General features: G+C 45.8%; 6 protein-coding genes across 10 annotated transcripts; 1 reads left to right on the forward strand and 5 right to left on the reverse strand.

The window, feature by feature from the left end:
* Window positions 1–7,876: 7,876 nt before the first annotated feature.
* LOC133904767 (uncharacterized) lies at window positions 7,877–22,293 on the reverse strand. Of its 4 annotated transcripts, none has more exons than XM_062346315.1 (4): window positions 21,970–22,293; window positions 21,746–21,853; window positions 9,448–9,626; window positions 7,877–8,284 (listed from the first exon to the last, which is right to left on the reverse strand). In XM_062346315.1, the coding sequence occupies exons 1-3, from the start codon at window positions 22,069–22,071 to the stop codon at window positions 9,609–9,611; spliced, it is 228 nt and encodes a 75-aa protein (XP_062202299.1). In that variant the 5' UTR covers window positions 22,072–22,293; the 3' UTR covers window positions 7,877–8,284; window positions 9,448–9,608. The 4 variants fall into 4 exon arrangements, with proteins under 4 accessions (XP_062202299.1, XP_062202289.1, XP_062202284.1 ...); XM_062346305.1 differs by having other exon boundaries at window positions 9,461–9,608; window positions 21,970–22,292; XM_062346300.1 differs by having other exon boundaries at window positions 9,448–9,608; window positions 21,970–22,292.
* Window positions 22,294–23,670: 1,377 nt separating this feature from the next.
* LOC133909954 (uncharacterized) lies at window positions 23,671–24,556 on the reverse strand. Its single transcript, XM_062352478.1, has one exon. It carries the CDS (start codon window positions 24,453–24,455, stop codon window positions 23,976–23,978), a length of 480 nt encoding a protein of 159 aa, XP_062208462.1. The 5' UTR covers window positions 24,456–24,556; the 3' UTR covers window positions 23,671–23,975.
* A 164-nt stretch (window positions 24,557–24,720) lies between these two features.
* LOC133904795 (uncharacterized protein At5g01610-like) lies at window positions 24,721–27,861 on the reverse strand. The gene is made up of 3 exons (XM_062346350.1): window positions 27,617–27,861; window positions 26,306–26,360; window positions 24,721–25,261 (listed from the first exon to the last, which is right to left on the reverse strand). The coding sequence occupies exons 1-3, from the start codon at window positions 27,701–27,703 to the stop codon at window positions 24,891–24,893; spliced, it is 513 nt and encodes a 170-aa protein (XP_062202334.1). The 5' UTR covers window positions 27,704–27,861; the 3' UTR covers window positions 24,721–24,890.
* A 149-nt stretch (window positions 27,862–28,010) lies between these two features.
* LOC133904804 (protein transport protein Sec61 subunit beta-like) lies at window positions 28,011–29,849 on the forward strand. Its single transcript, XM_062346361.1, has 2 exons — window positions 28,011–28,176; window positions 29,426–29,849. The coding sequence occupies exon 2, from the start codon at window positions 29,442–29,444 to the stop codon at window positions 29,682–29,684; it is 243 nt and encodes an 80-aa protein (XP_062202345.1). The 5' UTR covers window positions 28,011–28,176; window positions 29,426–29,441; the 3' UTR covers window positions 29,685–29,849.
* A 3,450-nt stretch (window positions 29,850–33,299) lies between these two features.
* Window positions 33,300–38,271, reverse strand: LOC133904810 (ELF3-like protein 2). Of its 2 annotated transcripts, XM_062346374.1 has the most exons (4): window positions 37,779–38,270; window positions 35,316–36,268; window positions 34,889–34,940; window positions 33,300–34,762 (listed from the first exon to the last, which is right to left on the reverse strand). In XM_062346374.1, the coding sequence occupies exons 1-4, from the start codon at window positions 38,001–38,003 to the stop codon at window positions 33,824–33,826; spliced, it is 2,169 nt and encodes a 722-aa protein (XP_062202358.1). In that variant the 5' UTR covers window positions 38,004–38,270; the 3' UTR covers window positions 33,300–33,823. The 2 variants fall into 2 exon arrangements, with proteins under 2 accessions (XP_062202358.1, XP_062202367.1); XM_062346383.1 differs by lacking the exon at window positions 34,889–34,940 and having other exon boundaries at window positions 33,300–34,784; window positions 37,779–38,271.
* Window positions 38,272–42,429: 4,158 nt separating this feature from the next.
* On the reverse strand, window positions 42,430–43,122 carry LOC133904220 (uncharacterized). Its single transcript, XM_062345683.1, has 2 exons — window positions 42,844–43,122; window positions 42,430–42,729 (listed from the first exon to the last, which is right to left on the reverse strand). The coding sequence occupies exons 1-2, from the start codon at window positions 43,120–43,122 to the stop codon at window positions 42,430–42,432; spliced, it is 579 nt and encodes a 192-aa protein (XP_062201667.1).
* Window positions 43,123–70,646: the final 27,524 nt, after the last annotated feature.

Genomic DNA, 70,646 nt, shown 5'->3' on the forward strand with positions numbered 1-70,646 from the left:
GAGGAGGGCGTGTATGCACCTCCATCGATGAAGGCGACAGTGTGCTCAGGCTCCTGGAACCCGAGCTCTTGATTCTCGGGTGCGGCTCTTTTGCCGTCGCCCCTGGGACACTCCTCGCGGTCCTTCTGAAGCCGCTCGATGAGGCCTTTGACCGCGCGACACTCCGTGAGGTCATGCCACTCGGTCTGGTAGATCTGGCACCACTTCCCCGGCTCAGGCCTCGCAGGAGCGGGGGCCCTGCAGGGGCAGGAGCCCTCGCGGGAGCCAGAGCCCTTGCGAGAGCGGGCCTTCTGTTGGTGGCCGCCCGGCGCGCCGCCCGGCGATCGGGGGCCTCCGCCTGCCTTCGGTCAGGGGCCTCTGCCGGTGCGACGGGGGCAGCCTCGTGCCTTGTTCTCTTTTTCTTTTCCCGCCTGTCAGAGCGCGAAGGACCAGGTTGATCGGTAGCGGGTTGCTCAGGGCGCGGAACATGCCATGCCCGAGCCTCTGCCGCCTTGGCGCACTTGTCGGCCAACGCGAAGAGTTTCGCGGTGGTCTCGATTTCGAGCGTGCCCAGCTTCTCGAGCATCCGCTCGTCGCGGACACCCTGCCGGAACGTGACAATGATGGCGTGGGGGGTTATCCGCGGGATGGTGTTGCGGACCTGGCTGAAGCGCTGGATGAAGCGCCGCAACGTCTCCCCCTCCTGCTGTTTCACGGCGTGGAGGTCGCACTCCAGGCCGGGACGCGTGAACGTGCCTTGAAAGTTAGTCACAAACTGGTGGCAGAGGTCATCCTAGGAGCCGATAGATCCTGGGGGTAAGTTCATAAGCCAAGAACTGGCAGAGCCCTTCAAGGCTACATGGAAATAATTGGCCATCACCTTTTCACTGCCGCCCGCCGCTTGAACGGCCGTGGTGTAGATCTGGAGGAACTCGACGGGGTCGATAGACCCGTCGTACTTCTCCGGCAGTTCTGGCCGGAACTTGGTGGGCCAGTTGACCCGACGGAGTTCACTGGTGAAGGCGCGGCAGCCTGTGTCGTATCCTGCTGCGCGGGCAGCGCTCTTGGGCGGTGAACGCCGGTGAGCCGGGGAACCCCGGCGGTCATGGGCCGGCATGGAGGAGGCCTGGTCCTCAGCTTCGGCCTCATGCCCGGACTCCCGCTAGCACTCGAGGGTGACGCGCGCATCTTCCACGGCCCTCCGCTCATTGAGATGCAAGCGGAGGTCCTGGGCTCCGGTTGTGGCCAGGGGGGCGGCACTCCGCCTGGAGGCCCCCCGGCCAGTTCGACCGCCACCCGAGGATGGACCGGCCTTATTTGCGCCGCGGTGGGAGGTGGCACGGGAGCCCTCGGCCAGCACCTAACGGTGAGCCGTGCCCACTAGAGCCGCCACTTCCTGGAGCCAGCGGCCTTCTGGGGTTTCCCCCACCGCCTGGACAGGCGGATGCCTGAGGACGGCGTGCTCCAAGGACTGGCATCGCTGAAGGCGAGCCTGCGCCGCAGCGGCGCCCGGCGCTGCCCAGACGTAAACCTTGCGGCAGGAGTTTCTACCGCTTATTGAGGTTTAGGCGGTGCGCTTGCAACAGCGGTGGCGGCCCTGCTGGGCCCAGCGCCATGGTCCCCGTGAAAGGGGAGCGCCGTGCGGACGGACCGTGCCTGCTGCTGAGGAGCAGCAGCGGCTGGGGCCTCTAGCGCAATGGGCTCCATTTCTTCACTGGAGCTGGAGCCGGTGCGTCGGATACGATGGCCACTTGCCATTTCTTTCTGCAGGAAAACAAAACAAATTCAGGGATGCAACCCCCCTACCTAGCGCGCCAGCTGTCGGAGGGTGAACTCCTCAAGTAGGGATCCAGAGGGACCCCCTTTGAGATTCAGCCAGGGGGATGATTCTGAACCTGTTTTGCGGATGAAATAAATGGGTGTAAATGCGATGGCAGGTGGGATGAAATGATCGGATGCAGAATGCAGTAAATGCACTGGAGGTTTTTAGACAGGTTCGGGCCGCACTGAGCGTAATACCCTACTCCTGTGTGTGCTATAAATGCTCTGAGAATGTCTGTCAGAGATGTTGCTGGTTACAAGAATATTTGTCTATCCTAGAGCTTCGGGCTCCTCGGTGATCTCAGCTTCTGTGCTTGAACTTGTCCAGACTCGGCTCTATTCGGGGGCCTCTGTTCCTTTCCGCCCTTCTTCTGTGTCGACCGGCCATTCCTTAAATATTCGCCAGCGGTAGCATGCCCAGAAAGGGAGGGCACGAGTTCCAAGGTGCCATAAATGGAAAGTAACCATCATGGGTTGCCGTGCGAGGTGACGGGGAGAGTTGAAAATGCGCCCCCGTCCGGTCTGTTTCATCATGATGTCGTTCTGCAACGGGCACCGCGGGAAGGGCCCACCGGGCAGCCACCGAGCAGCTCGACGTGCCCGTTCGGTCTTGTACGCCTGCCACAGCAGGGTGGCAGGCGGGGCGTCTTGGGCCTCATGATGTTATCCCGAGGAGCGCCGGATGTCGCGGGATGGGACCCGTGCATTAAATGTCTCCACGCCCCCCTATCAGGACGTGGCAGGGGCTATCAGGAAGCGTGGGGGAGCAGTTGGAGGCGACAGGCCACGCGCCCTCTTAAATGCGGCATCGAGCCTTTCATCGGTTGACACCTCACTGTTGGGCCCCTGTGGGGGCCACTAGCGAAAGACTTCTCGGTCCCTCGGGGAACCGAGTGCTCGGGGGCCACTGTTCACAGCCTCGAGCACTCTCTCCCGGGTATGCCCTTTCTTGGTCCTCGGGGAACCGAGTGTTCGGGGGCCACTGCTCACGACCCCGAGCACTCTCTCCCGGAACTGACTTCTTTTGGGTCTTCGAGGTACTCAGGTGCTTGGGGGCCACTGTTCACAGCCCCGAGCACTCCCTTCCCGGTACTCAGCTGTCCTTGATCGTCGGGGGACTTGAGTGCTCAGGGGCCACTGCTCGCGGCCCCGAGCACTCTCTTCCCGGCACTTGGTCTTCTCAAGTCATCGGGGAACTCGGGTACCCGGGGACCACTGTTCATGGCCCCGAGCACCCTCTCCCGGGACTTGGTCTTCTCGCACCTCGGGAGGATACTCCCCGAGGGAGGGCGCCACGTGGCACTCTGCTGTTCTGGCCTAGGGACTCGGGGACCCTTGGTTCCTGTGTCACCGACAGACACTTATCATATTAATCCGGTCATTTCTATTCTCTAATTATCATTGATCGGCAAAAGAAAATACCCAACATTTTATATCTTTGCCTTGAGCTAGCTATTTTCATATCTTCCACACATGCTTCTACTAGCTTCGCAAGATCCTTGGACTAACCTTTTCATAACTCAATTTAACATGTTAGTCCACAAATTATATATTGTTATTAATTACCAAAACTCAAATTAGGGACCTAGATGCTTCAATCTCCCCCTTTTTGGTAATCGATGACAATAGCACAAAGAAAAAAAAAGATTTGGAGGAGAGTTTCCATAGCAAGAATTTCAAGAATATGAAATTAATTAGAGATAATTGCTATCAAAACTCGTGGTAAGATATGCTCCCCCTACATAGATGCCCATAAGATTAGGGAGAAAACAAATGGCACAAGTTAAAAATTTGAATAAATTTTTTGGCGGAGTTTACCTTGTATTCTTAGATCTGAGGAAAGAGATATTATCAATGAGATTACCATTTCAAATATATCACTAAAAACAATTTCCTCAAGACATCCAACAACAATATTAGAATATAGAAATACAGATGAACAAAAACATAAGCAAATCAATATAGTTCATCATATTACAATACTTAATGTTCTTAAAACAATACTATTGCACATAGTTCACATGTAACCTTAAGAAACAAAGATGAAGAAAGGTTTATGAGATACGATATAACGATAGAGAGTCTCATCCCAAAAAGCTAAAAAGGAAAAAGATAGCTGAAATAAGACTTCTTCTTACGCTTCAATTTTTCCATCTTGTCCCCCTTTGGCATCAAATACCAAAAGATCTAGTCATCCTGAGGTGGAGGTGGAGGAAGCCTATTATAGATACTGTATAAATGATCGGTGAAGCTAGTGAACTGACTCTAAAAGCTATGTTATCCAAGAGATAAGTTGTGAAATATGTCATTTAAGTCTTGGTTTTGTGCACTGAGAGCAACAATGTCTTCTCGAGCAAGAGAGATAACTTATCGAGTGGACTAGAATTCTGTCATCATAGGCTGATAGTAGTTCTGTTGAAAGTTTACCTGGAAAGAGTCCAAACTCTGCTGAAAGCCCTACTGGATAGATGCCATGTAGGGATCAAAAAATCCAGCTGGAGGTGTCCACTGAGGTGGAACTGGTTCTAGAGCTAGCGGTGCCTAAGGAGAAGAGGTTCCTCATGCCGATCTCCCTGAGCTACAGGAACGCTCAGACTTTCCTGACCTTTATGAAGAATACTAGGATTCACCTTGAAAGGTCTATAACTCATATGCTTTGTCTCACAAGAGGTTTGACGAAAGTTGGACTTCATGAGAACAAGAGACATAATATATGTAGCAAAATACAAATTGGGAGTGATACTTATAGTGATATCATCAATTACTTTCAGGATAAACTTGATTACATCAATCTTGCGCTGGTTCATAATATGATTAATAATGTTCCAATAGTGATCACAAATAGCATCACTATTTTCACCTTTAGAAGCAAAAGTGGCTCTCACAATCTTGTTGATAATTGTAGTTAACACTTTTAATCCAGTCACTGTTCTAAGGGTGACTTTAGAAATAACACCCAACGGCTCATAGAAAGTACTCCACACATCCTCAGTCAAACAATCTTCATAATTCACATCAATGGATCCATATACTACATCATAGAATTCGCACATCTCTTATAAAATACTTAAATGAGGCTTCATACTTCCTTGTTCCAATCATACATTCAATCTTCTGACTTTCATGTGGAATTTCAACAGTTGCATAGAATTGTCGAACATAAGTAGCATTCCAATCAACCTTGAAATTCACAAACTCATAAATACGTAATTCTTGAAAGATCTCAACAAGACCATGCATACTAGGTTGTCCTTTCACATAATTCCAATCTATCCATTTTTGCTCATAGATGGTCTTTTTCAGAATGTAGCCATAAAAAACATCTTGTTGCACCATTGTATAGAATTGAGGTTGAGTTGCATCATTGTCTAAGGCATATTGATAGGTGTTTCTTGCTCTAGTATATTTAGCAGTAGTCCAAGATTTCTTATAGCCTATATATGCTTGATAATTGATTTCAACATCCTCATCACTAGCATTTTCCATATTATGATCACTAATATTCCCATCAAAGGATGAGGATTCCTCACTAACGTTTCCCTGTGGGGGTATCCAGTCGACATCCTGAGGATCATCATCGGAATCTGATTTCACCAATTTTCTCTTTGGCTTAGAATGGCTAGCCAACATCCTGTGCAATTTTCGATCAAGTCCACTCCCACTTCCACTAATTATATGAGATATCACAAGGAATTAGAAAAAGGAAAAGGGTGATATAAGATGACACATCACAGATAACTTCTGTTGCCTATGCTGCGGTCAGACCGACACATCTCACGGTCTAATCATGAGCACACATCAGATCCAAAATTGATGGATTTTGAAGTAATTCAAAGTTTTGACCAATCAAACTTTGGAGATAGCCTAATTTAGATTCTAGCAACCCATTCCAACCAAATTCATCTCAAACCCATGCCTCAAAAGCTAGATCCTCTCTTTTAAACCCTTAGCATGTATAGCCTTAAAATCCATGGGAAAAAACATGAGGAAACGAGAAAATACCGAGATGCCATGATGGAGGAGTCCTCGGTAAGACCATGGATGCTCTCGGATCGACCGAGGACGAAGGATTGGTCTCGCTTGAGATGGCATTGAGCGCACGTGAGAGAGAGAGAGATAGAGATAGAGAGAGAGATAGAGCACGAGTAGTTTTGGAGTGGATGGTGACCGTGGAAGGAGATAAAGAAAGGAGTCGGTCCCATTCAGTTTCACCTCTAGCGGTCAGACCGGCACTCGGGGTGGTTAGACTGCTAGAGCGGCAAAGGTGAAAAACCTTTCTGTATAGTTTTGGCGGTAAGACTAGAAGCCTGGCAGTTAGACCACTGGAACTAGAGAACTCCAGATTTTCAGGATTGAGCTAGGAAGTAGGATTTTGAGATTATATATGATCTTTTGAGATAAGATTTTTGATAGTTCCACCGTCAATACAACTCAAACATAACCAAAGAAGGAGTATTTCAAAACGAGATTATGCATCAAATTAGCATGTTCAAGAGAGAAAATGCCATACAAAATATGATCATGTAATTCAATGTATGATGCTAGAACATATAAAAAAAATGCACAAACATCATGTGCCCATTGTTTCAAGCAATATTTGAGAAGTCAATAACGTTAAGTTCATTTCTCCATTTGCAAAAATGACTCTTATCTAGAGGTTTAGTGAAGATATCCGCCAATTGATCGGTCCTCATACTATCTACTAGGATATAGCCTTTGCTCACATGATCTCTAAGAAAATAATGGCGAATATCAATATGCTTGGTTCTAGAGTGTTGGACCAGATTTGTAGCTATTTTCACGACACTTTCATTATCACATAAAAGATGCAGAATTTTGAACTTAACTTCATAATATAACAAAGTTTGTCTCATACATAGCAATTGAGCACAACAACTACCCACAGAAACATATTCCACCTCGACGGTAGATAGAGCTACGGAGTTTTGTTTCTTGGATGACCATGAAACTAACGATCTTTCAAGAAATTGACAACTTCCGGAGGTGCTTTTTCTATCAACTTTGCAACCCACATAATCGGAATCCGAATATCCAATTAATTCAAACTTAACACCTTTTGGATACCAAATCCCTACACTAGGAGAGTATTTCAAATATCTTAAAATGCATTTAACGTCCATTAAATAACATTTTTTAGGTGATGCTTGAAACCTTGCACACATGCATACACTAAATATGATATCGAGCCTAGATGAGGTAAGGTAAAGCAAACTACCTATCATAGATCTATGAAGCTTTAAATCTACCAGTTTACCTCCCTCATCAAGATCAAGATGACCATTTGTCGCCATAAGAGTCTTGATAGGCTTTGCATCCTCCATGCCAAACTTTTTTAATAAATCCTTTGCATATTTGGTTTGGCTAATAAATGTTCCTTCCTTTAGTTGTTTGATTTGAAGTCCTAGGAAGAAACTCAATTCTCCAATCATAGACATTTCAAACTCCCTAGACATCATTTCACCAAATTCCTCAGAAAAATCTTGGTTAGTAGACCCAAAAATGATATCATCAACATATATTTGACATAATAAGAAATCATTTGCAATAGATTTGGTGAACAATGTGGTATCAATTTTTTCAATTTTTTCAATTTTGAAGCCATTTGAAACAAGAAAATCTCTAAGTCTTTCATACCACACACGTGCGGCTTGTTTAAGGCCATTGAGAGCTTTAGATAGTTTATACATATCATTAGATCTTTTAGGATCTTCAAAACTGGGTGGCTGTTCAGCAAACATAAGTTCACTAATTTTTTCATTTTAAAAAAGGCACTTTCCACATCCATTTGATATAACTTAATATTATGAGATGAAACAAATGCAAGCAAGATTCTAATAGCCTCAAGTCAGCTACAGGAGCGGAAGTGTCACCAAAATTCAAATCTTCGACTTGAGTGTATCCTTATGCAACCAATCTTGGTTTGTTTCTTACAACAATCTCTTCTTCATCTTGCTTATTTCGAAAGACCTATTTTGTGCCAATCACATTGTGATCTATTGAATTTGGTCTTTCTACCGATTCTCATACATCGTTGCGGGTGAAGTTGTTTAGCTCTTCATGCATTGTATTTACCCAATCTGGATCATTTAGTGATTCTTCTATACAGTTAGACTCAATATAAGATACAAAAGAAAAATATTCACAAAATAAAGGAACACGAGAACAAATTTGAATGCTCATACTAATGTCACCAACAATTTATCAACAAGGTGATCCTTGACAATGGCATGGTGAACTTTTGGATGAACTACCGGCTCTTGTGATGGAGTTGATGAAGTGATAGCTCGTTGTGATTGATCTTCCTCATCTTCCAAATTATGAGCTTGAACTTGATCATTTGTAGTGGAAGTAGATGGAATAGCCCGAATTAAGGTAGATGGATCATCTTCTTGTTCACCTTCTTCTTTTGTCTTGATGTCACATATTGATATATTCTTGATAGCTCTTCTCAAGCCTTTATTACCTGCATCATCCAATTTTTTTTGGTCTTCTTTAGAGTCATTAGTTTCGTCAAATTCAACATCATATGTCTCTTCAAATAAACTAGAATTTTGGTTGTAGACATGATAGGCTTTACTATTAGAAGAATAACCAAGTAAGAAACATTCATCACAGTTCCTTTGGAATTTTAATAAATGAGCACATTTCTTTAGAATGTAGTATTTACATCCAAATAGCCGAAAATATGAGATGTTTGGTTTTTTTCTAATAAGGAACTCATATGGAGTCATCTTCAATAGTCGGTGACAATATAACCTGTTTAATAAATGGCATGCAGTATTAATGGATTCAGCCAAAACTTGTCCAAAACATTATATTCTGAAAGCATTGATCTTGCTATATCAATTAGAGTCCGATTCTTCCTTTGAACTACTCCATTTTGCTCTGGAGTGTATTTGGCCGAGAATTCATATTTGATTCCCTTTTCTTCACAAAAATCGTCAACCTTTGTGTTCTTGAATTCGGAGCTATTGTCACTTCTCACTTTCTTTACTTTGAACTCAAATTCATTTTTAGCCCTCTTAGTAAAACTCTTAAAAGTGTTAAATACAATAGTCTTATCATGTAAAAAGAAAACCCAAGTATATCTAGAAAAATCGTCAACAATGACAAGACAATAGCTATTACCTCCAACAATTATTATGTGGTTAGGCCAAATAGATACATATGTAATGATTCGAATGGTCTTGAAGTTGACATGGAGCTTTTATACGGATGTGAATTTCCTACTTGCTTTACGGCTTGACAAATGCTACATAACTTGTTCTTCTCAAATTTCACATTCTTCAACTCTACTACTAGATTATGCCTTAACAAATGATTTAGTTGATTCATACCAATATGACCAAGCCTTCTATGACAAAGCCAACATTTTGATAACTTTGTAAACAAACATGTGCTTAGGCTTGCATCATTAGAAGAGAAATCAACTAGATAAAGATTTCCATATCTAAAGCTTTTGAAAACTACACTATTATCCTTCATGCTAAATATTATCATCATTTAGAGAGAAAATGCATGAAAGATCAAGATCACATAATTGAGCAACGGATAACAAATTAAAATTTAGAGATTCAACTAGCAATATATTTGAAATAGACAAATTATTTGAGATAGCAAATTTACCTAATCCTTTTACCTTTCCTTTGCTATTATCATCAAAAGTGATTTTGTCATATTCCGATCCATCATTGCTAATATATGTGAACATCCTTTGATTTTCAGACATGTGTTGAGTGTATCAACTATCTAGCACCCAATTATCTCCCACCAGACTTGTAGTTTACCTACAAAACAAAATTAAGCTATTTTAGGATGTTAGTTAACAAGGCTTTAGGCACCTAAATAACATTCTTTTTAGAATCAATTATAGGAGTGTCAACAAATCTAGCTTCAACACTATCATTTGAACATCTCTTAAGAACATAGCATGAATCAAAAGATGCATATGAATTATCCTTAAGATTTTTACACTCTTTTTCAACATACCCGGTTTTCTTGAATTTTATGCAATAACCACTACCCTTCACAAAAGTAGTTTTTGATGAATGAATACTTTCTTACCCTTCTTGGAACATACCCAAGGCCTTCTTTATTGATGGAGAACCTTTGACTATCCAAGACTCGTCTAATTTTAGATTCTCCAACATAGCATCTTGCTAGATTATTGGTTAGTTTTTCAACTTTTTTTAACTTGTTATTTTCATCAATAATCAAGATATCATTACAAGATATAGCTTTAGACAAAATAAGCAAATCATCACGCAAGATAGATGTATTCATAAGAGATAAAATAGATATATCATCTAGAATATTGCAAGATATACTCATATCTATTTTAGTTTTGTTTGTTTCATGAGCAATAAGAGAGTTATGAGCTTCCTTAAATATCTCATGAGTTTCTTTTAAATCCACATGAGACGTCTTTAGCTCCTCATAGGATTCTTGAAGAGAAGTGTGTTTTCTCTTCAATTCCTTAAACTTTGTTCGTTCTTTGCTCATGAAGTCATCAAAACCATTTATTAGCTCAACTAGATCATCACATGAATATTCATCTTCATCACATAATACCTTAGAGTCACCTTTTGCCATGAGACAAAAAAGGTGTGAAGAGTAAAGGTGACTCCTTGATGGCTACACCGGCAAGAACCTTTTGAGATGACTTTTGTTCATCAGAGTCAGAGTTTGAGCTTGCATCTGAATCCCGCTTGTTGGGGGGGGGGGTCACCATCAAGGACCCTCAACGCCCCTTGGCTTCGCCGGTCTAGGCCCGAGGACCATCAGGCCGAGGACCCCTCTGGGATCCCATGGCTCCAGAGGGGTCCTGGAGGCCATGCCTTCAGAGCCCCAACTTGCAGTGAAGTGACCGGCATTTAATACCCATCAAGTGGTGGCCGCCTGACACGCTGGTGTAGTGCGGCACCGGAATAGATGACCAGCCACTGGGACAACCACCTCACTAGCCGTAGCAATGATTTAAGAGTTGCCCCTATGCCCTGCTGTACATAAAAGAACTTGTATGTCTACCGGCCTCATATGGTCATGTTTGTACATTTACACTCTGAATATCAGTATAAATACTGACCCTTGGCCACCAAGCCAAGAGAGACATATTTCCCTAAAAACTTTAGGCACTCATATCCTCTCCACTTCTCCTCCAAGCTTGAACAACTCCTGTAAGTTGGTTCTCACATCACTTTATTCGTTGAAGACATTTTCTTTCCCCAACAGCTGGCGCCGTCTCTGGGGAGAGAATAAGTGTAGAAGCATTAGGAGAGGTAGGATGCTGCCAAAGAAGAAAACTGCCAGGGTGGCGGCCGAGGCGGCCGACTCCCTGGCCACACCAGTGCGAAAGTCCACACGATCGCCACGACCAAACTCACGCTACACTGACACCAGCTCCTCAGCTGGCCGAAATGAGGGCCCCGTAGCCACCGGCGATCCGGCCACAACCCTGGCCGTGGCTGATTCTAGGGGCCCCACCGTTCTGGAGGCCCTTCAGCAGCAGCAAGGTGCAGACCTCGCTGCATCCCAAGGAGCTACGACTGAGGACACAACCACACAAGCCGCCACGGCCGACCAATAGGCGCATGTGGTGGCCCTCTGGTCTCAGCTGGAGGAGCTACATGCAGCCCTAAGGGCCGCACAACCGCCTACCGACATGTCCGTGCTAGCGCACGTAACGGCCAACACTGTGCTAGCCTAGGCTCCGGGGGCTAGCGAGGGCTTCGACATCACGACACATCATCAGCATGCGCCATCCGCGGTTGACCAATAGGCAGCGCATCCTCGGGCCCATCAGCTCGAGGCCTCGCTCGTCAACTCCAACTCTCCCCTTCAGGCAGACTTGCAGGTCGTACCCTTCCCGGACGGATTTCGGACACACAAGCTACCTAAATGAAAAGGCGATTCAGACCTAGAGGAGTTCACTCATGCAAACGCCCTCGCCATCGAAGCCAACGGAGGTGGGCAGACCACCATGGACAAGTGCCTTCGTCTCGCTCTTGAGGGAGTAGCCCTCCGATGGTTCTGGGCATTAGAGCCCGGGTCTATCTATGACTGGGCCTAGCTCAGGGACATCTTATGCAACAACTTCCAGGGTACCTTCGTCTAGCCGGTGACCTCCGGGAGCCTGTATGCCATTAAACAACAACCCGGTGAGACCCTCCAGCAGTACTTCCGAAGGTTTGTGGAAACTAAGGCCCATGTAAAGGGCATTTCGGAGTCATCAGTCATTGATGCCGCCACCCAAGGTTTGGCCTTCGAGCCTCTCTTCGATCGACTACATCAATGCTCGGTGCGCTCAGTAAGCGCCCTCATGTGCAAGTTCGAGGAATACGCACATGCGGAGGAGGAACGGATCCATCGGGGGATCGTGCATGTCACCACGGCCCCCTACGTCGAGCCCGAGAAGCCCACCTCCCAAGTGGGGTCCTCGCATGCCCTGCCACCTCCATCTGTAAAAGGGCCTCCGAGGAGGCCAAGGGCTTCAGGGAACGCAGGCCTCGGCAAAAACAATGGCGCGGCATGTGCAACATCGCTCAAACTCGAGGGGCTCCGATCTCGCCTCATTCTATGGGGCGCAGCCGAGGGCACTCCAGAGCCTTCCTGGAGTGGCAGCGTACCCTAGGCCGGTAGTACAATGAAGGATACTAGTGCGCTCTACACGAGGCAAGACAAGCCCACAATACCGAATATTGCCGAACCCTCATCACCTTTCGAGAGGGGTACCTGGAGAGGCTGGCAGCACGCGCGGCAGGGGATAGGGCCGATGACGAGTAGTGCGGAGGTTGCAGGCTAGCAACAAGCCGCAAAATTGATCACCTAGCCTTGTAGAACCCTCCCCCGGTGGCTCTCCCTCCGCCGCCGCCGCTAGCCATAGTGGAGCATGTCGATGAAGGGGACCATGCTAAGCGAGTGGTCCTGGCCATAATAGGAGGAGGACCCTCTGTGGCTCCTCGAAGTGGCATCGGTGGGACTATGCACGTGGGGTCAACCACGTCATAGCCACCAGCATCCACCACTGAGTCCCTGGTTAGGCCGAAGCCCATGTAACCTTCTCCCATGACGATGCTAGCTGACTTTGTCGCCGAATGGACTCCCCATCCGCAGGGCCCCCGGAGACCCCTCCACAAGATATATGGACGGTATATGCTGACAGAGCATACAGGTCCAGTGGCGTAGGGGCTAGAGCCATCCTCATCTCCCCGGCTGGCCAGCAGGCGGCATTCGCAGCTTGCTTGGAGTTCAAGGCAACCAACAACATCACCGAGTATGAGGCTAACCTCTTGGGGCTCCGCAAGGCTCGGTCCTTAGGGGTTGCCAGGATCATTATCCAAACAGACTCATAGGTTGTTATCGGGCATGTTGATAATACCTTCCAGGTCTAGCATCCGAAGCTATTGAAGTACCTCGAAGCCATCCGCAAGGTCGAAGGGTTCTTCCAGGGTATCTCAGTGCGAAGCATACCCTGCACGGACAACCACAAGGCAGACACCCTGGCAATGGCCGCCATTAGAAGTGGAGTCCATCCTTCAGGGGCCTTCTTCAAAGTCGTCCACAAGTCGGCAGCAGGTAACTTCGGTGAGGTCGCCACCACCATACTACCCATTGGGCCTCCGGACTGGAGGGCCTCCCTCTTTTCCTTCCTAAAGGGAACTAAGGAGCCTCACAACCCAGTCGAGCTCCATCATATTCAACAACGCTCAAGGGGCTACCTCCTAGTGATGGAGCCCTTTACAAGACTGGAGTCTGTAGCCCCCTCCTTTGTTGTGTCACTAAGGAGCAGGGGACTAACCTCCTAAGAGAGATTCATGAGGGGCTCTGTGGCAGCCACCTCACACCCACACCCTCGTAGGCAAAGCACTTCGCCAGGGGCTATATTGGCCCACTATCATGATCGACTCCGAGGAGCTCGTCCGCACCTACCAAGGATGCCAGTGGATGGGACGATGGAGCCAACATCCTCCGACCCCGCTACAGCCAATCGCTCCAATCTGGCCCCTGGCACACTGGGGGATGGACTTAATAGGGTCATTCCGTTGCACTAAAGGGAACCTCTATTATGCGGCCATGGCCTTGGAGTACTTCTCCAAATGGATCGAGACCGAGCCCCCCACAGCAATCACAGCCAACAATGTCCAGAAATTTTTCTGGAAAAATGACATATGCCAATTTGGTGTCCCATGGCACCTCACCGTTGACAACGAGATGTAGTTTGACTCTGGCCCATTCCGGGAGTTCTACGCCGACATCGGCATCGAGATGTGCTTCGCAGTAGTTCATCACCCACACTCCAACGGGGCGATTGAGCGAGCTAATGGCAACATCCTCTCCGGACTAAATCGATGTCTCGTCGGTTTCGCAAAAGGCCTATGGGTCAAAGAGCTCCCAAAGGTGTTGTGGTCACTCCGTACTACGGTCACCCATCCCACCGGGTTTACCCCCTTCCATCTCCTATTTGGCGAGGAAGCCATGACTCCGACATAAATCAAGGGACGCTCCCTCCGGGTTCACTTACTGGAGACCACCGGAGAAAAAGAGGTATCCCTCGACCTTACAGAGGGCACGAGGCTTCACACTATCCAGAACCATGATCGCTACATCACTGAGACCAAGGCTTGGTACAATCCTAAGGTCACGCTGTGATTTTCAGGCCCGGAGATCTAGTCCTCCGGCGCATGCTGGCTCCGGAAAAACTTCGAAACAAATGGGAAGGCCCCTACCTCGTCCTTGCGTCCAATAGGTCAGGCTCCTATTGCTTGGCACACATTGATGGGAGGCCTCTTGAGCACACCTGAAATGCGGAAGCACTCCGTAAATACTACGTGTAAGCAGGGAACCGATGGAGCCTCGCCACAATATCAATCGGGGAAGAATGTCTTGGGCAATATATTCAACTGACGGGTCTTACATCCGAAAGGAGTTTCCACATGCAGGGTACCCCTCTTAGCTCCTGGCCTCACAAGAAACCCAAAAAAAATTGCAATAGACTACAAGGCCCTAAGGCTAGCATAGGCGCTTCAGACGCGGGACCCCGCCTCGGAGGCTGATGCAGTAGTGGGCACCATCGAAGGACTAGGAGGAACTGGGGGATACCTCATTTGCCTCCTCCTTCGCCTTCTCCTTCTCCTCATCAATCTCCTTCTCCAGGAGATCCCAATCTATCTCCTCTTCATCATTGGAGATGTTGACAATCTCAACAGGAGAAACCACTCGGGTCGGAGACCGGGCTAGAGCAACGGGAGGTAGCCCCCTATGCGGGGATGATAGCTCGATGGTAGCTGGCTCGAATCTGGCGAGCAGGCCCCTGAGATCGCCTGCCCTTAGCATTGATGCGGCCAGGGGAACTGGCGCTGGCACCGATAGTAGTTCACCCCGGCCATTTACACCCAGAGTGGGAGGCGACGCCATGCGAGCTACGAAATAATTTGCGAGAATGAAAACTTGTCTTACCCAGGGCCAGGAGGGCCGCAAGGACGAGCATTTCTTATAATGCCTGGTCGCAATGAGTACAATTCCAACTTGGGAACACGTGGCCACATGAATGCCCTAGTTTTTTGCGCACACGTCCCATCATAGTTATTGCCCAAATTACTTTCAGCGCGTGCCAGGGCAGCAGGCGCAAGACCTCATGAGTCAAATGGAGATGAGTCCCCTGGCGTCACCCCACCATGTGGCATGGTCACGAACATATAGGGCCCACGATGAAGTTGGCCCGCGTACCAGACCAATTCCACTAGAGTCAGGCACATTGCCTTCATTGCGCACCATCATGTCCCTACTGCAGAAAAAGATGAGAAGATCTCACAACCGCAGGGCTCCGGACGGCTCAGCCTCCGTCGAGCCTTCCTGTTGCCATTAGCAAGGAGGCCCAATTCATGAAAGGTACGCCCACCCGCATAGCCTTTCAAAGTTCTAGACCGCTGTTTACCATTAACCCCTATATAGTGTACGAAAGTCCTTAGTTTGGCATGCGCTAAAGGTAGTCATATCTACCGTTACAATCAGCTATTTGCCGATAACAATAGACATTGAAACTACGTTATATCTCTGCTCAACAATGCCACATACAACATAACAGGCACCAGAACTCTCCGCCTCCGAAGGCATCAGCTTCAGTCGCATCGAGGTCCAAACCCTCCGCCACCTGAAGCCATCAGCCTTGATCACGTTGAGGTCCAAACCCTTCACCACCTTGAAGGCATCAACCTCGGTTGCGTCGAGGTCCAAACCTTCCACCAACTCAAAGGCACTAGTCTCGGTCGCGTTGAGGTCCAAACCCTCTGCCACCCAAAGGCATCAGCCTTGGTCACGTCGAGGTCCAAACCCTCTGCCACCTCAAAGGCAACAGCCTCGGTCGCATCGAGGTCCAAACCCTTTGCCACCCGAAGTCATCAACATAGATCAAGTTGAGGTCCAAACCCCCCACCACCCAAAAGCATCAGCCTCTATCACATCGAGGTCCAAACCCCCCCCCCCCCCGCCACTCGAAGGCGTCAGCCTTGGTCGCGTCGAGGTCCAAACCCTCCGCCACCCAAAGGCGTCAGCCTTGATCGTGTCGAGGTCCAAACCCTCCACCACCTCGAAAGCATCAACCTCAGTCGCGTCGAGGTCTAAACCCTCTACCACCTCGAAGGCATTGGCCTCAGTCACATTGAGGTCCAAATTCTCCACCACCTCAAAGGCATCAGTCTCGGTTACGTCAAGGTCCAAGCAAACACACTCATTCACCGGTACCAAGGATCACTCGCTCCTTCTGCATCGAGGAAGTCAGCAGATCGAACTTCCTCGACGTCCGGCACGGCCCATCCAAACAACACAGCAAGAGTGACCAGATGGGCATGGGAGAGGGGTCTATCGAAAAGACTCGCGTATTCGTTCTGCGCCTCTTGGCCAATGGACACCCCCTCGACGATGATCCCTAGTTTCTTCATGAGGACTGACTGCGCCCGATGGACCGCATTGGCCTGGGAAGCACGGCCAGGTCCCACCAACCGTCTACTCCTCCTGGAAGGTCCCGCAGTCGTTGCCAATGACTTCGGCTGGCGCTTGGGCACGGGCGGCACATGAAGCACAGCATTTGTGGGCGAGGGCACCTGAGCAAGGAAAGCGCCCTCCGCCACCTTCGAAGGCGACAACGGCGGAGGCGACAGCGACAACGCCAGCGTTGCTAGCCTGATCGACAGCACTGGCACGGGCGCGAGCAGCGTAGAGGCCGCGCGCGAACAACTCCTACGATAAACCAGGTGACACGTCTTGGGAGGGTATACACGGAGAGAGTGGATCAAGGGTAGGAGCACATCCCGGTCGTCAAGGCCGCTGTAAGGCATAGGGGCCGCGACCTCGGACGCCTGAAGGGCCGTTAGAGGCGTGTCCAAGGCCGTCTCCATCGAGGCGACATACGGCCCAGACAAGCCTACGCCAGGGGGCAGGGCATGGGGTGTTCTAATGAACTCCACGGCCCCGCCAAGAGCACTTGACGCCATCCCCACAGGCATGCCACCTAGGGACACTAAAGGCAGTGGACAAAAACAGGGATCACAAGTGAACCCCAAAGGATTTGAACCCAAGTCGGAAGCAGTGCCTGTCACCAATAGGCCTCCCGTAGCCACTTTTTCAGGAATGGCAGAGCAGTGCCTTTGCAGGATTCCCGGTGGCACAGGATTCACTAGGGCGTAGTGGGTCGACTCATCCGCGCGAGACCCCGGTGTATGAACCGCCAGAGAGCTCTCCTTCACCATCGGATCCCAGGCCAACGACTGAGGGGCAACGTAGGGAGAGACCAAGGGCTCCACCTCCAGCAAGACTGTGTGTCGCAAGGGGCAGGTGCTGGGGGCATTCCGTGACCATAGGATCAAGGAAAACCGAAGGCAGAGGCCGATGCACCACGAATTCAGGGTCTTGCAGAAACTTTTCAGGGGTCCCGTCGCGCCCATGATTCATTGCACGTGACCCGGCGTTTGAACGTCCGAAACAAAGTGGGGTCGGCTAGGACCAAGTTCGCATCGACACAGACAGGCAGCCAGACGAAGGTAACCACGTCGACGGCAAGGTAGGACGCCGTTGGGCACCAGCGAAGGAGGACATCGAGGCACCACCTAGAGCACCGAGGCCTCCAGCTCCCGCCCTGCTGGCGTCGCAACCCACTGGCGGTTCATGGAATCTCGTGCGTTTCGACCAGGGTTAGGACCGGCAGCGTTGCTCGAAACCAGGGTAGTCGTCGTCATCGCTATCCCCATTGTCCGGCGGAGTGCCACCATCAGAGGAATCCGATGGTGAGCGCTAATCCTGGATCTCCCTGAGGTGGACGACAACCCTATAGCGGAGGAAAGGCTACTTAGAGTGGATTATGTCCTCCGAGCGCAGAAAGAGGCCTTGCTCCACGTATTCCTCCGCAGGCTCAGGCACAATCAGAGTGACCTCCGCTGGAATGAGATCCGAGTCAACACACCAAGCGACCACGCAAAAACGACCCATGTCCTCCTTGGCAACGGTGGCCAGAGTCGGCTGAAGGACGGAGCAGGAAGAGCTCAAGATGTTCTCTACCGTGGAGAGACGCCAAGCGTGTGCCAGGATCCCACAGAGTTCGAGCAGAACACAAAACAACATCGATCCCGTGACCGCCGAGGATTGACGCGTCCATGGTTTGAAACGTAGTTGGAACGGCGCCCCAGCAAGCATGGTGGGGTGGAGGACGAGATCACAAGTCCTCATCTCACGGAAGGAAATGAGGAAGTCTTCCAGGTGACCACGCAGGACCGAGAACTTGCCTTCCTCAATGCCGAAGGAGGACATCAGAAGCGACCGAACTTGCTCCGAAGTCATCGGCGGTCTTGTACCCACCACCAGCGCCACCAACGCACGAGAAAGCTCAGCCTCATCTTGGACAAGGTCCGCTGAGCGGGGGATAAGGTAGTACTGATGGCGCGGCCGGTGCTCAGGAGGGCCAAGAACCGACCCGGCAAGTGACGGTGTAGTACCGAAGAACGACGGTGTCGACGATGAGGACACGGCCGCACATATAGGAGGTGGAGTGAAGGTCCGACCTGTGGACTGGGAAGTGGCAGATGGCGTGACGTCCCAGCCGGCGGGAGGAGGCACAGGTGATGGAGGAGGGGTGCGATGAGGCAACCGAGATGACCGCCCTGGCGCATTTGGTGGAGGGATGTGCGACCTTGAGACGGATCCAGGCACGGCGCGAGGCCTCTTGCAATGGCACGCCTGGTGTCCCTCGTGCCGGCATCTCAAGCAGTGCAATGGGTTCCGGCAAGCCGCTGCGACATGGCCAATGGCGAGGCAGTTGACGCACCTTCCCACCAGATCTGCCGGCACCGATCGCGAAGTCGGGGGCTGCTGTGGGTGTGGGGCTCGATTCCCACGCCTCCTCTTAGCGACCAGCTGCCAACCATCTTCAACAACGACCATGCTACGCGGGGGCTCGCCAGACAAAGGTGGCTGGGAGCTGGTCGGGAGGGGATCCTGGGGCAGTGGACGCAGATGCTCCGCCCACTGGGCCGCATCAAGGACCCCCGCCGAAGGAGACGGCCGCCCTTGCTGAACCGTCGGTGGGGTAGCACCCCTTGCAGCGACTAGGTAAGACGATGGCCCACCAGAGGGAGTAGTTGAGGCAGACAAAGGGCTAAACAGCAACCACTCCGGCAAGTCCGCACCAGAGAGCAAGGGCTCGGCCACTGGGCTAAATGGAGCGGCATTGGGGTTGAGAGTGGACGGCGTGGCCGGAGCGTCCAACGCCGGGAAGGAGGGCGAGGACCCACAGGGGTCACCAGCTCGAAGGAGGCGGCACCGAGCGAGAACTCTCGCCCATCTCCGCCCGCTAGTAAACAATTGTTAGGACTAAATAAACCATGAAGTGGATTAAGGAAAAAAAAACAATGTTATTTTGCAATGCAAGGAAATAGTATGGATCCTATTTAGATCCTCAAGGCACAATATAAGAAATTCTTAAGCAGCCAAGGCAAATGGCATTATGAGCTCTACCACATATTGGTACATGCAGACATAACTACAGGCAACAGCAACAGCAACAGCAAGGTGCATTCACACATAATAATGCCATGAAAAGAGTGTTGAGCCTAGCCGTTTCGATTGGATCTGTGAATAAAAATAAAATGATGCATTCAAGAAAAATGAAGATACAAGATGAAATCTTTTTTTAGCCCCAAAATGAGATCATTTGCAGCTGGTGATGTTTGACGTCCTTGTCTTACACACAATAAGTTTATGCAAAACAGTCATGGTAGTAAATATTCACCTAGATGACATAATATCAATGTTATCTGGACACCCATGTTCAATTTTTTTTGCCGAATCGGACACCCCGAATCTGAGTCAAATTCTGACACCTGTGTCAGATTCCGAGTTGTATTTCGCGTGTCCAAATTTTCTTTACCGAATTGGACACCCGAATCCGAGTCGGATTTTGACACCCAAATCTTCTTATATAAAAAAAACTCGACCAACCTAGGAGGAACTAAATGGCATTATAAATACGAAGAAATAGGTACTCAAATTCGCGTCGAAGATGACTCTAACCTGAGTAATCTATGCGTACATCCATACTCTCACCCAACTGAGCTGGGCTCACTTCCCGAGTCTTTTTATATATATGTGCCCGAATCACATACATATAAGAAGGCATAGCAACCATAATTATTTATCTAAATGCATAGCACACAACAATAAGATATAATTATTATTTATTACGTTGCATTTAGATAGACTAGAGCAACTATTTTTCTATTAGAAATACGGAGGACACTAGTACAGAAACATAATCATAATAGCCAAAATAACTACATCATATGTGTAAACAACAAAGCAGATGCCTGAATGGCAACATATGAAAGTACAGAAGCTGAGGAGCTTTTCCATCATGAATAGTGGCCAAACCACCTTGTGTCCTATGGCAAACAGGTGCACGCTGGAATTTTTACATCTTAGCCTTTCAAGTGTAGAATATTTAAAGAACATCAATGGAAAAACTGTATTATCACAAAGGAACCCACTAAGGAAAAATAATCACTGTGCCGATGATAGCAAGTTAGGAAATCATATTAAAAAATTCACATTTCTTGCAAACCTGAAAGCATATAATTACAAGGGCCTAACCAAATTTGCACAATAACAGGAATCATATAGTAGACAACAATCCTCTGCTGTTACCTTTCTACATAAATATGACTCTCCTCCGCCAAATCCAACTCTCATTCTAATCATGGAATCAAAAGTCCTCACCAAATCCCACACTAAACAACATAAGAAACGGAGAAAATAGATGCCGAAGCAAATGAATCTGAACAAACCACAGCATCCTAGTCATCTCAATTTTTTTCCTTAAACCAAGTTAGTTCCTTACTTCCATAAACCCCAGAAACAGACAAACAGCATAATAACAAGCTGATCGTTATCAATTCCAATCTGCCATACTAACAAGCACTCCCAATCCCATCACCCATACAAACATGACAGGAAAAATCACATTTCTTGCACACCTAAAAGCATATACTTAGAAGGCCTAACCAAGTTTACAGCATAAAAATATTCATTAAGAAGACAACAAGCAGTTGTGATTACCCTTGTACACAAACATAACCCTTCACCGCCCAATCTAATGCCCATCCAACCATGGAAACAAAAATCCTTCACCAAATCCCACACTAAACAAGGGGAAATGGTTGTAGGTGCAAAAGAATCTCCGTCAACCACAGCAACCTCATGATCTCCTACTTTCCCCCCATAAACCACGCTAGTTCCTTACATTCATAAAGCAACAACATACTAACAAGCCGTTCGATCCCATCAGCCATACTAAGAAGAACTCCACGTCTCATCAAACACTACAGGGACAGGGAACGAGGAAAGCCGAATCCATCCGGCCACAGAGGAGTTGAGGAGGAGGTACCTTCTGGACGAGGTTGGCGGTGCCGCGTCCCTTGGGCTGGTCGACGGCCTCGCTGAGGGTGACGTAGGTGGCCTTGGCGGTGGTCTCCCCGCAGTTCTCGCACCGCAGCTGCGATACAGCACACAGAAGCGAACGAGCAAACCCCCATCAGCACCGTCCGCGATCGAGAGGGAGGGGGAGCCGATCGATCGAGACAAGGGAGGAGAAGGGAGGGGGACGCGGACCTTGAGGTAGTAGGGGAAGTTGGGGTCGTCGCAGCCGCGGCGGGGCTGCAGGTTGGTGAGGCCGTCCAGCTCCGCACCCACCAACAGCGCGTACAACACCATCTACGCCTTGGCTAGGGTTAGGACTTCCGGCCCGGGTCAGCTGCCGCCGACGGAGACGAAGAGGAGGAAGGGGAAGGTGGGTTTGTTTCGCTTCGCCTTTGCGTTCTGTCTGCGGGATTAAGGAATGGAGCAGACGGGACGGGAATATGTTCCGTCTAGACCTGTTCAAATGTCGGAATGGGCTTTGAAAAAGCTGACGAGAAAACCACAAGTTCGAGGCTGACAACAGTTTTTCGACCCGGGCTCGGGCTTTGTTAAAGGTTCCAGACTTATATTTTTAGCCTTTGCTCAGTCCAAAAAAATTTCGGGCTGAAAAGGTAAGCTTGAGACTAGCGGGCGTCTAAAATCGTGATGGAACTAGGTCTACTTATGGATAGTCTAACTCGACCCGCGCGTTATTTAGGGAAGTACAGGAATGCCTGAGCCTAACAGGCGTCTAAAATCGCGATGGAACTAGGTCTACTTATGGACAGTCTAACTCCACCCGCACGTTATTTTGGGAAGTTCAGGAATGCCTCTAAAGTTTTTTTTTAAAGCCTCGACACTGCAATACAAATTTGAACACACATCCAAACACGGACTATACTGCTATGCCCTACACGAACACCAACACACTTTAAACACGTAGGCTAGATCTACAATCTATACATATCTCGCACCCCTAATAAAATAGACGATGTCATATAAACGTCATATGCGATAAGCGCATCACAGTTATATCATGGCTCCATATATATAAATTTGTTGCCCATGTAGCTTTACCCATGCAACGGAAAAAAAATATTTGGGTCGGAACTATGCCAAAACTTATGGTAGTTGTAAGTACGACATGTGTGACCAACTAGTCATAAATTTATTTGACTAAAATATATTCAAGTGGGATTTTTTTTAGATTTAGCTGCAAGGGCAAGGAACATGATATATCGTTTATATATAGTCCTTTGAAGATACTTAAATCTAAGAAACTCTGACAGCGAGAACTCTTTGGCGCTGCCCAGCCCATGAGCCAAGCGCTCGCCCGCGGCTCCGACAACGTTGGTTGTTTACTGTATGTTGGCAACGCCAATCTTTCGTAGACATGCCAAAATTCGGTAACAAACCAAAAAATGACTAAATCTTGTGGGCGTGCCAAAAATTTGGTGCCATAGTGCTCCATGGCGTGTGCCCTGATGCTCTGGTGTGCCTCCTTTCCACATGTAACGCGTAGTGCCTCCTTTACTAGCATTGTTCCTTTCCACAGCCAACGGAATCGAGCAGTGAAAATGGTCGATGTTTGTAGCGGACCAAGGGACACGGTGCTCAAGGACACTCATTGTGATTGCAAAGCGTGAAATGCTTAGCAACGAGAAGCCGTAAGAGCGCGCAATTCACTCTGATCCTGTCCCGCTACCTATATTTCAGTTGTGAGTAGCAATGCTAATAATCGTACGGCATATCTGATATCATGCTCCTGAGAGATCAGCAAGAACACAATTAATATGACAGAAGCTACCAAATCCTAAGTTGTGATTTCTGAAGCAACAGGCCAACAGAGTCTAGCAAGCAGCAGCAATGACGAAGCAAGGAGGGCAATGGACCATACAATGACCAGATCATAAGTTCACAGAAATTTTCATCTAATCAGCTGCAAGAAAGAGCTCCTTGTCTCAACTTGGATACAACTAGTATGAACTCTGAACTACCACAGGTACGCTGGTGGAAGACCAAGATTACATTTACAAAAACAACCAAATCTTATCGCCAATGATTTGCACGCGAGTACAGAATAAGATGCAACAGCAATTTAATTGGAATCAAGGAGATGAGTGCTCAGTGCAAACCAGATCACAAATTCGCATAAAGCTTCGCGTGGTTTGGTATCTAATCAGCAGCAAGAGAGGAATGAACCTTCCGCTCTGCTCAGATCAGTTGGGGCGTCCGGCGCGGAGGGAGCGGAGGCGGTCGACCCACTGGTCCTCGGGCACGCTGCCCGCCCACGGCGGCGGCGCGCCGGGGAAATCAACGCCGCGCATCGCGTCCACGATCCGCGCCGCGGTGCCCGCGGGAAGCGGGGCGCGCCGCCGGCGCTCGTTCTCCGAGAACGCCCGCGCCGCCGCCTCCACCGGCCTCATACCTTCCTCCCCCTCCTCGTTCTCCTCTCCCTCGTCCGCCTCCCCTTCCTCGTTGGAGGCCAGATCCAGGGCGGAGATGCCGTTGCCGGTCTCACCGAGGCGGTGGTGGGGCACGGCGGCGTCCGGGTCGGGGTCGGCGTCGGAGTCGGAGTCGGAGGCCGCGCTGGAGATGGGGCGGTAGTCAGCTTCCGTTTCGGCATCGGAATCGGATGCGGAGGAGTGGTCGGGGAGGGAGGCGGAGGCGGGGAGGTGGCCGTTCCCGGGGATGGACATGGTGGCCGCCGGCGAGGAGAAGGAGGGCGGAGGTCGTCTGACTTAACGGTGGAGTCAGGAATTGGATCCAAGAAGGAAAGCCTACAGAGAGTGCACGGGAAAATTTTCCTTGGAAGAATTTATGAACCGGGCCCGTTGTATTTATAGCGTCACGCCCTTGGGCCTTCATGGGCCGCGTAAGCGGCTAATTCGAGCCTTGGAGTCTAAAAAAACATGTATAAGTTTTAAAAACATGTATACATACATCGAACGTGACATGTTTGGATGAGGAAAATTGCTGATTGGCAATATATTTCATCTGAACTCCTACAAGTCTAAATGATTTAGTTTACATTTGTCTGTTGAACAAAAAAATAAAAAAGCGGACCAGCAAATTTGAAAGGAAAACAGAACTTCCCTTCTCTTGTCTATGCCGATGCATCATAGCAATAAAATCTAAAACTTGTCTATGCCAACACCATCCCTGACAACCTCGTAAGCGTCCCGATTCCTGGTCTTGTTCATGCCAGCAGCAAAGTGTACCTTGGTGGCCTCAGTCCTGACTGCCGTCACCTTGGTCCAGATCAGGATCTTGGTCTTCAAGCCATCAATGTCTGAGAGCTTACCCTTCTCGAGGTAGCCGGTCACGCAGGTGGAGAACCGCAAGACCGACGAGTCCTTGTAGCCAACCTCGCAGGCTGATGCGATGTACACAGTTAGCTTCTTCGTCTCTTCGTTGAACTCGTAGTTGGTCGCGTCCTGGGGGAACAGGCCTATTGGGAGGTCATATTCCTTGATAAATTCAGGCAGTGGTTTCTGCATCTTCCCTGAAACGGAAGACTTTAAGGAAAATGTAAAGATGGCACGTACAGGAAACAGGACAAACTGGAAGGAGGAGGATATTGTGATGATAAAAAAACATTGACATTGATTTATAATCATATTGCTATACTGTGTTACCATGATAAAATGATAATTACTGCTTGCTCTTAATTTTTTGAGAACACGCAAGGAAATTAAGCATCCTTGTATTAAGCAGGAAAAAGGCGAACGAGCAGCGACCCGAGTGGTCAGCTGGCTCAAGTAGCACTCGGGAGCTCCGGGTTCGATCCCCGGACGGACGAATTTTGGGGCTCCCACGCGGTCATGCACGGAGCGCGTGGGAAACACCCTACGGTGGAGCCGAGCCCGACGGGGTTCGATCTCCCATTTCGCCTTTGTCCTAAGCCTCCAATGAAAACCGTGCAGATGGGATCACACTGTTAAAAAAAACAAAAAAAAAGCCGTACGAAAGAAAGGCAAATAAAAACCCGAAGAACAAAGGTGTCTATTTTGTTGGACAAACACAGCAAAGGCAGCGACCTAGAGAGCTCTAAAGCCTATTATTAACAAACTAGTGTGCGGCCTGAACTTTCTTGCTCTTAATCCAAATAAAGTCCTCATTGTCGTATAATCCGCTGAGATAGACAAACATATATTGTTCATTCCCCCCCGCTTGATGCTGTGAGAAATGAGAAGATGGGAATGTGGTGGAAGTTAGCCTTGAGAGAATTACATGCGACGACTTCTGCTTTTACTAAATCGAACATTAGGAGCTGAAGTTACCAAGTGCAGGATCTTTCCGAGAAAAACTGACTAGCTTCTGCAGGCTAAAGATGACTTCATCCTCTGCACTTTAAATTACCAAAGGAAAATTTGAAGCAGAAAATCATCATTTGTTGTCTCCCTCTCATCACATCCAACCATAGGTTTAAAACGTGCATCCATTTTTTTCATCAAAAACATGCATGTGTTTTTGGAGAACAGAGAGAGCAAATCGTGTCTGTTGCAATTTGTTACCAAAATCTACAAAGCTAACCATGAGTCTTTACCTTTGATTTTGTTGACCATCCATTTGGCTCCATCCCCAATGCTGCTAGAGATTGACTGAAATTGCAAAAAGGTTGACGGAGTCAGCACAAAATGAGGACTTTTTCTATTAGTTGAAAGCATTGTTTGAAATAATAACATAGCAATCTAAATACATCGTATAGTCTAGATCTCAAGCTAGATGGTACAACAATGAAGTCATTGACGACAGGACGACTGAAACCACGAAATAAAACGCTAATATTACATAGCGGGCACAAGGCATGCAAAAAGTAAATATTAATGCAAAATGGGTCTCGCTTATCGATCTACAAAGGCTTCATCCACCCTAATGCTTAAATGTTCAGAGAGGTTCGCATGCAAAGGAACTAAGAGAGAATCGCAATGACTCTAATTCTAGTTCGATTATCATTGTCACAACAACACAACCTCAACCAATGTCACGCTAGTCGTCCAGTCCATGGCCTTCAATGTCAGTGGCGCAAATCTCACTGCTGCTAACGGAACCTAAGGGCATGGTTGGTTTGCATATTGTTTTGCCTAGCCCTGCTAGTGGGCAGAGAAGTCCTGGCTAGATTGAGGGCATTGCCTAGCAACTTTCATGGTTGTGTTATTTGTTGGCAAGTAAAAGCGGTGGTGGTTTTTCCCCCTCAATGAATTGGTAACTTAAGAATTCACCATCCACTAGTCCGTTTTTTCCGATTACAAAGAAGACGCATAGACACGCACAGCACTACACACTACTTAAACATACACGGTTCTCTGAATCTGTTCACGGTTACAACGGCATGCACATCACGGCACTCAATCTACACAGCGTGCTCTGTAAATAACAAGCGTGTACAGCATCGCGCACCTACACGCTACGCAGTTGGGTGTCCAAACGTCGGAAAGCATGGTGCTGATTAAGTCTTCCGGGCACAGCAGAGACCCTCGATCGGTAGATGCAACAATGCACAAGGAAAATGAAAGCTCGATCCATCCGTACTGATTCGGGCACAGCAAGCATTGGCCAACGAATAATAATAGTTCTTTTCTGAAAAGATCGCCGAGTAGTAATTCTTGAAAGATCGGAAGTATCAGATTTGATAATGGCAACATCCAAAAGAAAAAATAGAATGAGACCATGATGGATGGATGCAAGATGCCGGTGAGAACGAAGAAGCGAGCGAGAAAGGTCGATTGATCGTGTAACAAGTCGAACCGTACCGGCCATGAAAGCAAGATTAACTCTGGATGAATCTATATAATATAATCAATCAAACAAGGAAAGAAAGAAGGGAGGATTTTTTAGCGGCCTGGTCCGTTCTTACATTGATGTCGTCCCCGACGCTGTTCATCTCCTTGCCGGCCTTCTGGCTGAACCAGTATCCGCCCACCTTCCCCATGATCTGATCCATCCCTCCTCGACCAGCTCGCGCCTCCCCTTCGCAGGATCAAACTAAAATTCCAAGACCCGGAGCATAAATCTTTTGATCGGAATCTGGTCGCCCGACCTGTCGAAACCCAAATGTGGATGAAAGGCAGGCCGCGCCGTCAACCTCCTCGTTCTTATCGTGGGTGCTGGCAATTTTTAGAACGCGGGACGGGACCCACCGTCGGGTGACCTGGGTCCAGGTGGGGCCACCGTCGCCCTCGCTCCGTGGGCCGTGTCCACCGTTCCGCCTTCGCGGGGCGGGCTGGCGGACCAGCTAGCCAATCGCGCTGGCAAATCAGATCGCGCCGGCCACGCCACGCGCCTGGACACCGGGCGCCGCGTATATGAGCGCACGACGGGTCAGGCGCACATCGCACTCGGATCTCGGCCACCAGGAGTCAGGACTGTACCAGGAAGACGAGAAGAAGAAGCCGCGGATTCGTCACCGACCGCCAGGTGCGCGCGCGTCTCTCGATCCATCATCACCCCCCACCCCTTCTCCGATCGACCGCTTCTGCTTCTTCTTCTTCTCCCTATCGGTTCGACCGCGTGCGCCCCGATGGTGGTTCCATCCACGTTCCTGCTGGATCCGGGATTCTTCCAACTCTTGGATGTCTTGGCTAAATCCCTCTGCATGTTGATCTTGTGTCGATTGGCTGGGTGCTTAGATCTGCGCGTTCGCTTGTTCGAATTTGTGTGTGTGTGTGGGGGGGGGGGGGGGGGGGCTGGTTCGTTTCCGATCGTATTGTCCAGATCTGGCCACATCTTGGTGCGATCTTCGTTGGGTTATGCGGAAATTGGATTCTAGTTTTACTAGCTGAATTTCCCCTAAATATTAGTACTGCTACAATGTATTGTGAGGATGGGGGAAATTGTTGATTGATTACTGACGCCCATGCTCTGTTCCGTCATGTGCACCTGTACTTCTGCTAGAACGTAGATCATATGAATTCCGCTTGGTTCATTAGATGATCTTTAGTTGCACACTGAATTGAGAACTGATTGGTTGCATTGGCCTGCTGGACATGGTTTATATTATCGGTCTTGGTTTGCATGTTTAAATCACCCCTGTGACCCTGTCTAGTTGCAGTGTAAACATACCTCGTTGATTTTGGAATGCTCCTTGCAATGAACATATTTGCCTGCAGTTCTGTTACAGCTCTACGTTTTTAAGTCTGTCTTTATATAGGCAACAATTGTCATGCAATGAGCCTGCATATCACATAATCTGATGCTATGTCATACCATTGCTTATCTAATGTGAAGCTAGTGCACGCGTACCATTCTAGTATATTGTGATGTAGCTACTATATAAGGTCAAGGTGTGTTCGGCCAAAGACCCTTTATGTGCAAGTTTGGGGAGAATTTCAATTTAGCTCTCGCACTGATAATTTTGTCTTTAACAAGCATTGTTAAAGTTTACAACAGTAAAGAAAAATTATAATGCATAGTTTTGTACGTAATTAATGTTTGTAGGTATAAACAACCAAATCCGTTGCTTTTATGTTTTGTTAATGAACTAATTGCGTAAACTTCACACAGTGTAGGTGTAGGTAGCTAGATTTCCAGGATTGGAATGTGTGATGTCTTGTCAATTGAATCTAATCTATGCTTCCTCATGGTTATCATCAACCCTATATATGTCATGGTCTTTCACGGTTCTAGTGCTGCAAATCTTACGTCTGAACCTTGTATTGCCATGCAGAGAGGACTAAGACAAGATGTTGGCCAATGGTGACGCACCAGCCAGAGGGACTGCAGCAGCAGCTGCAAGCTTGCGCAGGCGTAGAACCACGAGCGGTGCCGCTGCTGGAGGTGGTGCCAGCTCAATGCTCCAGTTCTACACTGATGAGGCTGCGGGGCGCAAGATGTCGCCGAACACTGTTCTGATCATGAGCATAGGGTTCATCGCAGTTGTCGCTATGCTGCATGTTTTTGGGAAGTTGTACCGTACCTCCAACTAGAGCTGAGATTACCAGTCTCCAAGAAAGCGGAGTCTATCAACAGAGGAGCCTTGTAGACTGATTCAAATGGACAGCAAATGACTTAAAAGATCCTGAACAGATTTTGCTATTATAAAAGTTTATACAACATGCAATGCTGAGCTGTTATCGTTGAATCCTTTGCAAGCCTTGTTTGGTCGTTGCTTCATTATTTCAGTGTGTATACTTATGCTAGTTTCTTTCATTCCGCTGTCCTGATTTTTGTCGATCAATCCTTGTTGCTTATCCTTGGCAATTTCCCAATCGTGCACTGGGTCTATTTCAGCTGGATGCAAGGGTAATGTGTCAATTTCAGGTTCACCCCTGCGTTTCAAGTGAGACGCTACTGTTTAGCTGGTTCAGCGCTAATGCAAATATGGTACGGCTATGTGCTAACGCCTGATATGGTACCTGGTAAGTAAGTTGTGATAGGAACTTGGTGGATGGTGTATTGATGTATGATTGATTGCGTGATTATGGGTTTAGTTAGATTGGTGCGCTATTTCTTCACGGCTGCTAAGTATGATACTAGCCCATTGCGACTTTGCGGGAATGCTATGCATCTCGATGATCTCTGGCTTTCGCAAGAAGAGAGCGATACTGCTGCAAGTCACCAGCAGAATTGACCCAGAAAACCACGAGCATCGTGCACTCAATACAAATCAACTAATACGACAGCGGCCCTGATGGAAGCAACATGTGGACAAACCTAGGCCAGTGAAAGTACAACTCCTCTGTTTTCAAATGATCAACGCTTTTCATCAAAAAAACGTGGCAATGCTTTGATACTGCATAATTCCTAGACATGTTCTCCCAAACCCATATGAACTCTAGCATTGCTAGGTCACGGCCAATCCGGACGACGCCGACCTCGCCGTCGTAGTACCCCCACCAGCCGCGGCGGCAGGGCGTGACCTTCGTCAGGGTAACATCCACGGGTCCCTTCATGGCGGTGGGGTTTGGGGTTCTGCGACTTGGGGAAGGAGTTGGTGGTGGGGAATGGGAAGTGGTTAGGGGATGGTGGGTCCGACAGGAGTAACGCCACGAGTTCTAGAGCACGGCTGCCGGCTGTCAATTATGCGTTGTCAAAAATGATCTAACAAAGTTTTGCACCAGTTTAGTAACATACTCCCTCCGTCCACTTTTATAAAACGTATTTTCATTAAAAAATCAAATTGTTGAGTTTTAAATAACAATTAGTCTAATCATATGCATGTTTAACGTACAAAACTTATATCAATAAATTTATATTTCAATGTGCTTTTAACATGATGCTGATTTGGCAGCATTGACACTGTATTGTAAGAGGAATAAAAGATCAAAACCTATTTTCGAAGATTTTTTTAAACCAAAATATGTCTGGTAAAAATGGACGGAGGGAGTAATTGAGTGGCCAAAACCGAGCATAATTAATACTCTTATTTGCCACCAGTTCGGTGGTAAAGAGACGTATCTTCACTACTTCCCCCTCACGTGATATCGGCGCCGATAGGTGGGTCCGCATCTCCAACCCCCCCCCCCCCCCCCACCATTCCCCGGCCGCAACTCATCGGCTTCAGATATGAATCCGTTTGCTAGAAGTGCTTGAGATAGATCCCCTTTCTCCTCTTTTCTTTCCCTTTCTTTTTCTTTCCCTTTCGTCTCTCTGTTGAAGTGATGGATGGATAAGCTTGCTGAAGACAGGTTCACTCCAAAAGCAAAAAAACTAACGGACAGGGATAATATCGCCTAGTTTAGTGTGCTGTGATTTTATTTTGCATTGCTGTTAGTGTAAGTGCGTTTGAAATCGCGAGGTGAATGTGAAATGATTCCACCACTGCGTCCTATTAGTTACCACTGCTTACCATATCAACCCACCATTTGCATTGCATTGCATGATACCACAGCACTGGTTCCGGAAATTCTGCTGTGCGGCCTATACCATACATACTGAATCACTACGGGCAGTAGGCTTGGCAGCTAATAAATGACAGAGCTGGTTAAACGCAGCAGGAAAACTGAACGATACGCAGAGCTGTACGTTGAGATCATGACGAGGGGTCAGGCAGGAACACGGCGGCGGGACGTACGAGCCATGGCGCCCTCGTCGATCCCCAGACGCCGACGGGAACGCAAGTTTCGGCTGGAGGCAGTGGGCCGTGACCTCGAAGCAGAGGTAGGCGCACAACCACTCCTCCTCGAAAGGAATCTATAGAATCCTTTATAGAATGATCCTTATGAGATCTTGATACGTCTTTTTTAAATTTAATGGTTCACACGTACAGGAGAGAGAAAGATGAGAGCATATATCATATTGAAAAAGAAGGTTTTTAAAGGACCCGATTCTATAGAATTTTTTTCCCTCCTGCTCACCCAGGTCCCTGACGCCCCAGTCCGACCCTCTGTACCGCCTTCGCCGGCCACCACACCCGCCGCATCTCTTGGTCGACCGCCACGCGTGCCAGGCTCAGCTCCTTCGTTGCCCGCTTCCCCTGATTCAGCTTGGTAGCCGAGGCATAGTGCGACGTAGCGGACCGTGCTGTCGGGGTGGGACGGCCGGAGTCGCGAACGTCGTTGATCGTTGTCGTAGTAGTGTAGTACCCCCACCAGGCGTCGCCACGGGGTGCCACATTCGTCAGGGTGATCCGCGCGGGTGCCTTCATGGCTAATGGCGGAACCAACAAGCAACTCAAGGGGCTCATTTCCTTCTTCATCCTCCAGTCCTCCTCTTCCTTCTCCACATAATCTCTCTCCTCTTCTCCTTCTTCTTTTGTAAAAAATGGAAGGGGTCCATAGTGCAGCAGGCAGTAGGGGCCTCGAGCCTCCTGCTGCACCGTTGAATCCGCTCCTGTTCATGGCGGCGGCGGAGGGAAGCGGTGGGGTTTGGGGTTTTGCCGACTGGCGAAAGGAGTTGGTGCTGCCTTGCTGATGAGGGCTTGGGGAGTTAGGCTGGGCCGGGATCTAGGGGTGGTGGGTTTTATAGCAGAAATGGCGCTGCGGGGCGATGGCCCGTGCACGCCGTGAGTTTTAGAAGGCAGGGTTTCTTGGATATTCATCGAGATCGGCACAATCACCAAGAACACAAGAACACTAGACACACACTGCTCTTTTTATTTTCTCACGCACGCACAAACCTTACAATGCAACTCGATCCACTCTTTTCTCACGGCACAAAATTACTCACGCTACACATGCTTATATATGCTAAAGCCTAAATCACCTAACCTAAACTTGGGCTGTTGGGCACTACGACTCTGCCGGCCACCGGACTCCGCTGACGTACAAACCCAAAAGTCTGACTTGTATACCAATTTGGTAAGGGAACCCAACTTGCCTTAAACCACGACCTAGACTTTCGTTCTATAACATGGACTCACACGTGCATGCATGCAAGACATGCAGATACAAAACTCACGCACGTATGTATGTATGCTAGCACTAATCCTACTAGCTTAAACCAATCTAAACAGCAAGATTAACTCTAACATGGTTGGCCTTAGCATGATCATGCTCAGTGCCAACGTTTCTACACTGAATTGCTGCACCACTTCCCAATCAGATCTGATATAAAATCTACCAAAATTTTCGATTGATAAAAAGAAAGAACTATCATGGATAAACAGCAACATAGAACTTTGTTTAATCCACAACCAAAGTTCAGAACAGAAACAAGGCAACAGATGATTTCCAGCATAATAGCTTCTGTCATCTGCTTCATTGCCCAGCATGCCGTACAGCTTTCATATGGTAACTGTACAAAATAGAGCGAGCCGTTTCATTATGAATGGTACAGCAGCCTACATTACTAGTACTGTATAAACAATGTATCCCCTCATACCAGCAGAGCCATTTCTGACTTCATCTTCCTACTGTACCAGTTACCACCCATTGTCTATTGCAAGTTACAGAAATACTGCTGATCAGCAAATATATATACCGGATTCCAGCCACTGCCTAATCATAACAGGGCCACCACTTTGGTAGAACCCTGTGTTACAAACCTGCAGTGAACAGAGGACCATATTATCAGGTCTACGATGATCAGGTAAGAGAGCTACAACAATCCGGAGTTCTGGACGAGCTGTAAACTACATTCACACTATGATCAAATGCCTCCAACCAGGCAACCACACAATTACCAGCTACGAATCGTTTTGCTGCCTCTCCATCTGTATTGACCGGAAAATCCGTGCTGCTGATTCTGAAGCAGTTTGTGCGTTATGCGGAACAACCCTGATCACATGGTTCTGCTTGTCCCGGCTTCCAGATGAGGACTGAGGCTGGGCATTCTGAACTGAAGCTGCCGGAAAGAATGACACCGGGCCACTTCCATCACCTTGAAGCCTGCCAAAAGGGCTGCTGGCACTGCTGGCTTGAGGCTCGCTGTCCCTTGATGCATGAAATCTCCAAATGCCACTCGGGTGCGACATGTCGTTGCATGAGATCCGTGACTGTTGTTCTACATGCCCATTGGGCTGTGATGCAGCAGCATGGCTCCCTTGCTCAACTGCAGATGCTGGTAAACTGAAAGGTGGGAAGTAGTTGTAGTTCATGGGCATGGCAGGAGCGCCAGGAGGGGCCATATGTTGTGGCTGGTGAGGCATCGGAACGCCATATGCCGTAGAAGGAGTACAGTTGGCATAAAATGGGGTCAACAAACTTCCAACTGGAGCACACGGCCCGGTATAAGGCTTATAGACAAGACCTTCAGAAGGAGACATAACTGGGACAAGCCACTGATTTTGTGGCGGATTCATGCACCAGCTATTCTGTTTGTTGTCAGGAGCAGCAGGCATAGCTGGAGAGTTGCTTGTAAAGGCTTCATTTGCTGCTGCTTGATCATGATGGTTGCCGCCAAGCCCATCATCACGAGAAGGGGATGGCGGGTCTCCTTCAGTGTTTTCTTTTGTTAACTCTGGCTGCTCTATAGTTGGCTGAATATCATCCTTGTTTGCGATTGACAGGGTTTGTGCTTTCAGATTTCCTTTAGGCAGCTTGTTCTTCTTTCCCACTAAGGCATTGCCAAGGCAAGGATCACCTTCAATAAGCAGATGTGGAGATGCTGCAATGAATTTCTGCACCTGCATGGAAGTCAATTCAATCCTGGGTTGGGTTATAATTACATTCTGCAAAAGATTGTATCCACAAGCTAACCTACTTATGAATGAGAGAAGGAAGAAAACTTTATTTATTTTATGCAGACTCACTTTTATCAGCTTATGCAGCTCGAATACTTGGACAGCAAAAATCCTCTGCTGACTGCAGAGTTTAAACAAAACAAGGTGTAAAACAACAAGAAAGAACATTATAAAGCAATTCGGGAAGCAAAAAAAATCAATATTCATAGTATCAGTCTAACAGGAACACATGTACTATTCGATTTCTACTTGAAAGGAAAAAAGTGAAGGCATTTCAAAATTCAAAATATATTTACACTTTATTTTGAAGTTCTACAACAGATATGGGCAAGAAAAAACAATGAGAAATGTCATCTTCGTGTTGTCTTCTCATATGACAATCAACTGAAAACTATGAGCAAATGAAAATAAATGAAGTGAAACAGAACATAGTAATTTTCTAATGAATCCTACAAATACTTGATACAAAACAATTACTCAAGCATTGTATACTTACTTCTGCATAGCTCTTCTTGCCTTCCAGAAATGCTTTGGACCAATAGCACCAACAATTTCGTCTGGAGAAATCTCCCACCCAGGTATACATTCCACTGAGGAGTCGGATAAATCATCATTTTGCTCTACATCATGATGTCCTAGTGACCTTTTTCTCTTTGCACCAGCTTCTCTTAAACTTCCTTCTGGTAAATTAGAATTCCGATTAGAGTTATTTAAATCAAGACAGGGTTTACAGGATACTGTATTTTTGGCTGCTGTAGGGTTTTGTGCTTTCATGGAACTTCCATTCATGCTTGTAGGTTGATGCCCGCTATTTCCAAGATGTGGGTTGTCAGAACTATTTATATTACTTGCCTTATCGCTCTTTGAACATACTTTAGCGTCTTTGTTTCCGAACTTATCTTTGGATGCTCGAATTGATTCACTCTTTTCTTTAACTTGCACGCTTTTTGCTACTTGCACTGGTTCTTTCTCCTTAGCTTTTGGAGAGCTCATTAATCTCATATCAGAAACATTGATTCTCTCCAAGTGCCTGTTCACAGCATTATCACATTTTGTAGATGATTTCGACATTGCAGACAGACTTTTGTGTGGATTTGTAGCACATAGGGGTTTCAATTTCCCTTGAACACCTTCATGCTCTTTAGTAGAATGTTGAGGAAATCTGGGAGAACATATGGAATGAACCATAAATTCATCATCATTGGCCACTTCCTTCCCAGTAGAATTCTTGACGATGATGCTCACTCTATGCTGTGAGGTGCACTCAGCAATTGATCTTGCAGCATAAACGTCATTGTTCTTGGTCTGTGAGGATAGCCTCCCAGATTCTCTCCTTGTGCTATTAGACTGCCTGTTGATAGAGTTTCCTTTGATCTTTTCAGATGAGTGAGCAGGTTCATTTGAAGGCATATCAAAGGGCTGGAACAGAGGCCTGTCATACACATAAACCTGGATGGAGATAGCTTGTGTCAGTAATTTGTAAGATTTAATTAATTGCTGATGGAATACTAAATTGCTATCTACGTTTGCCAAGGCACATCCAGTGAGATTCCCTCCATGCAAACTGATAGACAGAACCTTCAAAGTATCCAGGTACTTCCATTTAAAACTAGATTAGAGGTGAGAAATGCTGAAATGGAGTACCTAATGGTAAAAAACTTAATTCTTTCATTGCTCACTGTTCTACCCCAAATGGGGGGGGGGGGGGGAATAGGGACAGAGACAAGACTGCAAGTAACCCCTGTTTTCTTTTTCATTTTTTTCTTCTTGCCTTTATTTCTATGGGAGTCTAAATATCTAACATCTATGGCTTGGAGTTTTCCCATTGGTTCTTCTTGTCTATTACTATTTGCTACCTCCGTACTTGCAAAGTAAATTATGTCTTGTGGGTGGTTCTCACATGTTTGTTCTCCGCAACATTTTCCTGTCCTACAAACTTGTAGAAAACCGAATAGTCAAGCATATATATTATATCATACATATTGAGGATCGTAACAAATGAGCATGCCAATGAATTTACGTGAAGCACAGCTTTTCCCATTAACAGTTGATCATTTCCTACTTGCTTCTGCACCTTTCCCTTTATGTACTACAAAGAGCGCATCTCAGCGAAGAAACTTCCTAGAAAGTTTGGTTACATACAATTCGCAAAAATAACTAGAATGGCGAGAGAGTGGTAACTGTCTAACTGAGCTCAAGTGAGTGTCTCAATCCACAAGCTTGGTTGCAAATGGTGTCCCAAGGGAATTTGTTGCAGACTGACAGATCGATCACTTGTGTGTTGTGCCCACGTATACACTGTGGGTTTGCAGATATAGCGAATGTCCTCATACAAACGTTCTTAGGCTGCATCTCAGAAATAATTTTAGAGATCAAGCAGCACAATTTGGAGCCTAAACTTAACACAATACAAGAGACCAGCTCGACGCTTGAGCCTCACATAGAACTAAGTGGAAGGCATCACAACAACACTATATAGATTGGTCGGCAGATGCGAAAATAGCTGAGCTGACAACAGCATAGCTATCTTGGCTAGGAAATTCCCCCTAGACACACAATTGATATCTAAAGTGCCATCCAACTCATGATGCAAAGTGCCGATAGTTGTATCTGTTTATTCTGCTGCCTTTGATGGTCACAGTACGCAGCTTACTCCATCCGGTCATAAATACTTGGATGGTATCAGTTATCACAGGCCGAGGAAGAAGCACAATTAATGGAATGGTCAGTGTGATCTATCCCCTCTGTATACCAGCTAGCAACTAGTATATGTTGCCACTATAGCACCACCATACACAACATGCCCAAGTTGTCACCAACTCAACTCAGCAGCAAACACCGTGACAGGGTGGAGGAATCTGAGCGCAAAGAAGACGTTGTTCGCGTTCCAATTCTGCATTCCTCGAATTCGTCGGGCACAAACTGGGGACTCCTAAGAGGCACAGAGCGAGCAGCTCACCTGGCTCGCCGACGTCGAGGGCACGAGGCTGCCCCCGCCGGCGCGGGTCGAGGCGGACGAGCTGAAGCGGTTGGACGGGACGGTGAACTGCTCGTAGAGCGCCATCTTGTTCCTGGGCGGCGCCCGCGGGCCGCCGCCCTTCCCGGCGTCGCTGACGTGGAGCCGTGGGAACAGCGGCCCCATCACCTTCCCCTCTTCCTTCCCTCCTCCGCCTCCCCTCGTCATCCTCTCCACGCCCAAGAACCCGCAGCCAAATCAAAGGGAAGGAAAGATCCCGGATTTCGGGCAGCTGCTGACGTTTCTTGGCGTCAGGGCCAGCGAGGGAGCCTGGATTGTTGGTGCGCAGCTGCTGCCACGGCCATGGCGGCTTCTTGAATTGAATGGCGAATCAAATAGGCGGAACAGGGGAGGGAAGATTGGAAGCGAGAAGTGCTTGTGGTTGTGGCCTTGCCGCCTTGGGGGTTTTGGTGTCCCTTTCATGTGTGCTTTTTTTAGCGGGGTTTCTGATGCCAGAAGGAAGGAGGAGTCGATGGGGCCCACCGTGAGAGGGAGATGGAAGACAGGAGTGGACGCTACGCTCGGTACACCAGTGTTTTGCATAGTGCTTGGTCAGAGACCCAGATCAGCATGTCAGTATTTTGCAATTTCATCGTCCAAAAAAGTATTTTTCAGTTTATCTCTGCAGTGACAATTAATAATTTTTTATTGTCATTTAAGACGGAAAGCTTCCATGCAAAAAATACGGACCACTCCTCATTGAAAACTGAAAGAAGAGAGAGTTTGGGAAAGCACACCACATCTTATGCGGCCTTTATTTTTTCATATATATATATATATATATATATATATATATATATATATATATATATATATATATATATATATATATATATAGCCATTTACAGGGGAATCAATTCCTGATTAAAGGGAGGAAATATCACCAAAGATAGCAACAAATAATCACATGATATAACCTTCCAAAGAATACAAACGTAGCCCCTAAGTATGTACATTAACAGCCCCCCACAGTCGAAGTGTGAGGCTCCCGAACGTCGAGACTGAAGCAGAAATCTTGGAATGACTGCACCAAAAGACCCTTGGTCATTACGTTGGCGAATTGCTGTCTGGAGTGAACATGGAGTACGCGCACTTCACCGAGAGCAACCTTTTCACGAACGAAGTGAATATCGATCTCGATGTGTTTGATACGTCTGTGCTGAACGGGGTTCGACGACATGTTGATAGCACTAACATTATCGTAGAAAACCACGGTAGCGTTGGGAACCGAGACATGGAGGTCTTGGAGAAGCTGACGAAGCCAACAACTTTCAGTCACAACGTGCGCAACAACTCGGTACTTAGCTTCAGCCCTGGAGCGTGAAACGGTCGTTTGGCGCTTAAAGGACCAGGAAATGAGTGTATCACCCAGGTAGACACAGTAGCCTGATGTGGAGCATCGTGAGTCAGGGTAGCCGGCCCAATCCGCATCAGAGTATGCTGTGAGGTCTGTAGAGGTAGCAGAGCGTAACTAGAGGCCGAAATCCATGGTGCCTTCGACGTACCGAAGAATGCGCTTGATGAGAGCAAGGTGAGGCTCACGAGGTGCATGCATGAAGAGACACATCTGCTGTACAGCATAACATAAGTATGTGCGCGTCAATGTGACATATTGAAGAGCGCCCGTGAGACTACGATATTCCGTAGGATCAACTACTGGAAGTCCATCCTCTGCTGAGAGTTTCCCTTTGGTGTCTATCGGAGTGACTGAGGGGTGACAATCGGCCATACCAGCTCGTTGGAGGAGATCAGCGGCATATTGTCGTTGGGACAAAAAAATGTCATCCTGAGTATGCTAAATTGGTATGCCGAGGAAGTAGTGAAGGGCACCAAGATCAGTCATAGCAAACTCATGGTGAAGCAAAGAGGTGATGTCTGCAAGAAGTGTAGTCGACGAAGCCATGAGGACAATATCATCAACATAAAGCAGAAGATATGCAAGCTCCTGATCCCGACAAAAGACAAACAAGGACGTGTCTGATGCTGATGGAAGAAAGCCAATAGTCCGAATAAAAGTGGTGAAACGCTGGTACCATGCACGGGGTGCCTGCTTGAGACCATAGAGAGACTTCTGGAGAAGACAGATGTAGCCGAGGTGAGTAGTATCCTCAAACCAGATGACTGCTGACAGTACACTATTTCATCAAGATGTCCATGTAGAAAAGCGTTCTTCACGTCAAGCTGATGTATTGACCAGTGGCGGGAAGCCACAAGTGTGAGAACCACACGGATAGTGGAGTATTTGACAACAGGGCTGAATGTCTCATCAAAGTCGACACCAGGTTGTTGAGAATAGCCACGGACAACCCAACGAGCTTTGTAGCGAGCGAGAGACCCATCAGAGTTGTACTTGTGTTTGAAAACCCATTTACCAGTGATGACACTGGAGCCTAAAGGACGCGTAACAAGGGTCCATGTAGCATTGTCGATGAGGGCGCGATACTCCTCTTGCATGGCATGGCGCTAGTTCGTATCATTCAGGGCCTCGCGATACGTCTTCGGAATGGGGGAGACAGTATCGAGGGCGGCAGGTAGATTAAGCCTGTCCACCGGCTTGACGATGTCGGTCTTGGCTCGGGTCTGCATGGGGTGCGAACCAGGGGCGGGTCGCGCCTGCAAGGTGGCGTGTTCGCCGTGAGAAGATGCTGGGGAAAGCACCTGGCTAGCCGGGCCAGGTGTAGACGCAGCCCCAGCAGCGGGTCAAGCCTGTCCAGGTGAATATACAGCCTAGTAGGAGGGCCAGGAAGTGGAGTGGATCCTAGCGTCTCAGCAGGATGCTGCTGAATAGATGGCGATGACGCAGGGACGCCGGCCAGTTGAGTGGCGACGCCAGCCGAGCCAGGCGTGGACAAGGCCCTGGCATCAACGTTAAGGTGTGAAGGAGGGCGACGGGTGATGCCACAGGGACGCCGGCCAGGTGAATGGCGACGTCATCAACGAGAAGGTCGAGATCAACGCGGGGTTCCTGCATGTTAGTTTGAGAAAAGGGAAAAAATGTCTCATTGAAAACAACATGACGAGATATGATGACTTTGTTAGTGGACCAATCGAGGCAGCGGTATCCCTTATGGGAGGAAGGGTAACCAATGAACACATAGGGAGTGGAGCGTGGTGAAAGTTTATTGTCGACCGTGGAGGATAAGTTTGGGTAGCACAAACAACCAAAGACTTTGAGATGGGAGAGGTCAGGACGAACTTTGTGGAGTTTGTGATAAGGTGTGTCAAACTGAATGGGACGACATGGACGGTGGTTGAGAAGGTATGTTGCGGTAGCGAGAGCTTCGGCCCAAAAGGATGAAGGCATGTGAGACTGAAAAAGAAGGGTGCGGACAAAATCATTGGTTGTGTGGATGGCTCGCTCGGCCTTGCCATTTTGTTGGGAAGTGTAAGGGCAAGACATGCGAAAGATGATACCTAGGCGTGCAAAGAAGGAACGAGAGGAAGTGTTGTCGAACTCTCGACCATTGTCAGCTTGAACACATTGGACAGGGGCATGAAATTGTGTACGCACATAGGCAACAAAATTCTGCAGGAGCATGGAAACTTCAGATTTTTGGCAAATAGGAAAGGTCCACATGAAATGAGAGAAATCATCAATAACTATGAGGTAATATCAAAATCCAGAGGTACTTAAAATGGGTGATGTCCAAAGATCACAGTGAACAAGCTGAAATGGGGCAACAGACTTAGAGCTAGATGTAGAAAATTAAAGACGGACATGCTTGCCGAGTTGACACACATGGCAAAGAGAATCATCGCCTTTATTACATGAAATTAAAGAGGAACGACGAAGAGTGTCCATAACGTCGTGATCGGGGTGTCCAAGACGACGGTGCCAGGTGGCGTGGGAGGTGGACGTCATCAAGTAGGCATGCGATGATGAAGGAGTGGTGACGGGGTGGACGGTGTAGAGATCACCTGAGCTATTGCAGCGAACCATCTCACGCCGGGTTCGCAGTCCTTGACAGAAAAACTGAGAGGGTCAAACTCGATAGAGCAAGAGTTGTCACGAGTAAATTGATGTATGGAAATAAGGTTTTTAATTAAGGATGGAACGAAAAGAACATTTGACAAAACAAAGGAGGAGGAAGGAGTGGAGAGGGAGGTGTGACCAGAGCGAAGAGCATAAATGATAGAACCATTACCGATAGTGATATTGGCTGGTAGGTGGAGAGGAGAGGAGCATGTAAGATTACCGTCAGTGGAGGCCATATACAAGGAGGCGCCTGAGTCCATCACCCAGGTTGGTGACTGCTGGAGGGACATGGCGTTGAGTGCATTGATGAGGCCTGCTTGATCCCAATTAGGTTGGGCCAAGCTGGCCGAAGTGGTGGCCACCAGAGCAAATGTCGTGAATGCATTGCCCGACATGCCAGGGTGAGGGCCGAGAATGCCCTGGCTAGCAGTGTTGCCCGAACCATGGACAAGACCCGTGCTGGGGTTGAAACAGATCCATGGACCAGTTGGGGTAGGAGACGGAGTGGTCTGCTTCGGGGCAAAATGGCCACGCCTGTCACGATGACCCTTGCCATGCTTGTTGTTGCGGCAACCGCCAGAGGAGGAGCCCCCCCGCGCCCTGCTGAGCACCAGCCACCTACTGGCACCCGCCGGAGCCACAAACGACGTGTGGCCTGCCAAAAATAGCAAGGACGGTGCTAGAGGCAGCGTCGTTCTTCTGATGCATTTCCATCATGAGGAGATAGGAGCAGGCCTCGCTGAATGAGGGCAGTGGTGTCTTGAAGGCGATGTTGTCGACAGCGTTGGCAAAGCTCGAGCGAAGGCCGCACAGAAGGTTGAGCACGAGTGCCGGTTCGTACATGGCGTGACCGACATCGCAGAGATCGTCGGCCAGTGATTTGACGCACTGGGAGTACTCTGTTACCGACAGATCACCCTACATGATCGAGTGAAATTGGTGATGAAGATAGACGGCACGGGTCTCACGGTTGTTGCGGAACTATCCCTTGACGCGAAGCCACATATCCCGTGTAGTTTGGGTAGGCTTGACCATGACGGTGAGAACGTTCTCGTGGATGCAGCCAAAGAGCCATGAGAGGACGTTGCAATCCTCTTGAATCCATGTTGGATTGGTCGGAGCGGCGAGGATGGAACCGTCGATGTGATGCAGCAGGTGAAACTTGCCACACATCGCCTTGAAGAACACGGACCACATGGTGTAGTTCGTGGCCTTCATGCTGAGGACGATGGGGATGTGCGACTTGATGGAGGTGACATTGGCTGTGGCAGTTGCGGTGGAAGGAACGAGGGTGGTGTGGGCGGCCGGCATGGTGGAAGAGAGAGACACCAGGTTGGTGTCTTGGCCGGAGGTAGTGGCCATGGCAGAGCGGAAGGGAGGATCGGATCGATCAAACTGATACCATGAAAACTGGAAAGAAGAGAGAGTTTGGGAAAGCACAACACACCTTGTGCGGCCTTCATTTTCTCATATATATATAGCCATTTACAGGAGAATCAATCCCTGACTACAAGGGAGGAAATATCACCAAAGATAGCAACAAATAATGGCTGGATATAACCTTCCAAAGAATACAAACGTAGCCCCTAAGTATGTAGGTTAACACTCATGTCTTGCTAAGTTTCGGGTTCGTGTTCGGAGTTCACCTTCGACGGCCCTCTAGCACACTAGCTACATTGTCTGCTGCGGCGATGTCAACTATAGGCGGCCTGCATCGATACCTATTGGCTCCACCTGATGCCTTCGTGGATGTACCTAGTCCTCACCATGCCAAGTCCTCCATTTCACAACCATTGTTGTTGCCTCTTGAAAGTGCATCTAGGCCCCCTAAGTGGGTTTTGGCTTATTGATGATAAAACGATTAAAGAACTAACATGCTTTGTGAGTATTGAACAGGTATGAGCATTAGTTGTGAAGGTAAATGACGTTTGACGCCTGTCGAAACAATTGAAGAATCAACGAAGGATATGATCTAGGGCTTAAATTCTTTTTCTTTTGAAATTGAGTCTAGGATAGATTTTTTTCTTAGATGGATGAATTCATTTGCTTGATTAATGTCTCAATGCTCAAGAGATCCTTTAGAATCACCCAATTGAGAGACACATTCACTCACGGACACGAAACTCTTTCTGAAAATCTTCTGAGTCCGGAGTCTCCGGTGTTCACCGGATACTCCGGTACTCAGCGTTTAGCCGGAGTCTCCGAGCTAGAATCCGGCAGAAGGCTCTCGGTTAGCCTTTAATCTTTTTGATAAAAAATAGTAAAGACCGGAGTCTCCGGTGTTCACCGGATACTCCGGTAAAATCTTTTGTGTGTAGTCGGAGTCTCCGAGCTAGACTCCGGCAGAAGGCTCTCGGTTAGCCTTTAATCTTTTTGATAAAAAATAGTAAAGACCGGAGTCTCCGGTGTTCACCGGATACTCCGGTACCTGGAGATGCCGGAGGATCCGGCTAGTCTCCGGACTTAGTCTGTTTTGGAAAATCTGTCAGGACCGGAGACTCCGGTGTTCACCGGAGACTCCGATAATGAAACAGAACTGTAACGGCTAGTTCTGACACGTTCGTGATCGTTCTGACGCCGTTTTTGGAATTAGGACCGGAGACTCCGGTGTTCACCGGATACTCCGGTAAGCTCTGACAAAAAACTGTAACGGCTAGTCTGTGAGAGAGGGCTATAAATGCCTCCTCTCTCCATATCATTTAAAGCTTGCTGTGGCTGGTTTCCTTGAGAACTCTTGAGCACTTAAAGAGCATTCAAAGCCCCTCCAATCATCTCTAGAGCAAAACTTGCACAAATTTGAGAGTGTGTGTTTGGAGAGGGTTCAAGCCACTTGAGCATTGATTTCTTCATTGAGCATTTACTGCGATCATCTCCTTTGAAGCTTTGGGTTTCTAGAAGGAAAGGAGTCGCCCGAAGAGCACCCAAAACTTGTGGTGTGCCTCGGGAAGTTTGTAAGCATCTTCATATTGAGTAAGAATTTCTAGCTTGATCTTTGCGGTCGCTAGAAGAGGATAGGGTTGGAGAAGACCCGGCTCTTTGTGAGCTCCTCAACGGAGACGTAGGCACTTCTTTGTGAGGTGGCCGAACTCCGGGATATATTCTTGTGTTCTTACTTGTTAAACTTACTTGATCGTGTGCATTTGGTTATTTGTCATTTAATTTGCTATAGTATCAATCCTGCTAGTTTCTAACTGTTATTCTAGCTTAGTAATATCTACTTGACCTAGTGCATTTCTTAGAATCCAGCTGTAGCCTTTAGTTCAAAGTTATTCTGAAATTTCCTGTCAGGCCGGATACTCCGGACTAGACCAGATACTCCAGACCATATCGGAGTATCCGGACTTCACCGGAATATCCGGCAGTTTAATCCGCTGTTTTTAGTTTTAAATTTCAGAAAAGCCTACTCACCCCCCCTCTAGGCACTTTCAATTGGTATCAGAGCCTAACCTCCTACAAGGCTTCACCGCTTGGAGGAAATCATTATGTCGACATCCGGAAGTCCGAGGGGTCCGAAAGATGATCCATCAAGAAGTGATGATGGTAATGGTAAAGGAAAGGGAAGTGAGATTCCTTTCAATTATGATCGTTTGAATTCTTCTAGCAATTATATTTCCGTGCCTTCCGGACGTGCACCATTGTTCGATGGTACACATTATGCCGCTTGGAGGCACAAAATGAACATGCACTTAATTTCTCTTCATCCAAGTATTTGGAAGATTGTTTGCACAGGTTTTGAGCTGCCGGAGGAAGACCAAGAGCTCACCTCAAGTGAAGAACAAAATATGCATCGCAATGCTCAAGCTACAAGTGTGTTGCTTAGTGCCTTGAGTCCGGAGGAATTCAACAAAGTAGATGGACTTGAGGAAGCTAAGCAAATTTGGGACACACTTCAAGTTGCTCATGAAGGGACTACAAGTGTGAGAGAATCCAAAATAGAATTGCTTGAGGGAAAGCTAGGAAGATTTGTGATGGAGGATCATGAAACTCCTCAAGCAATGTATGATCGGATGATGGTGCTTGTGAACAAGCTAAGAGGACTTGGAAGCGAGGACATTGATGATCACAAAGTGGTCAAGAGACTACTTAGGGCATTTGCTCCTAGAAATCCCACTTTGGTGACGCTCCTCCGTGAGAGAAGAGATTACAAGAGGCTCACACCAAGTGATGTGCTTGGAAGGATTCTTGCTCATGAGCTCATGGAAGAAGAAGCTAATGAAGTGAAGATTCATGCTAAACAAAGCTCAACCTCAAGGCATAAAGAAATTGCACTCAAGGCAAGCAAAAGCAAGCAAGTTCAAGAATCAAGCACAAGTGATGATGAAAGCTCCGAAGATGAAGAAATGGCGTTCTTTGTGAAAAGGTTCAAGAAATTCATGAGAAAAGGAGGCTATTCAAAGTACAAGAGAGACATGCCCAAGAAGAGAACATCAAGAAGGGCATGCTATGAATGTGGCGAAATTGGTCACTTTATAGCCGATTATCCAAACAAGAAGAAGGGAAAGGACAAAGAAGACAATAAAGTCAAGTCATACAAGAAAGACAAGAACAAGATGTACAAGAAGAAATATTCGGGTCAAGCACATATTGGAGAAGAGTGGGATTCCAACTCCGACTCGGACTCCGATGATGAAGGAGTCGCCACCATTGCTATTCATGAGCTTACACCAAGAAAATCACTCTTAATGAGTGATGATGATGATGATGATGATGATGATGGAGACTCCCCAAAATGCTTCATGGCCAAGAACCACAAGGTAAAATCTCAATCCAAGCTCCTAGATAGTGATAGTGAGTATGATAGTGATTGTGATAATTTGTTCAAAGGTTTGAATAAAAATGTCATGGCTAAAATAAAGGAGCTAATGGATACGATAGATAGTCATGAAGAGACCCTTGAGAGACAAGAAGACTTGCTCATCCTTGAAAAGGAGAGAAACCTTGAACTCGAGGAGCTCTTTGCTAAAGAGAAAGAAAAAGTTGAGAAATTGTCTAAAGATTGTGATTTAGCCAATTCCTCAATTGCCGATCTTAAGAGTAACAATTTCGTGCTTCAAGAGAAATTATCTTGTTTAGATGAAAATTATAGAACTCTTGAAACACAAATTGATATTCTTAAGAAAGGCTCTTCTAACTCTAGTGAAGCAAATTCACTATCTAATGCATCTACTAGCAATGGATGTTCTCGTTGTTCTAACCTTGAAATAAATGCTTGTACAACTAATATTGAATCCTTGCAAGCATTACAAAAGGAAAATGAGAGGATAAATGCTTTGGTCAAATATGGGTGCATCAAAACTTATAAGTCAAAGGATGCACTTTACAAGACTATTCAAGCCAAAGACAATAAGCTAAAGAGAGGTCTTGGTTTTGACCAATATACAAGCAAACCAAATGATCGTGTGGTATTGAAGGGAGTGGAATGCCTCAAGTTTGTCAAAGGAGGCAAACAAGTTGATCACCCTACTCAAACAAAGGCAACCGAAGGCTCATGCCCCCCAATGTTCTTTTTATGCTTCATACATGCTAAAGAGAGATCACCATGGTAAAGTGGTTGCTCTCTATGTTGGTCCCCGCACAAGAGATAGAATTGTAAAAAGGAATGTGTGGGTGCCAAAAGTGCTTGTGACTAACGCTAAAGGACCTAAACAAATTTGGGTACCTAAAATAAAGGCATAACTTTGTTTTGTAGGCATACTCCTCCGGTGGATCAAGTTGGGTCATTGATAGCGGATGTACCAATCATATGACCGGGGAAAAGAGTATGTTCTCCTCCTTTGAAGAAAATGGAGGACCTCATGAAAACATCATCTTTGGCGATAATGGAAAAGGAGAGGTAATGGGACTAGGTAAAATTGCCATCTCAAATGATACTTCCATTTCAAATGTCTTGTTAGTAAAATCACTCAATTACAACTTATTATCCGTATCTCAATTATGTGAAATTGGTTATAATTGTCTTTTTACAAATGAGGGTGTGGTCGTCTCTAGAAGGGAGGACGCCTCTATGGTCTTCACGGGCAAGTTGAAGGGTAAACTCTATCTTGTTGATTTTTCAACGGATGGAGTGATGCCTAAAACTTGCTTGATGGCTAAGTCTAGCATGGGTTGGCTTTGGCATCGCCGACTTGCTCATGTTGGCATGAGGAATTTGTCCAAACTTCAAAAGGGCGAACACATTCTAGGACTAACGAATGTGACTTTTGAGAAAAATAGAGTTTGTAGTGCATGACAAGCGGGAAAGCAAGTTGGAGCATCTCATCCCTTGAAGAATGTGATGACCACTTCAAGACCATTGGAACTCCTTCACATGGACTTATTTGGGCCAATCACTTATATAAGTGTCGGAGGTAACAAATATGGTTTAGTTATTGTTGATGATTTTTCACGTTTCACTTGGGTATTCTTCTTGCATGATAAAAGTGAAACTCAAGCCATTCTCAAGAAGTTTGTGAGAAGAGCACAAAATGAATTCGAAGTAAAGATCAAGAGAGTTAGAAGCGACAATGAAAGCGAATTCAAGAACATACAAGTTGAAGAGTTTCTTGATGAAGAAGGAATCAAGCATGAGTTCTCGGCTCCATACTCCCCTCAACAAAATGGAGTGGTCGAAAGAAAGAATAGGACTCTAATTGAATCCGCAAGAACAATGCTTGATGAATACAAAGTATCGGATCAATTTTGGGCGGAAGCAATCAACACCGCATGCCATGCCATCAACCGGTTATATTTACACAAGTTGTTGAACAAAACTTCATACGAGCTTCTAACCGGTAACAAGCCAAATGTTTCCTATTTTAAAGTCTTTGGTAGCAAATGCTTTATTTTAAACAAGAAATCTAGAAGTTCTAAATTTGCTCCAAAGGTAGATGAAGGGTTTATGCTTGGCTATGGTTCAAATGCCTACGCCTACCGCATTTTCAACAAAACCACCGGATGTGTTGAAATTGCGAGAGACGTAACATTTGATGAATCTAATGGCTCCCAAGTGGAGCAAGTGGATACAAATGTTTTAGGTGATGAAGAAATACCAAGCGAAGCAATCAAGAAGATGGCAATTGGCGAAATCAAGCCCCTAGAACAAGAAAAGACTCAAGAAGCTCAAATCGATAGGGATCAACCATCTTTATCAATGCAAGTTGAACCATCAATGTCAACCCAAGATCAAGACGACAAGAGATCACAAGATCAACATCAAGACCATGAAGATCCGAACAATTTCTTGAATAATGAAGTGGAAGACATCCAACATCAATCTCAAGTGCCACATCCACGTGTTCATCAAAGTATCCAAAGAGATCACCCCGTGGACAACATCCTTGGTGATATACAAAAGAGGGTAACTACTCGTTCAAGAATTGCAAATTTTTGTGAATTTTACTCTTTTGTTTCCTCTTTGGAACCTTTGAAGGTAGAAGAAGCGCTTGATGATCCGGATTGGATAATGGCTATGCAAGAAGAATTGAACAACTTTAAAAGAAATGAAGTTTGGTCTTTGGTGGAAAGGCCAAAACAAAATGTGATTGGGACAAAATGGGTCTTCCGCAACAAACAAGATGAAAATGGGATAGTAACAAGGAACAAAGCTCGTTTGGTTGCTCAAGGATTCACTCAAATCGAATGTTTGGATTTTGGTGAGACATACGCTCCTGTAGCTAGGCTAGAGTCAATTCGTATTTTATTAGCCTATGCTACTCACCATGATTTCAAGTTATATCAAATGGACGTGAAGAGCGCATTTCTAAATGGACCAATCTCCGAATTGGTGTATGTGGAGCAACCGCCCGGCTTTGAAGATCTCAAACATCCCGAGCATGTTTTTAAACTCCATAAGGCGCTCTATGGGCTAAAACAAGCTCCTAGAGCATGGTATGAATGCCTTAGAGATTTTCTTGTCAAAAAGGGCTTTGAAATAGGCAAAGCCGACTCTACTCTCTTTACTAAGAATGTTGATAATGATTTATTTGTTTGCCAAATATATGTCGATGACATTATATTTGGTTCTACTAATCAACAATTTTGTGAAGACTTTAGTAGGATCATGACAAGAAGGTTTGAGATGTCCATGATGGGAGAATTGAAGTTCTTTCTCGGATTTCAAATCAAGCAACTCAAGGAAGGAACCTTCATTTGTCAAACCAAGTACATCAAAGATATGCTCAAGAAATTTGACATGGAGAATGCCAAACCAATCAAAACGCCCATGCAAGCTAATGGACATCTTGATCTCAATGGAGAAGGCAAAAGCGTGGATCAAAAGGTATATCGTTCCATGATAGGATCTTTGCTTTACTTATGTGCATCTAGGCCCGATATCATGCTTAGTGTGTGCATGTGTGCAAGATTTCAAGCCGCTCCCAAAGAGTGCCATTTAATGGCCGTTAAGAGGATTCTTCGATATTTAGTTCATACTCCATACCTTGGGCTTTGGTATCCAAAAGGGTCATCTTTCGACCTTATTGGCTATTCGGACTCCGATTATGCCGGTTGTAAGGTGGATAGGAAAAGCACTTCGGGTACTTGCCAATTCTTGGGTAGATCCTTAGTGTCATGGTCATTCAAGAAACAAAAATCCGTAGCTCTATCCACTGTCGAAGCTGAATATGTTGCCGCGGGAGCATGTTGTGCTCAACTCCTATGGATGAAGCAAACTCTAAGAGACTATGGCCACAAAACTCCCAAAATTCCACTTTTATGTGATAATGAGAGTGCCATCAAAATAGCCAACAATCCCATACAACACTCAAGAACCAAGCACATAGATATTAGACACCATTTCTTGAGAGATCATGCAACAAAAGGGGATATTGACATTCGCCATGTGAGAACCGAAAAACAATTAGCCGATATCCTCACTAAACCACTAGATGAGCAAAGGTTTTGTGAGTTGAGAAGTGAATTAAATGTCCTAGATTCTCAGAACGTGGCTTGAACTGTTGCATACACTTGCTTGTTGTAGATTTATAGCTTTTCTAGTTAAGAGTTTGCGAAAACTGCATTTTGAGTGTTTTTCTCAAAATTATTTGGATTTTTTTGATCTCCCGATCATAATTTGTAACTTGTGATCATAGTTATGTAATGATGCTTGATTGGCTGATCACATTTGACAAATTAATCCTCTTGTCCAACATCTTCCTTCCAGAAAATCTTTTTCCAAATTCCTCAGCTCTAAATTCTGCTGTGACAGTTCCAGGTCCCGGAATGTCCGGTGTTCACCGGAGTATCCGGACCTGACACTGTTCACAGCCTCAGCGTTATTCTGTTCTGTTTCCAGTTACCGGATAGTCCGGTATTCACCGGAGTCTCCGGTACAAGTGTCAGGACTGGAGTCTCCGGTCTCCACTGGAGTTTCCGGTAAAAGTATCAGGACCGGACTCTCCGGTCTACACCGGAGTTTCCGGTGTCTCCAGAATTCTATATATTTCCCCAGCCCGAACAGTTACCTCTTCCCATCTATTCTCTTGTCCTCTCTCCAAACAACCTTCTCTCCGGCGATTTTGAGAGGAATCCAAGGATCTTCAAGTCTTGCTACGTTTCTCTCTTGGTTTAAAGGCCGGAATCTACGGAGATCTCTATTTCTCAAAAATCCCCGGAGGATTTGAGCTCAAAGGTATTCTTACAATGGCTGGAGACCGTTTTGAGAAGGGTCGCACTTTCGAGAGGAAGAAGAAACAAAGAAGTGACCCCCGTGCTCAAGAATCAAGTGCTCCTGCCCAATCAGAAGATAGTGGAAGCGGCCATGCTAGTGGTGAAAGAGTCCGCAAAATAGCCGCAAGTGGTGGTATTCACATCGAGGAAGGCAGAGTTGCTGGAAGTGGTAACAGGGACCTTGTGACCATCTGCCGAACCAAATCTCAAGCTATGCGAGGCCGAGAGTCTGCAAGGGGAAAGGGGCCAGCCAAAGTAACTGCAGGAAGAGGTCGAGGAAGAATGCCCTCTACTGAAGAAAGAGGCAAAGGTGTTGCACAAGATAACTCATCTGAATCCGAGGATAATGAAGAAGAACAAGCTGATGAAGTCATTGGACCCTTAAAGCTTCACAGACCCTGGAGAACTGCTTCTGTCTTTGATGCTCCAAAAAGGGCAGTAAACTACATGAAGAATGTATCAAGGGTTGTTAGTGAAAGGTTAAACAACCCATATGATTTTGAGAAGAATGTTGCCGATTATCGATTCTGGAATGATTTTCAGGCAGACTTCTATGAGACAGTAATTTTGGCCAAGAAGAAGCCTATTACTCCCATGCAATGGATTGATTGGGATTATATGGCCAGGAAGAATGACCCGGTGTTCACTGAAGTGATTGCAGCCTGTGAGAGCAAAAGGGTAAAAAATATTATGGCTTTCAGGTATGATTGGTGCGAGGAGGTTATCGCACAATTCTATGCCACAGTGTGGTTTGAGGGATGTGAAAATCCCATTATGCACTGGATGACAGAGGGAGTCAAATACAGGATCAGTTTCAGAGGCTTCGCTCACTACTTCCATCTAGATGCCAGAGATACTTCCAAGGATCAAATTCACAATGAGAATCAATTGACATTGGAAGAAATTGGGTTCATGTATCTAAATCATGGACGAGTTGAGTTCGGAAAACTCACAGGGATGAGACCTTTCTATCGATGTTTGAACTCCCTATTCCGGCTCACCTTGGCCCCCAAGAGTGGAGATGCAACAACAGTTCAAAGTATCTCCAGAAATCTCCTTGCAGCTATGTCAAACGATCATGCTCCTTTCAGCGTGGCTCACTTTCTTTGGGAGGAAATTGTTTTTACATCCAAGTCGCCCATAAAAAGTTGTGGATATGCCCCTTATATCATGTTCATCATTGAAAGGATATCCAAGAAGACTTTTGTAAAGGAGATTAAGCATGAACCATACAGAATGAGGCCTTTGAACATTCGAGCTCCCTCTCCATCTCCATCACCTCCTCGTGCTCCTCCTAGCTCAAGACCGTTTGCCTTGAGACGTGCTCCACCTCGAGGGTCTTCTTTCATCAAGAGTGCTCTCAAAGCAATTTTCAAGATTTGCACTCACAATGCCACTCAAATCAAGGATCAGGGTGCTCGCTTAAAGAAAATGGAGAATCGTCAGAAACAAATGTACACATCCATGAATCTCCAACCTCCTTGCTCTCCTATTGAGTCAGATGAAGCGGAGAGTGCACCTTTTGAGGTTGAGAACCCTTGGGCATGGTATGATGAAGCTCAAGCAGCAGCCGAGAGTTCTCAACAACAAGCTCCAGACGATTCCTCTGACGGCAACGAAGGAAGTGAAAACGAGGAAGAAGAAGATGAGGAAGATGGTAGCAGCGAGTAGGCTCTCTCTTTTTGGTGCTTGATGCCAAAGGGGGAGAGATAGTTATCCTTTATCTTAGTTTCCTTAGTTTTGGTCCCCTTTAAATCTCTTTCGCCGTTGGACAATTGGATTCTTGTTTGTGATGAACCTTGTGTTATTTAAATTCATAAGACCTTTATGTTAGTATGATGTTTGTTGTACTTTCATTAGTTTTGTGTGCTCTATGTCTTTTCACAAACTTTTGCATCCCACGGATTCTAGGATATAGGGGGAGCTCTTGTGTTCAAATTCCTAAAACAATGCACACATTTAGGGGGAGCTTACCATATCTTCTAGAATTCAAAATATTTTTCATATATCCTTGTGTATCCTTTAATCGGGTTGTCATCAATCACCAAAAAGGGGGAGATTGAAAGTGCATCTAGGCCCCCTAAGTGGGTTTTGGCTTATTGATGACAAAACGATTAAAGAACTAACATGCTTTGTGAGTATTGAACAGGTATGAGCATTAGTTGTGAAGGTAAATGACGTTTGACGCCCGTCGAAACAATTGAAGAATCAACGAAGGATATGATCTAGGGCTTAAATTCTTTTTCTTTTGAAATTGAGTCTAGGATAGATTTTTTTCTTAGATGGATGAATTCATTTGCTTGATTAGTGTCTCAATGCTCAAGAGATCCTTTAGAATCACCCAATTGAGAGACACATTCACTCACGGACACGAAACTCTTTCTAAAAATCTTCTGAGTCCGGAGTCTCCGGTGTTCACCGGATACTCCGATACTCAGCGTTCAGCCGGAGTCTCCGAGCTAGACTCCTGCAGAAGGCTCTCGGTTAGCCTTTAATCTTTTTGATAAAAAAATAGTAAAGACCGGAGTCTCCGGTGTTCACCGGATACTCCGGTAAAATCTTTTGTGTGCAGTCGGAGTCTCCGAGCTAGACTCCGGCAGAAGGCTCTCGGTTAGCCTTTAATCTTTTTGATAAAAAATAGTAAAGACCGGAGTCTCCGGTGTTCACCGGATACTCCGGTACCTGGAGATGCCGGAGGATCCGGCTAGTCTCCGGACTTAGTCTGTTTTGGAAAATCTGTCAGGACCGGAGACTCCGGTGTTCACCGGAGACTCCGATAATGAAACGGAACTGTAACGGCTAGTTCTGACACGTTCGTGACCATTCTGACGCCGTTTTTGGAATTAGGACCGGAGACTCCGGTGTTCACCGGATACTCCGGTAAGCTCTGACAAAAACTGTAACGGCTAGTCTGTGAGAGAGGGCTATAAATGCCTCCTCTCTCCATATCATTTAAAGCTTGCTGTGGCTGGTTTCCTTGAGAACTCTTGAGCACTTAAAGAGCATTCAAAGCCCCTCCAATCATCTCTAGAGCAAAACTTGCGCAAATTTGAGAGTGTGTGTTTGGAGAGGGTTCAAGCCACTTGAGCATTGATTTCTTCATCGAGCATTTACTGCAATCATCTCCTTTGAAGCTTTGGGTTTCTAGAAGGAAAGGAGTCGCCCGAAGAGCACCCAAAACTTGTGGTGTGCCTCGGGAAGTTTGTAAGCATCTTCATATTGAGTAAGAATTTCTAGCTTGATCTTTGCGGTCGCTAGAAGAGGATAGGGTTGGAGAAGACCCGGCTCTTTGTGAGCTCCTCAACGGAGACGTAGGCACTTCTTTGTGAGGTGGCCGAACTTCGGGATATATTCTTGTGTTCTTACTTGTTAAACTTACTTGATCGTGTGCATTTGGTTATTTGTCATTTAATTTGCTATAGTATCAATCCTGCTAGTTTCTAACTGTTATTCTAGCTTAGTAATATCTACTTGACCTAGTGTATTTCTTAGAATCCAGCTGTAGCCTTTAGTTCAAAGTTATTCTGAAATTTCCTGTCAGGCCGGATACTCCGGACTAGACCGGATACTCCGGACCATACCGGAGTATCCGGACTTCACCGGAATATCCGGCAGTTTAATCCGCTGTTTTTAGTTTTAAATTTCAGAAAAGCCTATTCACCCCCCCTCTAGGCACTTTCACCTCTACTCTTGCCACCACCAACTTCAGCGACACCATATCAGAAGAGAGCAAGCACACCAGTGGCAGACCCAGGATTTTGTTGTAGGGTAGGCATCCAAATTTTTAAGACTATAAATTCGGTAAAATAGTATAAAACTTGACAAAAGATAATACAAATTTGGTAATTCGATATAATATCATAAATTCAACAATAAATCCTAAATTTATAAAACTGCAATATAAATAGTCCAAACATGACATAAGGTCTTACATAAGTGGAAGATTACATCATTACGATACTATTCTAGATTCTTCACTTTGCGTGTCGGAGGGTGAACTCCTCAAGCGGGGATCCGGAGGGATCCCCTTTGAGATTCGGTCGGGGGGATGATTCTGAATCCGTCTTGGATGCGTATACAATGGGAACCGGTCGGGCCGGTGGACATGGAAGAAGAAACCGGTGTTTATACAAGTTCGGGCCGCACTGAGGCGTAATACCCTACTCCTGTATGTGTGTATTATGAGGGCTCTTGGAATGCCCTTCTCTGGATCTCCAACTCTCTAGAGCTGGTGTGTATTACAATGGTATTTCTGTCTATCTATCTGGAGCCCGGGTCTTCAAGTGCCGGACTCTCTGAGCTTGATCTCCTGTTCGTCTCTTCCTCTCTGAGAGTGCGAGCCTTCACTCTCCAGCCCAAGACTAAGAGGGACTCCGCCAGAGACCTCTAACCAAGGATCCCCTTTGCTCTCTCTCTTTCTTCTGATGAAGTGCTCCCCCTCTTATACAACCGGGGCAGGCTTGCGTGCCCAGCCTTTGCACAAGTTCCCGTAACCATAAATGGAGGACAACCATCATGACACTACAGTTTGATGTTACAGGGGTTGACAACAAACCCCCTGAGCTGTCCTGTCGGCCTTTACGTCCCAGCTTTAGCAGACGTAGGGGAGGGGGCCTGTCGGGAAGCCTCTGAGCCGTCCCGCACGCCGCTCGGTTAGAGTGAGTCTGACACAGCAGGGGGGCAGACGATAATACTCGTTGCATTAAATGTCCCCACGCCTCCCTGGTAGGCGGTGGTAGGGTCTGACGATAGGTGTGGGGGAGGTGGTCGGAAGTGACAGGCCATGCTCCTGTTGAAAGCAGCATCAGGCCTCCCATCGATTGACACCTCACCGCTGAGCCCTTGTGGGGTCCAGTGGCAAGGGGCTTCTAACTTCGTCGGGGAACTGTGGGTGCCTAGGGGCCACGCCCCGAGCATCCCCTCCCGGTACTGTTCATCTTGGGTCGTCGGGGGACTCGGATGCTCGGGAGCCACTATTCCTGGCCCCGAGCACCCTCTCCTGGTGCTGTTGGCTTCGTGTCCTCGGGGAGCTCGGGTACCCGGGGGCCACGTGTCCGTGGCCTCGAGCACGCCGCTGCCCGGAACTATCTTCCTCAAGTCCTCGGGGAACTCGAGTGCTCGGGGGCCATTGTTCACGGCCCCGAGCACCCTCTCCCGGATATGCCTTTCCTTGGTCCTCGGGGAGTCGAGTGCTCTGGGGCCACTGTTCACGGCCCCGAGCACTCTCTCCCGGGTCTAAGTGTTCGGGTCCTCGGGGAACCGAGTGCTCGGGGGCCACTGATCATGGCCCCGAGCACTCTCTCCCGGTTCTAACTAATTGGGTCCTCAGGGAACCGAGTGCTCGGGGGCCACTGATCCTAGCCCCGAGCACCCTCTCCCGGTACTGTGTGATTGGGTCCTCGGGGGACCGGGTGCTCGGGGGCCACTGTTCCTGGCCCCGAGCACTCTCTCTCGGTACTCGGCTTCTCTTGTCATCGGGGAACTTGGGTGCTCGGGAGCCACTGTTCACGGCCCTGAGCACCCTCTCCCGGAGCTTGTCTTCCTTGGGCCCTCGGGGATCTCCCGAGGAGGCGATCCCTGAGGCGTGGAGCCACGTGGCGCTGCTGCTGTCCTGGCCTCGGGAGTCGGGGACCCCCCGATCCCATTTCACCGACATTGCGCTTTCTCATAACCATGAAAATTTTGATTATATCATCCTCACTTATCTTGGAGAAGATATCTCACTCGATATATGTGACTAAATAATCATTCAACAACTCATCACCCATTCTACAAGGTGATGGTGCTTTTAGAAAGAAGAAAATATAAATTTTGATTGTCAGGATTCTTTCATTCTGGTTCTAAAGTTGTTTCACAGATGAATTAATACTGAGATCCATCGGTCCATTGATCTGTGCATGTGGCTTCTGAATCGGTCGTTGCATTGCGTCTAGTCTAGATTATCCTTTTTGTTGTGCGATAGGACTTGGACATTGGTTGCCTTGTACTCTGAGATTTGAAAAGCTGCTTCAATTTGGTACATGGATTCTCTTGGGCGTCAGATGAGCAGTGCATGCAACAAATTTCATTATTCTATCGCCTGAGCGACTGTGCACACCATGCATGCAAAGCTCCTTGTGCTGTACAAACTACAAGGTGATTTATATGCCACGTTGCCACCACCACCACCTCAAATGGGCGAACGGCTGCTGCACGACGTTATCAAGGAGGCCAGGAGCCCAGGAGGGAAGCGGCATGAGGAACAGGAGCCGAGGAGGCGAGGAGTCGAGTCGCGGGGCGACGCGGCGTGAGGAGTCTGAGTCAGCGTGATGTGTCAGGACCGAGGAGACCGAAACAGTATGAGCTTTTTCGATTTTTTTTTACAACCGGACTTACTAAAATTTGAATTGGACCAGGGTCGTCCTAGGCCTACCAAGACTGCCCCTGAAGCACACGGCCTGCAACTTCACCTCCCTCGTGGGACTAAAGGTCCACATATATCATGTGTGTGAGATGCAAATCAAATTGTACGATGTGTTGTCCCATTGGTTCAGATGTTGTGTTAACCATTTCCCTAATAAGAAGCTCAAAATTTTAAGGGTATCCCCATTCAAATATATATGTGCCATGTCCAACCAGATAGTTGAGAGCGAATTGTCCACAGATATATAGACGCGTGTACGGACCCAATGCATAACTTCTTTAGCTTAGTGTATCTAAAGAGCCACGGACAATGGAATGCTCTTGTTTCATTTTTTTGACACAAACTACAAAATGCTGCATTTTGTGATATATGTGGCTCTTATGCAGCATATACATTACTTTCTGTTAAACCTCCTTCCTGCCACATCATGTGGAATCTGAAATGGGCCATATAGCTTGTTGGTAGATACTGAATACTCACTACTATAGAAATGATCATCAGTGCCAGCTTAAAAATACTATCAATGATAGTTTTTGAGCCGACATTGATTATTTGGTACTGATAGTCATGGACTATCAGCGGCGGTGTCGTCTTGTGGCTGGCTTAGACTCAGCACGGCGTGGCGCGGGGAAGGAGACGGGTGCGGGCGCCAAGCGAAGGAGGAGGCGGATTCGGTCGGGGCGCCAACCCGGAGGCGGGGAAAGGAGCGGCTGGGCCAGCATGCGGCCCAGGTGGGAGGGGAGGCCGGGAGAAAGAAGGGTGGGCCGGAGGAAAAAGGAAAGAAAAAGAGAAGAGAGGGAAGGGAGATTAGGCCCAAAGAAGAAAAATTGAATTTTTCTGTTATAAATCCTTTTCAAACTTTTGCGAGACTTTAAATGACACGCCTTAGAGATTTTAAAAATTCATTTTCTTCCACACAATAAAACCCTAATGCTTCTATTCTCAGCATAAATGCTTATCAACCAAGGTATAACCAATGACAAGATTAAATGGTTTTAACCTATTCTATTCATTTAAACCCTAATTAAATTCTAGAAATTTTCTTGCAAATTATAAAAAAACAGGGTGTTACAGATTCCTTGACCCAATGAAAATAAACCAGATGATGGTCGCCACCTAGCCACAGCCAACCGAGGATTATGCACTTGAATTTATTCAAATGTATCAATTAAAGAAATATATACTTTTACCTCACAACTTTGGGTATATGTTTTTCTCTATGTTTTTACTACTCTTTTGAGCATCACGATGTTAGAACTTCAGACTAATTACCTACAGTGACATATATGCAGATTTCATTGGGCCCTCTTTGTCATCTAGACTGACTATAGCAATATTGTTGTCCTCGATAGGAAAAGAAACCAAGTAGTCGAATACCAATCCGTCATAGACTTGATACAAAGGTAAACTAATCATTTGATTAATGGTTTTGTAAACTTCAAATTGATTGAATCTAAGTCTAGTTACGATCAATAATCACACACGTACAGGGTGTACGTCTGCTACGTCAAGAGGAAAATCGTAACAGACTTTCCTTATAGACTTCAGACCCAAGGCAATAATTTATGTGACTACTATGTTTGTGACTTCATATATGGATAGATCGAAAATAATTATAGTACAATTACTAAATCTGAGGAAAGTGGTATACATATTGATGATTAAATTTGTTAGGACCCATCCAAATTAAATTTGAATTAATCAGCAGGACGATCATTTGACAAGATGAGAGTTAGCCCACACATGTCTTTTGACATGTCGCGTGCTAACCCACTTCTCACCACAACAATCGTAGCCACCGATGGTTTAAGCGAATCTAATTCCAGCAGTCCCGATATGTGTGCATTGGTAACTCCCAGGAAAGCTATTACCCACACATACCTCAACAACATGAATACCACAACATGATGGTGAAATAGGATTACAAGAAAAACAAGTTGATACAAAAGACAAACGACAAGGCTTATTTATCGTTAACTTACAACAAACATTGTAGTGGAAAAACAAAACTAAAGAAATAAAACTGGTGACGCCATTTGCCCACAAGGCAACCAATCGGGGGCTAGAGTAGCCGGCACCTAACTCCACCTAAAAAGAAAATAAGCAGCATGACTATGAAGGTACTCGCAAGATTTAATCCATAGTGGGTACATATAAATAACCTGACTCCAAGGATTATACATTTGGTTGTTAGCAAGAAAACAGCTACAAAGTTAAGTAAATTCATCATGTGAAAGCAAAACTTAACACAACTGTGTGAGCATCTACACTAAAGTACATATACCAATCTCTCCTGTAGACATCCACTTAAAATATAAATGTAATTGGAACAAAAATAAATAGAACTATAAATGGAACCATCGTATCTCACCATGACCAACATACATTCCCACATTCATGACTCTATGACCGATGCAAATGGATAGAAGCGTTCTTGATAACCGAGAGCGTGACAATTCGAATTGATTTTACACCCTATAGGGGGTACTCCTGTACCCACATGACTCGAGGACCATTCGGCTTGCGCGACCCACTAAAGTCCACACAAGAGGGTACTCATGTCAACCTTTCCCAATAAGCCCCAACTGTTTGATCATGCGATGATAGGTGCGGGGTCATCCAGAACTACTTTTGGAGCAAACTAGATACCCCAACTAGCCTCTCATGCCGGACACCATCGACTCGCACGCCAAAAAGCCACAGCTACAAATGTATTCGGCTCACCCATCCCATATCCGGGTATGTGACAAGTACAAAAAAGTGTTAAAGCCAACTACACCGACGGACGGTGCTTAAACGATGCAAGCGGTCTACAGTATCCAGGTTTCTCTCCCGACCTACCCCGGGGAACTCCACATCAGGACAGAAGACACCCCTAACATCGTCCACATCTCGCATTAACCTCACCACTCATCCAACCAACATTATCAACCCAATATTATGATCGTTATGAAAGTAATTAACACCTATGCTCTCGAATGATGAAACACTTTACCGCTCGACTTCTACTGGTAACATGTGCATTGCTAAGCATCACGAGCAACTTTTAATTTAGTCAACATCATATTAAACCCATGGTACAAGAATACAGATAATTAATAATTCAAGGTGGGAAAAATAATGCATCAATATAGGTTCTACCCATGGAACCCGACATCGACTCACTAACATGCAAACATACATAAATCATAATTTATCAATTGAGATGACACATGATCCAAAATAATATATGCCGTATGATTAGATGTTTGCCTTGCTACTTTTCTTCAATTCAGGTTCAACGACAAACCCCTTCACGAAAACCCATTACACTCCGGTTCGACGATCACTAAAGAAAAGAATTCATCACAATAAGCATATGATGAAATGTCATAAAATATGCTTTATAATGCAAGAAAACATTTTTCATAGTTAGAACAAGTCATAAGAAGACTAGCAAAATTGGTTTCACTAATTTTGGACTTGTAAAGAATTAAAGGTGAATTAATGAAGCCTTAACCTAATTAATTCATCTCCAAATTTTAATTAATTATTTCAGAGCTAGGGGCATTTTTAATAGGTAGAGTAGGTTATTATGAAACCAAAAAATTGATTTCATAATTTTTGGACCTATAGAGAATTATTATGAATTTTGCAAGTTTCAACAAATAGTAAACTGCACTAAAACAGTTCTGTCTGAGTTTACCACGGTCAGACCGCCAAAAGGGGTGGTTAGACCATGGGGAAATGTGGTCAGACCACCAGCGTGCAGAGGGGTTTAGGGTTTGGCGGTCAAACGGGCCCGAGGGGCGATCCAACTCCTAGAATGGTGGTTAGATAGCTAGAAAACGCGGTCAAACCACTATGCTCAATCGGGAGCACTTGGTGAGCTCACCGGTGATGATTCCGGTGACACCTTTGGCCAAAGCCAGCACCTAAATGCTCTATGCGACGAGAAGAATCTATTTTAGGTGGTTTGAGTGACATTCGTGGGGCCAAAAGCTAGGGCCCTATAGATAGACATCCATGGCTAGGGAGCTCGGTCCCATGGCTATGGGGAGTGGAAGAACTCGGGGGGGGGGGGGGGGAGGGTTGGGGAGCTTCATCTTGGTGCGGGGAAGCTTGCTTGTGGGTTGGCCAGCTTCGGAGAAGCTTCGATGTGTGGATCCGCTCCGGGGTGCTCCGACCGTCCTAGAGGTGTAAGAAGCGCTTCGGGCTTGCTCCGGCGAAGGGGTTGCTTGGGGCTACTTCATGTATTTGATGAATAAGGTATTTATGGAGTACTTGGATATTCATGTATTTGATGAATAAGGTATTTATGGAGTACTTGGATAAGTTTGTGGTAGTATTTATTGATGACATCCTAGTTTTCTCAAAGAATGAAGAGGAACATGCAGAACATATGAGATTGGTTCTACAGAAGCTTAAGGATATTCAATTGTATGCTAAGTTAAGCAAATGTGAGTTTTGGCTAGATCAAGTTTCTTTTCTCAGCCATATCATCTCCGTTGGAGGAATAGTAGTGGATCCAAGTAAGGTGAAAGATGTTTTGAATTGGAAGCCTCCCCAGAACGTCTCCGAGATCCGTAGTTTCCTTGGTTTAGCAGGTTACTACCGTCATTTTATAGAAGGTTTCTCCAAGATTGCAAAGCCTATCACAAAGTTACTTGAGAAAGGTCAAACATTTAAATGGACCCCTGCTTGTGAGGCAAGTTTTAAAGAGTTGAAGAAAAGATTAACATCTGCGACAATATTAGTCATGCCAGATACATAAAAGTCGTTCTCCATCTATTGTGACATCTCTCGTCAAGGATTAGGATGCGTTCTTATGCAAGAAGGCCAAGTTGTAGCCTATATATCCAGGAAATTGAGGAAGCATGAGGAACACTACCCGACACATGATTTAGAGTTAGCCGCTGTGGTATATGCACTCAAGATATGGAGAAACTACTTGATTGGAAAAAGGTGTGAGATCTATTCGGATCATAAGAGTTTCTTTACTTAGCCTGATCTCAACCTCATGCAATGTAGATGATTAGAGCTTATCAAGGATTATGACTTGGGAATTAATTATCATCCCGGAAAGGCGAATATAGTTGTCGATGCTTTAAGCAGAAAGGCTCATCTCAAAGTGATGACCGTGCAAAACAGATGACCCGAGTTATGCAAAGAGTTTGAAAGACTCAATCTCAAATTGGTAAAGAACGCAGGAGCCGTGGTAATGGAAGTTGATTCGACTTTGGAACAATAAATTCGTAAATGACAACTCGAGGATAAAAAGATTCTAGAGATCAAACAGCGTATTAAGGAGGGTAAAGTCCCATGTTTCACCGAGGATAAAAATGGAATGGTGTGGTTTGAGAAGGATATCTACGTCCCAGATATCAAATCCATCAAGGAAACTATACTTCGAGAAGCACATGAGTCTACGTATTCTATTCATCTTAGAAGCACCAAGATGTACCAAGATCTTAAGGATCGATATTGGTGGTATGGTATGAAGAGAGAGATTGCAGAGTATGTGGCATTATGTAATATATGTCAAAGAGTCAAAGTCAAACATCAGAGACCCGCTGGATTGCTTCAACCCTTGAAAGTATCAGAGTGGAAATGGGAAGAAATCAGTATGGATTTTATCATTGGGTTGCCCCAAACTCAATCTGGTTATGATTCTATTTGGGTTATAGTGGATCGATTGACGAAAATTGCTCATTTCATTCCAGTCAAGACCACATATCGCTAGAATTGTATGTTTACATGGAATACCCAAGAGGATAGTGTCTGATACAGGAAGCCAGTTTACCTCCAGGTTTTGGCAAAAGCTACATGAGTCATTGGATACCAGGTTACACTTTAGTTCGACATATCATCCATAGACCGATGGTCAGACCGAGAGAGTAAATCAAATTCTAGAAGATATGTTGAGAGCTTGTGCCTTGAAGAACAAGACTAGTTGGGATAAAAATCTTCCCTATGCAGAGTTTTCCTACAACAATAGCTATCACACAAGTTTGAAGATGTCACCATTTGAAGCTTTGTATGGAAGGAAATGCAGAACATCGTTGTTCTGGAATGAGACTGGCGAAAGTCAAGTGTTTGGCCTAGAAATTCTGAGAGATGCAGAATGGCAAGTACAACAGATCAAAGAAAATTTGAGAACAACTCAATTGTGATAGAAGACTTATGTTGATCATCGACGTCATGAGTTGACTTTTGAAGCAGGTGACTTCGTATATCTATGAGTTTGGTCGATCAGAGGTTTTCATAGATTTGAAGTCAAAGGAAAACTTGCACCCAAGTTTATAGGCCCTTTTAAGGTGTTGGAAAAATGTGGAGGAGTAGCATATCAGTTGGAGCTACCACCTCAGTTAGCAGATGTACATGATGTTTTCCACGTGTCACAGTTGAAGAAATATCTACGAGTTCCCAATGAGCAAATGCCCTTAGAGGAAGTAGAAGTTGGAGAGGATCTCACCTACATGGAGTATCCTGTCAAGATTCTAGAGACGTCAGAGAGAATCACCAAGAATCAAAGAATCCGTATGTGCAAGGTGCAGTGGAGACACCATTCCGAAGAAGAAGCGTCATAGGAAAGAGAATCTGATCTGAAAGGTGAGTTCCCGCAGCTCTTCCCCGATCCTTTCAAATCTCGAGGGCGAGATTCATTCTAAGGGGGTAGGTTTGTAACACCCTGGTTTTTTTATAATTTCCTAAAATTTTCCTAGAATTTAATTAGGGTTTAAATGAATAGAATATGTTAAAACTATTTTCTAAAATAAATTTAATCTTGCCATAGGTTATACCTTGGTTGATATGCATTCATGTTGAGAATAGAAGCATTAGGGTTTTATTGTGTGAAAAAAATGAATTTTTGAAAACTCTGAGGTGCGTCATTTAAAGTCTCGCAAAAGTTTGAAAAGGATTTATAAAAGAAAAATTCAATTATTCTTCTTTGGTCCTAAGCTCCCTTCCCTCTCTTCTCTTTTTCTTTCCTTTTTCCTCTGGCCCACCCTTCTTTCTCCCGGCCTCCCCTCCTGCCTAGGCCGCATGCTGACCCAGGCGCTCCTTTCCCCGCCTCCTGGTTGGCATCCCGACCGAATCCGCCTCCTACTTCGCATGGCGCCCGCACCCGTCTCCTTCCCCTCGCCACGCCGTGCTGAGTCTGAGCCAGCCACAAGACGACATTGCCGCCTCTCTCGAGCCCGTATCCGAACAACCCCCCGAGCCTATCCGATTCCCACATGCAAACCCCTGCCTATATAAGTTCGACACCCCCTCGCTTGATCCGTTTTGTCAAACCCTAGATCGTTTCCGCCACCGTTGCCATTGTTGCTCTCGTTCAAGCTTGCTGCCAGCCAATTTCACCACCCTTTGTCCCGTCCGAGCCGCCCATGGGCTTTGCCTCCGTTCGCTGAGTGCGTCGGTGCACTCGCCCCGATCGGTGGAGCATTGTCGCCGTCGGAGACTAGAGAGACACTGTTGCCTCTTCTGTCGCCGGCCCGATTCACCCACTTCCTGAAGCCACCGACGCACTTGTTGAGTTCGCTGTCCGCCCCCCTCTCTCTTTTCCGTTGCTTGCGGACGTCACCGACAAGCCGGATCGCCGTTCTGGCAAAATCCCGGTCAAGTGTTGTCGTGCCGATCCTCTCCACCGTCTCGATTAAAGCCGCTGGCCGGCAAATCCCCTTCCCCAACCTACAGTCATCCGATCTTTAATTAATGGCCCAGATTAGATCCAAATAACCCTTCGTCGATCCAATCGCGTGATACCACGTGCCCCTTCATAATCCCAGTCAGCAAGCTTTGTCACGTCATCATCCCCTGCCAGCCGATCACCTTAGCAAATATGCCCATGTGTTATGCCATGTCACCAGCCCTTTACCTAGTCATATTTTCTGATTAATTTTAATTCAAAAAAGTGGCTCTTTTGCACTTTAGCCCCTAGATTGTTCTGTATTTACCAAAAAAACCCTTAACCTTTTACATCTAAGTCCCTAAACTTTCTCATAGTTACAAATAGGTCCCTCTATTTTTACAAAGCCCCTTACCTTTCTATTTTATTCGAAACATGTCCTTTTACCTTTTCCGATTTAACCCTAAACTTGTTTCTAGCGTAACTTTCTCGTTTTAGCTCCGATTTAGACGATTTCCGCGTTCGCGTGTTTGTAGCAATGTGTACTATCTTTTAATACCTTTTTCATAGATTTTAGCTATTGTTTTATGTACTGTTCTTAGCAAGTTTTGTTGTGTGCTTTTTCGGTGTGTTTTGAGAGCAGACGAGGAACAGTTCGAGAATCTCCAAGATCAAGTCTTTAAAGAGTCTGAGCAGCAAGTTGGAATAGGCAAGTGTCCTTAAACATTTTGATCCTAGTTTTTCTAAATGGGTTCTTTATTTCAAACATGCGTGCTGTTAATTTTGAATCATTTTTACTTATATTACCATGTTTCATATATTCCTTATCGCCTAGTTGTCAGTAGTGGTTATGTTGGGTAGCTTATACTTAGCTTTGTACAAAGGTATGAATGGGTAGTTGGTTAAACATGACTAATGAACTATGCAACTATGAGTTGAGAAATTATGGTAATGATATAGCAACATGGAACCTTAGGCCTTGAGTAAAGAGGTGTTGGTGATGTTGGTTATAGTTATGTTGTTGGTTTGGTATTTTCTCAAATGATCTAAGTAAGGATCGGTTCGTGGAACGACAACCTAAGAAGTATTGTACCAACCACGAGGCCTGTTATGTGACATGCTTGGCCTATTAATTAGCAGATCCTCAACATAGAATAAGCCACTGGTGGTGTAGTAGAAGAGAAGAATGAAACTTTCTAGAGCTACAAGGCGCAAGAGGGTGCTTCTGGGTTGTGTGACACTACTTTGACGATGGTGAAACCTTATCCGACTTATTCTTGTTGGGAGGATGCTTTGTAACGTTCTTGTGCTGATTTTTCAGGCGACACACCATAGCCGTGTGTTAAGTGTCTTGCAAACACGGTAACATAGAAATCACGACTCGTGGGGAAAGCTGGACAACCTCTGCAGAGTGTAAAACCTGATATATCAGTAATGATCACGGTTATGAGAGACTTGGATTTTTACATCATTAGTTGGATGAGTTCGATTTGGTTTGGTTGAGGAACCTAAAGTGGTTTTCAGGTAGTTGGGAAATATATGGAGACGTTAGCCGGAGATGGAAATCTAGTGATGAATCATATAGTTAAATCATATGCTTTTATAAATCATCGTTAGCATAGTTAGTATTTATGCAAATTTAATCTATTATATCTTAGTTCCTTTATTTAAGCTCGTATGTCATTTATTTTCCATACTCGCGGAGTATGATATGTACCCACACTTGCTACATCCATACAAATGTCCATCAAACGTTGTTCAGACAATAAAGGAGAACCAAAATATTACTTAAACGAAGATAAAGACTTTTAGACTGGTGGATCCCTTGGTCGATTGTCTGTGAAAGATGGGAGCTTCGCTGTGTTTTGCTAGTGTGCTTTAGTTTAAGACTTTGATGTCTTTCTATTTTGTTTAAGTTAAATGTTGTAATAATGACACTGTATGTGATACATTATGAAGTCGCTGCATGTATGAAACTTGACTCTAGTATACATGTGGTTTATATCTGAATTTGTTCTTTTATAAAATTGGGTGTGACAGAATCCTACTTCAATGATGTCCTTTTGACCACATTTATGTATCTCCATTCTACGTAAAAAAAATTAAGACATTTAGTTTAATGGTAAAAGAATATATAGTGTGAATTACAAATATTACTTATATAGTTCACAAACTTATGAGTTAAACGTTGAGAATGTTTTGATGGTAGAGTTGATACATTTTATTGAGATGTGAACCACATTATCCAATGTATATATATTTTAGAACGGGTTAACCCCGAATTTCATTACGCATAGGCAACGAAATTACAACATATCTCCTCCTCCGGCCTAGGATAATTATAGCAAAACAAGCTAAGTTCAATGATAGAGCGAACATCAATGTATGCGTGTCCTGATAGTCTAGATTTTTTAGTTATTACAAGAATCTAGGATTTCGTTGTATGCGTGTCCTGATAGTCTAGATTTTTTTAAAGAATCTTGATAGTCTTAGATGGTTCTGAGAAACTGTCACGGGCCATCTCTTTCCGTGATTTTTTAGATTCTTATACAACTTTGATAAATATCATGTATATCACAATATTAAGGGTTGGGAGACTTAAAATTCCCACATTGATAGAGTACAATAATTTGTTGGTGAGCTCGAAATATTTTGTTGTAAATGAATCGATTTTGTCGAGAATACACAATACACGTTTTTCAACAAGAAAGAGTTAGAATATAAACAACGGTAATTTCAGACAGCCCTCAAATGCCAAGAAGGCACATGTGTTGATAATGGTTACAAGACAGAGAGGAAGGACTTCGCACTTGACCCATAAACTTGAACTAACATCATATTTTTGCATACATAAATATCGGTTACTTTTGAGGTATTTGTGTCGTTGCATCTAAACACAACTCCGCTCTTAAAATAACATATAGAAATAACAAACTTGAGAAATAACCACAATTAATTTTCCATTCTATGCATATGATGAAATTCATATATTCAATACTTATTTCTCTATCGATTCTGTAGCTAATCAGCACATCTATGAGCACATGCTTTTGTTAGTTGAAGCCTGGAAGCATCGCTCCCAGATATAGCAAATAAAATAGAAAGAGCTTGCGCTCCATGGTGTGAGCTTCGCTCCATGGTGTGAGCTTTGCATTATCCACTGGAAGGTTCTTGTTCGCCGCGGGGCCCAGGGTGCTTGGATGGGAAGCTTCGAGGCCGACACGTAACAGGGTCTTTGGATGAAATTCCATTGCTTTAGTGGATGGCGGGATATGCCTGGGCCCACACAAGGGCCAAGTAGGACGAGAGAATCAACGTTGGACGCCTTTTTCCCGTGAGGGCTGATTGCTGAACCTCCGTTTAGAATCCAAGCCGACAACCGGACTTTCAAAACGAAATTATACGATGGTTAAGTATTCGGCATTTCAAATTGAAGTTGCATATATAAAATCCTACTCTTTCTGATCGTAAATATTAGTTGTTTTAGATTTCTACATAGGAATTAAGAGACAAATAGTTTTATTATCTTTCACTTATACTAGCGTATCAACTTTTGCGACTGTACAATCTAGAAATTTAGCTTACAGCTGAATTATAAATATTTATATTAATAACGGTTGTATGCTAAGATACATCAACTATTTATATTTAAATATTAGAATGTAAAATATAAATGCAATTTTTTTCATAATATCGGAATCATGTTTATTTTTTTGAATAGATCTAATTTATAATTTTCATTTTATGTGTTATGCAAATTGATTTTTATTTGTTTCTTGATTTTTTGAAATTATTATTATTTTTAATGTCGTCACCGTATCTCATATTTGAAATATATTATAAATTCTTTGATATTATTTTTATGTGATAATCTGTAATATGTTTGCGTTCTGTTATTTTAATTTTGTAATGTTTGATTACACGCATATTTAATTGGCATATTTTAATTGATTTGAAAAAGTGTATTGATTGCTAACGTAACTAAGTTAGAGTTTGCTGATATAACTTTGTTGGATAAACGGTATCTACAATTAAAAAAAAAAGGAAAGGCAAGGCAAGAAGTAGTTTTAGGGATGGACTCTATGATTTGTTTTTTAATTTTCTATATTGTTTCGTCTGGTTGTTGATTAATAGTTACAGTTAATCAATCAATCAATTCGACGGTTGGATGTTTTGTTTTTTTATGAGAATTTCTATGATTTTCTTAAGATTAATATGAAGGTATCAAAAGGAGTCTCCAATTAGTAAATATAAGATTGCACCGGGACATATAACTCACTTATTTATTAGCGGAAAAGTATTTATTTATAGGAGAAAAGAAATAAGAAAAGAGAAAAAATACATAGAAGTTATAGGATAACTTATATTTAAAGAATAATAGTTGAGAAGCCTAAAATAATTTTTTTAACAAAATTACAAGTCAAATGTACAAACACATTAACAACTGAATACACTAATGTCTGTATGTAATATTTCTCTCGGGATTTAATCTCAAAAAATACGAACACCTATGTCTAGTCTACAACTCAAACCTGGATAAACAGGTTCCGTCATAAGGACCCTAAACAACTGAGCTATGCTCAATTTGTAGCCTAAGACAATCTACATTTGCAATAAGAGAAAGTATGATTGTAGACTGATCACTATAACAGAAACAATCATCCGTGCCGCCCCATCGGTGCCGGTTAGGATATAATCAGCATTGATGAAGTATTAGTATTGATTCATAACTTCCCGTACTTGATCAACGATTGAGTCTGATTGAACTGACACTGATACTCGATATCATTGCCAGCTATTGAAAAAACTAATACTTCACTGTTGGATGGTAATCATAAGTCGACACTGATACTCAGTATTAGTGTTGGTTCATATTAACGTCGACACTGAAAATTTGGTCGGACCAGAAATTTAAATTCGCTTTGGTTTGCTTGTGTGTTGAGATATGATCGATCTCTCACTCCCTTATCTCTTCCGCACCTTCCTATCTCTTCAATTGCTCTCTCTCCCTTATCTCTTCCGCATCGTTCCTCTCTCCCTTATCTCTTACAGTCCCCACCATCATCCTCTACTCATGGCTGTAGCACCTCATGGCGCTCGAACCCCTCTCGCTCCTCCCCTAGGCGCTGCTCTGTGCGTGACTTCGCCCTGCGGCGACACGTTTGACCCCTTCTG

This window comes from Phragmites australis, chromosome 2 (assembly GCF_958298935.1).
Source record: "Phragmites australis chromosome 2, lpPhrAust1.1, whole genome shotgun sequence".
Lineage (NCBI taxonomy): Eukaryota > Viridiplantae > Streptophyta > Magnoliopsida > Poales > Poaceae > Phragmites > Phragmites australis.

Coding starts and splice junctions, on each gene's coding strand:
- LOC133904810 (XM_062346374.1), bottom strand. CDS start 38,003: ATGACGAGGGGAGGCGGAGGAGGGAAGGAAGAGGGGAAGGTGATGGGG. Junction 36,269..37,778: donor CCTCGACGTCGGCGAGCCAG/GTGAGCTGCTCG, acceptor ATCTCCATCCAG/GTTTATGTGTATGACAGGCC. Junction 34,941..35,315: donor GCAAGAAGAGCTATGCAGAA/GTAAGTATACAA, acceptor TAAACTCTGCAG/TCAGCAGAGGATTTTTGCTG.
- LOC133909954 (XM_062352478.1), bottom strand. CDS start 24,455: ATGTCCATCCCCGGGAACGGCCACCTCCCCGCCTCCGCCTCCCTCCCC.
- LOC133904220 (XM_062345683.1), bottom strand. CDS start 43,122: ATGCCGGCCGCCCACACCACCCTCGTTCCTTCCACCGCAACTGCCACA. Junction 42,730..42,843: donor AGAACGTTCTCACCGTCATG/GTCAAGCCTACC, acceptor TCGATCATGTAG/GGTGATCTGTCGGTAACAGA.
- LOC133904767 (XM_062346305.1), bottom strand. CDS start 22,071: ATGGTGTTGTACGCGCTGTTGGTGGGTGCGGAGCTGGACGGCCTCACC. Junction 21,854..21,969: donor ACTTCCCCTACTACCTCAAG/GTCCGCGTCCCC, acceptor GCTGTATCGCAG/CTGCGGTGCGAGAACTGCGG. Junction 9,609..21,745: donor CCGCCAACCTCGTCCAGAAG/GTACCTCCTCCT, acceptor TTTGTTTTGTAG/GTAAACTACAAGTCTGGTGG.
- LOC133904804 (XM_062346361.1), top strand. CDS start 29,442: ATGTTGGCCAATGGTGACGCACCAGCCAGAGGGACTGCAGCAGCAGCT.
- LOC133904795 (XM_062346350.1), bottom strand. CDS start 27,703: ATGGATCAGATCATGGGGAAGGTGGGCGGATACTGGTTCAGCCAGAAG. Junction 26,361..27,616: donor GCGTCGGGGACGACATCAAT/GTAAGAACGGAC, acceptor TTGCAATTTCAG/TCAATCTCTAGCAGCATTGG. Junction 25,262..26,305: donor GATGGTCAACAAAATCAAAG/GTAAAGACTCAT, acceptor CTTCCGTTTCAG/GGAAGATGCAGAAACCACTG.